We start from the raw sequence: 72,089 nt of genomic DNA on the forward strand, positions 1-72,089 counted from the left end.
CTACCTGCCCCTGTGGAGTGAGTGGGGATGTGGGGGCTGTCCCAGGGCCTGCCTAGCCAACTTACCATGGTCCCTGGGCACCTGTCTCTGATCTGAGGCTGGGCAGTGCACAGCCTCCTAGTATAGTGCATGTTATCTCAGAAGTGTTGCAAACTCTCTTAAACTGACTACTTTCCACTTTATTACCTTGTATGGTGGTGGAGATGCACAGTGGGCCTGGAGTCTGGGGCTGGCTAGCAAGGTGGCCTATAGAAGAGGGTGTAGAAGCAGGTAATCCACCAGTGCCTCTTGCACATGGTGCTCTGGCCCCCACTGCCAGGTGTGTAGCTAGCCTGGGGTCTCAGTGGGGGCAGCCAGTCACTGTTGTTTCCTGCCTCACAGAAGAGCTCCTGCAGGCCTTGCAGATGCTATGCAGCACAAAGTCTGTGACAGTGACTGAGGGGATGTTGGCCTCTGTGACCTTAAGATGCTGCACCAGCATGGGTCTGACACAAGCACTTGTTGAAATATACTGGGTGGGGGTCCAGCTGGCCAGTGTAGGGCTGCATGAGCTGGGGAGGAGTGGGTAGGCAGGGTCTGAAATGAGGAGCAGGACTATCACTTCAGTCAGTTGGAGGTCTGGCATCCCTAGTGCAATGCACCTGCTCTCCACCAGGGCTGGCAGTGTGGAGTTGTGGAAGATGCGGGCATTGTGGGTGCTGTCGTCCCAGCCAGAGCTGAAGGCACCCCAGTGGTTGAGGACAGCCTGAAGCAAGATGGAATAAAAGCCCCACCGGCTGTAGTACAGGTGGTTGCCGCAGGGTGAGCTGCTGACAGGAATGTGAGTCCCATCCAGGGCCCTGATGCGCTGGGGGAAGCCCAGGGTGCAGAACATAAATTCATAGATGTAGGGTCGGAAGGGACCTAAGTAGCTCTTCAAGTCCGACCCCCTGCCCTGGGCAGGAGAGAATACTGGGCTTATATGACCCCAGCTAGGTAATTATCAAGCCTCCTCTTAAAGACCTCCAAGGTAGGAGCCAGCACCACTTCCCTTGGAAGTTGGTTCCAGATCCTAGCCGCCCTGACTGTGAAGTAGTGCCCTCTAATATCCAGCCTGAACTGACTCTCAATCAACTTGTGGCCGTTATTCCTTGTTACTCTGGGAGGTGCTTGGGGGAATAGGGTCTCTCTCAGTCCCCACTGGTGTGTTTATAGATGGCTACCAGGTCCCCTCTCAGCCTTCTCTTGTGAAGGCTGAACAGGTTCAAGTCCTGTAGCTTCTCTTCATAGGGTCTGCTCTGCTGTCCCTGGATCATGCAAGTGGCCCTCCTCTGGACACTCTCAATGCTATCCACATCCCTCTGAAGTGCGGTGCCCAGAACTAGATGCATACTCCAACTGTGGCCTGACCAGTGTCACAGAGGGGGGAGGATCGCCTCCTTGGACCTGCTCATGATGCATCTGTGGATGCATGACAAGGTGCGGTTAGCCTTACTGATCGTGTCCTCACATTAGCAGCCCATGTTCATTTTGGAATTGATAATGACTCCAAGATCTCTTTCTGCCACTGTGCTTTTGAGAAGGGAGTTCCCCAGCCTATAGGTATGCTGCTGGTTGATACTGCCCAAGTGCAGTACCCTGCATTTTTCAGTATTGAATCCCATCCTATTCTCATTTGTCCACCCCTGTAACCTGTCCAGGTCCAGCTATATCCTATCCCTCCCTCCTAGCGTGCCCACCTCATCCCAGATCTTGGTGTCACCAGCAAATTTGAACAGGGTGCTTTTCACTCCCTCGTCCAAGTCGCTAATAAAGAAATTGAACAGTGCGGGCCTGAAGACCGAGCCCTGGGGGACTCCACTGCCCACGTCCCTTCCAGGTCGAATATGACCCATCCACCATCACTCTCTGGGTGCGGCGCCTCAGCCAATTTGTGACCCATCTGACTGTGTAGGCACCAATGTCACAGTTGCCTGGCTTTCTAATGAGAATGGGGTGGGAGACCGTCAAAGGCCTTCCTGAGGTCCAGAAAGACTACATCCACCGCAACACCTGTGTCCAAAGATTTTGTGACCTGATCATAGAAGGCAATCAGGTTGGTCTGACAGGACCTGCCCCTAATGAATCCTTGCTGGTTGCCCTTGAGCATCATCCCCACTGCTGGTCCTTCACAGATGTGCTCCTGGATAATCTTCTCAAAGAGCTTCCCCAGGATTGAAGTAAGACTAACTGGCCTATAGTTGCCTGGGTCCTCCCTCCTCCCTTTTTTGAAAATGGGGACCACATTGGCCTTCTTCCAGTCGTCTGGTACCTGGCCACCATGAGTGCTCATAAAGCCGTGCCAGGGGCCCCTCGATAACCCTTGCCAATTCCCTCAGTACCCTGGGGTGGAGAGCATCTGGACCTGCTGATCTGAACATGTCCAGCCCATCCAGAAGTTCCCTAACTTGGTCCTCCCTGACCCTAGGCCTGGTGGAGTCTCTCCTGAGCCCCTCCTCAATCTCGGTGGGGGAGTCCACCACCACCTCCAGGGGATCATGGACCTAGAGCATGGTGTGCCTCAGTACATCCTGGAGGGTGCCATAGACCTCCAGGATGGCCTCCCTGGTGGTCATCTTATCTATGCTGAAGACGTGGTCTACATAGTACAGGCTGGCAGGCCCACAGGTAGTGGGGCTGGAGCCCCAGGAGCTCATGGATGGCACTGGTGGTGGTATCCATATGCAGCACATCATCAGCATCCCTATCAGGGTCTGGCTGATGGGCCAGGGGCTGGTTAGCATCAGTTCAGGTGCAGGCAGCCTCAGATGCAGTGCTGAGCCTGTCCATGCAGCCATATGGCATGGGGGGACAGACAGGACCAAGACTGACTGGGGGCCAGACGGCAGTAGCTGGAGTGGCACAATGCGGCAAGCAGGGTGGCAAGCATGAGCAGGGGCATGGATCATCACTGCCAGGGGGGGTGCAGCAGTCATCACATAGTGGGTGTTCCATGTGATCCTGTACGGGTAATCAAGGAACAGCTCCCTACTTAATATAAACAGTGTCTTTATTATAGCAGTTTCTTACAGAGGTGTTACAGGTCCTACTGTTCTCCCCCAGCTTCTCTAACTCTCTTCCTCTTCCTGTCTTTCTGCTCTGCCAGCACTCTGCAGCTGCTTCCAGTTATGTTTCAGTTGCTGTCCACTATCTGTGACAACTTCATAGGATCTATCTCCCACTGTACCCTCAATGGTGGCCTTTTGCCATTCTTTCACATGTGGAATTACTGGTTGTACCCAGACCTTTTCCTCTCTGCACAGTGGTTTCAGGTCTCTCGCTCCTTTGTTATACTGTTGATACTTGCTGAGACTGTTGCTTTTTTAGCTGCTTCCATATCCTGTGCCCCCTTCCCCCTTGGGGGTGTAGCAAACAGTCTCCCATGGGGAGTAATGTCTTAGTTCTCTGGCCCATTAATCTGTGGGCTGGGCTACTGTCCATTCCTTGGGAGGGTGTGTTGTGATGGTCCAATAGAGTCAGGTAGGGATTCCCTGAAGTCTTATTTGCCTTCAACAGGAGTCTCTTGGCTGTCTTTACTGCTGATTCAGCCTGCCCATTGCTTTGTGGGTACCCAGGGGATGATGTCTTGTGCTGGGATTCTCATCTAGTGCAGAACTGTTTGAATTCTCTTGACGTGTATTGTGGGCCATTGTCTGAGAACAGTGTGTCAGGTATTCCATGCCACACAAAATGAGCCTTCAGCTTTCTGATCACCATTCTTGCCTGAGTGTCTTCGAGGTAATCCACCTCCCAAGAATTGGAATAGTAATCTACAGTGACCACATAGTTTCTGTCATTGACACTGAACAAGTCAGTCCCTACCTTGTCTCAAGGCCAAGAGGGGATGTCATGAGGGTTCAATGTCTCTTTTTGCTGTTTGTCATGATATTCCTTGCACACCTCACATTTCTCCATGTATGTTCTCAAGTGGGCATTCATGCCTGGCCAGTAGATTCGCTCTCATGCTCTCCTCAGGCATGACTCTATTCCCATGTGTGAAGCATGAAGTCGGTTCATGATGTCTCGCCACAGAGCTACTGGGATCACCACCCAGTCTCCCTTGAACAGAATTCCATCCTGTGTACATAGTTCATCCCTCCACTGGTTGTATGCAGCAACTTCTGGTAGTATTTGTGCCTTGTGCTGTGGCCAACCCTCTAGGATGGTTCGTTTAACTGCTTGTAGCATACCATCCTGTTCTATACACTGTTGTATTGCTTTGAGACTGCTTTTGGAGATGGGTAAATCCTGTACCATATTAATGGACTCTATCTCCTGTTCTACAGATCCATCTGTGCTGCACTCTGGAAGGCATGTTCTACTTAGTGTATCTGCCACTTGCAGGGACTTCCCTGGGTAGTACTTTATATTCACATCATAGGCCTGGAGTCTCAGCAGCACACATTGAAGTCTCTTAGGAGCACTCAGCAAGGGTTTTTTCATTATGATCTCTAATGGTCTGTGATCTGATTACACATCTACTCTCTGTCTAAAGGTGAACTGATGGAACCGTTCCAGTCCAAACAATACCGCTAATAACTCCTTTTCTATCTGTGCATATCTCCTTTTGGCTTCAGTCATTGCTCTACTAGCAAAAGCTATAGTTTGCTGATTCTGCATCAGTACTGCTCCCAGACCTCCTTCTGATGCATCATACTGTAGTACCAGTTGCTCAGCTGTGTTGTAGTACGTCAGTGTTGGGGCCTCACTGATGAGTTTAATTCTTTTGAATGCCTCCTCTTGGGTCTGTGCCCATTTCCAGGCTGCATCATTGTGTGTTAACAACCTGAGTGGCTCACAAGCGTTAGACAAGTGTGCACAAAATTTGGACAGTTAACCATTCCAATAAGGTGCTGGACTCCTTTGACATCCTATGGCCTGGGCATCTGCATCATGGCTCTCACCTCCTCTGGGTCTCACCACCTCCAGCAGATGTCCAATGTAGGGTACTTCTGTTCTTCTCAGCTGTATTTTGTTGACATTCAGTTTAATGTTCCTTTCCTGGCATCTGTTAAGGAGTTGTTGCAGTTTGGCATCCTAGTCATGGATCACCTCTTCCTTATTATCCCTTCCTCCTATGATAAGAATATCATCAGCCACAACCGTGATACCCGGAAGACCTTCCAGCTCCTGGTTCAGGTTCCGCTGGAAAACTCCTGAAGCTGGATTGATCCTCACGGACATCCTTAACCAGTAATACCTGCCAAACGGCATGCTAAAGGTTGTCAGGTGGCTGGAAGATTCGTCTAGCTCCACATGCCAAAATCCATTCTTGACATTGCAAACTGTGAACACTTTTGCCCTAGACAGGTCAGGTAGTACATCCTCAATCATTGGCAGGGCATAGTGGCTTCTTTTGAATGTCCTGGTAAGTGGTTTTGAATTAATGCAAATTCTCAGTTTGCCTGACGGCTTCCTTACTACTACTAGGCTGCTGATCCAGGTCAGTGCTTTTTTCAACTGGTGTGATAATGCCTTTTTTTCTGCAGGTTTGTCAATTCTTTTTTCAGTGGCTCCAGCAGGGCTAGCAGAACTCTGCATTTTGGTAGTCATACTGATTGCACCTGGGGATCTATTTCTAACTTCAGTTTGCCTTCAAAGAGTCCAGTGCTGTGGAATATGTCTCCATATCTTAACAGAATGTTAGGTAGCGAACCTAATGACCGCTCATGCTCTTCTGTGACCTGGAGGATGTTGTGGTATTGCCCTGTAATTAAATCTATGACCTGTGCTGCCCAGCTGTGGATGGGTGTCCACCCTATAAAGTGGGGTCAATCACTATAAATTCCAGGCAGTACTGTTTCTTGTTGCATGGATTTATTATAGTCAGCTGGAATCCCAGTGGCCTCACAGTTATTTTGTTATACATTAACAGCACTTGGTGACATTTTCCATTCTGATGCTGCTACTCAACAGATTCACAGGAAGGACATTGCAAGTGGCTCCACAATCCACATGGAATCTTATAGGTCTTTGCTCTAGCATCATTGTTGCAAATATGACTGAGTTGTTGCCTGCTTTTTTATGTAATGTGTGTATCCTGTGAGCCTGTGAATCTGTCAAATTTACACTGAAAGCTTCCTCCTCGTCTGTAGTCTCCTGATCCTGCATGGACTGTTTTTTTTTCCTATTTGGGTGGCTATGACACTGACCCCTGAAGTTATTTTTTTTCCACATTTTTGCCCTCTTTTCCATAGGTTGGGCATTTGTCCTTCCACCTTTCATGCAGGTTCCCAGAGTATACACACTGAATGATATTGTCAGCATTTGCAGTTGGCCTGTCAGGTTCCTGGTTTCCAGAGACATGAATCTGCTCTGTACATGTGGCTGTTGATATCATTTTGATCCTTTTGTTTAGACAATTCTGCTGCCCTTGCAATTTGGTGACATTTTTCCAGGATTAGATCTACCTCTCTTAGTAGTCTCTCCCTCAGGGCACAGTCCGGTGTACCACACACACAATCCTATCCCTGATTATGGAGTCTTTTGTGTCTCCAAAGTTTCATGAGGATGCCAAAGTTTTCAGTGCTGTGATATAGGCCTCTATTCCTTCCTCTTAGTTTTGGGTGAAAAAAAATGATCTTTCTCTACAGTCTCATTTCTCCTGGGCTTACAGTATGCATCAAACGCTTCTATTAACTGTTTTAGTGTGTCAGGGCTCCCTAGTATCAGTGTTACTCTTACTTCACAGCCTTTTCCCCCACTAGATAGTAATACTGCTTTACCTTCATTTTATCTTCTTTATCAGCCATGGCTAACTCTGTATACAAATGGAAGTCTTGCTTCCATTGTTTCCATGTCTGTGCCAGGCTCTTTGTGTTGAAATCCAGCTGTGCTGGGGGCTTCAGTCCCTCCATGCTTCTTGCAATCTGTTTGAATCACTGCTGGGGCCCAGGTCCCTCTCTTCTCTTGGGCTTCCTCACAGACTTTCTGCAGCCACCATGTTTCATGTGACCCTGTATGGGTCATCAAGGAGCAGCTCCCTACTTAATATAAACAGTGTCTTTATTATAGCAGTTTCTTACAGAGCTGTTACAGGGCCTGCTGTTCTCCCCCAGCTTCTCTAACTCTCTTTCCTCTTCCTGTCTCCTCCCTTTCACTTCCTGTTCCTCCTTCAGACTCCTCCTTTCTGCTGCTCCTGGTTTTGCCTCTGAGATCCATACATGTTGCTACAGCGGGCACAGGCACTGGCAACGGAGTCACAGAGAGCTGTGCCAGCACACTGCAGACTGCTCCAGGCCAGAAATGCAGTGGCTATGGAGGCTTTCTTTTAAAAAATGCCCCTGGCCCCCAGGCAGCTGTGACCGGAGCCTCCAGCTCCCCTGGCTGCTGCAGGGGGGGAAGAGCAGGGGCGGATGAGGCCTGGAGCAGGCAAAGGAGCAAATCTGCTCCCAAATGGCTGCATATGTAGATGCCTGTCCAGGGCTGGTTTACTGTTCAGTAAACACATATAGCATTAATTGCACATGTAAATGCACTCACTGACACTCGGGTGTCTTTTCACTTGTCTTGCAGACATCAGAGGTGTTTTTGACAGAAATGATCCATCATTTATACTTGAATCTTTTGATATTGTTCTCTCTTGGTACAACTCCAGATCATTTATTTATTCATTCATTTTTGTGTGAATTGAGTCCTGGTAAATGGTACTATGTTGATAACTAGAGACTGAAGGTGTACTGAGCAGGTACAGAATGACAGTGCTTGGCTTCTCCAAATAATCTTGTCAATATGCCCCATGTCTGACTGAGAGTTCATCTGTAAGGACAAGTAAATATTTTAATGACAAGTTTCTATGCCCAGTCACTTGTTGGCTTCTCTTTCCAAGACCACTTAAAAGAATTTGCTAATCAATGCTTGGTTTTAGGATTGGTTTGGCTAGAATTAACTTATTCTTGATGATCTGTTTGCCTGCTAAGAGCCTTGTCCCAACTTCCCACTGCTATGCTAATGTGTTTAGAACTTAATTCTTTAAGCAATGCCATTAATGTTGACTTTAGAGGGTAGCAAAATTCCTCCAGAGAGGAAGACTTTCCAAAATGAAAAGCAATAGTTGCAAATAGACAGGCAAGGTTGTTTGGGTAAATGTGATATCTTTTATTAGACCAACTAAATAGTTGGAAATTGTTTTAATAAAAGATATCACATTTACCCAAGAACCTTGTATGCCTCTGTCTTTAGACCAACGTGGCTGCAGCGAATACCCCCAATAGCTAAAAATATTCACCTATGTTCTTTCTAGAATTAGGCACAAGCCAAAGCCATCACTTAATACTTTAGGAAATCCAGGTCCTAACTTTGTATCTGACTCTTGCAATAGGTGCTAGAGGCAGTGAATACTAATTTATGTCATGTAACAAGAGTAATTAAAGTACAGTCACTTTACAATATGCTTGAGTGACTTGGCCTGATTACATTTCATTTCTAAGATGCCAAATTAACTCCTCACAAGCTAAATGACTCAAAACTTTGGGATAATTCAGATGTAGATGGAAATTTTAGCATTGTTTGTTTCCTTTCCATGTTATTATACTCAGCGACACACAACATGATTAAATCTATATTTGATCAAATTCGTCCTTTGCTGTGGTTTTAAACACTCATGGATCTATTATTCCCCCAAATGTTTGATTTAACAGCAAATAAAAAAATAATTGGTGAGCAAAATCTGTTTTCCCTCAGGTTGGAAAACAGAACATTTTTGTAGCCTTGACAATAGCTGTAGTGAATGAATAGTTAAAATAAGAAAAAAATCAAATTTAAACAAGGTGAAAAAAGGAAACTTTTTTTGAATGCAGAATTGGCCTAGAAATCACTGTCCTGTACAATTATTTCAAGTAACAGCATAGATTTCCATAACCAGAATTTACTAAGGAAATCAAGCTTATCTTTGTTTCTCAGTGTATCAGCATCATCAGTGTTAACAAAAGGCTTCCAAAATGTCCCTTAATCAATTTTAATGTGATTGCTATAGGTCTCCTCTCCTAGCAACTGGAAAGAGAAACAGATTTTGAAAAATTAGAAAGATGACTGGCTTGACAACCAAAAACATCAGCAGAGGAACCCACATGGAGGGTTAACTAATTATTTTGGTTCATTTTAAAATCAACTGGGTTTCAGAAACAAAACAAATTCTGCCATTGTTTTGGTATTTTAAGCAAAGATGTAATAATTTTGTTGAATTCTATTTTGGGTTGACCTCAAACCATTTTTTTTTCAGTTCAAGCACCAAACTGAAAATTCAATTAATTGCGTAGTTTTAATTAGGATTGCAAGATCCAGCTTTTAAAAGAGAAGTTTGGACTATTTTCACAGCTCGGTGTTCTCATTTTTGTTGTCAGTTGCTTGCAGGCATCTGTGTGACCCTTTCTGCTGCAGTTAGTTATACAAGCTTCAATGAACCTTTTTCAGTTATTAGTGATACACAGTATCCAAGCTCTCTTTCCTGGGGCCACATTTTTAAACAGAGAGGGGGGTGAAGTAGCTCTCATGCGATTCTTAGATATAAAGGAATAATTTTGTATTCACAATTATCTAGTTAGAGTGTATACATCGTTGCTCTGTTGTACAATTACCTACCAGGGTGTGCATATTCGGGAGGACAATTTTGTCTCTGATGTCTAAATAACTTACTACTTAAACTTCTGAACTAATCTGGCTCACCACTGGATTGACAAGATGTTGCTTTAATGTTTTATCAATTGTATTGTCTTATTCCAGGCACTTGGACAATTTGGTGGTAATAAGTGTCCATAGTCAATCTTTTCTACATAACTGAGACTTTAAGAAGTTCCATGCATTTAGGCCCCATTATTTCATGCTACTTCTTTTCACTGGCTATATCTCCATTCTTTGAAACAATATACCCTTTGGTCCTGGAAGTGCTGTGTTCCTGAACCTCTGAAAAAGAAAACTGCACCTTCCTTCCCTAGATTCTTTTAAAGTTTACTTTTATTTTTTTCTCCAAATGGTGTTAGCACTGTTCAGAATATAGCTGAGGTGTTTTAACCAGGAATATTACAGAACACAAGCTATGGGATCTACAATGGCAAGAGAAGTTCTTTATTTCAGGACACAGTGCATCCTTTTTATATGCAGCCTCCTTTCTTAAAAACGTTTTGCTTAAATAATTTAGAACTGGTAACAGAAAAGTGCCTGAGTAAAAACACGAAGCATCAGAAAAGCACTTCAAGGGGTTCTCGCTTTGATAGTTATGTGACATCTTGTCTTAGTTCATCCCACATGGAAATGTTTGATATTACTGACATGTAAATAAAATTTATTGTTGATGTTACTGTTTTAGCACTGCCTTAATAGGAGGTTGAATAATCAGCAGTGCCCCCCTATCCACTCCCTCCCCTCCCACCCCCTGAACAAGCTCTTTGTAATGACATGTGCTCTTGTCTTGTACCTCTTGTATTATGTTTCCTATTAGAGTGAGATGTAAGCTTTGAAAGTGGGTTAGGAATAACAAGAGCTATATAGCAATATTATACCAGGTCCCTTGCCATAAACTATTATCTAACGCTTCTCTTTGGTATTAGCAACCTTAAAAAAAAAAAAAAAATCTAACAATATTAATAAAAGGATTTCAATGTAATGACTTGCTACTGCATACAAAAATATAAACAGAATTTTGTCTTTCAATTTTAATGGGGCACATCTGATTTTAGGTACAATAAACAATTCTTTACAGGTTTTTAGGACTTTATTACTCACTCTGCTTGTGCTTTGAGAAATTACTTATCCACATGTTTAAAAAAAAAAAAAATGATCAAAATTGTACCTTTCCCTTTTACAAAGTACTTGGCTCCTTCCTTTTATATCCCTAGCTGTCACAGATGTTAAAATACTGATTTCTATGTGGCCTGCCATGCATTACTTCACATTAGGTGGTCACAATGCAAGACAGGCTTGATTTCTTTATATATTGAATGGACAAGAAACAGCACATCAGAAGATACCATTCTGTGATTACAACTTAAATGGGAGAAAAAAATTGGCACAGTGCTTTTTCTACCATACTAAAGAGATACCATTTTTTCTGTAATACGCACTTTTGAATTATTACTTACTTATTAACTGGGGCAAAGAATTGAACAAACAAGAAATCAAGTTACATAACAACATGAAAACTGCCATTTACTGGGCCTGATCATCAAGGATCCTAGTTTTCTTTGATAAAAACAAAACAAAACAAAACAACACAACATTCTCTGATACCCCCCCCCCCACAAATCCATGATTAAAATGAGACTCCCCTCCACAGCCTCCCCAGCCCTGCCACTCACTCCCCACCGCTACAGCCCCCAGGAGTTGCTTATGCCCCTCACTCTTCCCCACAACCCTCCCCCCCCAGCCCTGCTGGTGCCCCTCACCCACAGCTCCTTCTCCCCCAGCCCTGCTGGAGGGGACCCCCAGCTGCCAGGGCTACAGGGCCAGGGACGCAGTAGGCAGCGGCTGCTGCAGCAGAGTTGAGCCCAGCTCCCCCAGTCTGCTGCCTGCCTGCTGTGGGCTCAGGCTGGGGGAGCTGACTTCACTGCCACTGTGCACACTCCTGGGGAGGCAGGGGAGGAGATGGGGCAGGCTACCCACTGCAGGCTTGGGCTTCCACCCTGCTGCCCTCCCCCAGAGCCTCTGCAGGCCAGCGGGTGCAACTTGGCACTGCAGAGTGGAGTGGGGCTATAAAGTGAAGCTGCTTGCTGCTGTGAGCTCGACGCTGTCCTGGCAATGCATCTCCTGTGTGTGCAGCACCAGTGGGGATGGTAGGACAGAGTTGCACACAGGGCATGTGTTGCCAGGCCAGCACAGATCTTACAGAGGCAATCAGCTTTCCTGCGTGGCTCCACTTTGCCTTGCAGCACTGGGTCGCACATGCTGGGCTGTGGAGGCCCCAGGTAAGAGCAGCAGAGTGGGAGCCTGAGCCTGCAGTGGGCAGCCCACCCTGCGCCTGCCCCTGCCCACAGATCTGGGGGGCATGGATCCCCCCTGCTCCCCAGGAGTGCATGCAGTGGCAGGGAGCCAGCCCTACCCCAACCCCCACTCTCCCCATGAGCCTCCTGGGGCTCTTCCCGCTCCCTGGAATGCATGGCCCCAAGCCCTGTGCACTCCCCAGCTGGGCAGCATTCCCAGCCCTGCCCTGCCCATCTCCCTCCTTCCCTCCCTCTTGGGGCCTCAATTCCCCTCCCCTCCCTGCCACTTACCTGTGGAAGCTGCTCTCCTGGAAGCCATGTGCATTAGGACTGTGCAAAACAGCACCATTCTGTCTTGACATGTTGATGGGACAGTGTTTCATTTCAAGTTTCATTACATTTCAAAACCACTGTTCCGTTTCATTTAATTGAAACTGTTTTGCTGTTCTGACCTTTTGCCCGTAGTTTAATAGGGAAGCATTAAACTGCCTATGACTTTTGTCATTTCTTGCCTGATTTGGATGAAACTTGCAGGGATGGTAGCCCCTTCTGAGGCCAAGAAGCCTGCCAAAGTTCAAGGAGATAGGTGTAGGGGTTTCTGGGAAACTGCACCTCAAGCTGCTGACAAGCAAAAAACTCGTGACATGGGTGACACTGTGTGTGTGTTAAGGCACAGTGGGGTGAAAACTGCAGGCACTCTGGTCCAAGATTTGGGAAGCCCAAGTTCAAATATCTGCACTGCCTGATTCAGAGCAAAAGGATCCCAAATACCTCTAACTCAGGGTACACATGTTCCATAACACCTGAGGGAGAAGTGGTCTTAATTTTGTGGTTTACACTAAGTGCCTAAAGTTAAGTTGGGAGGGAATAAGATAGATGTCCCAGTGCCTTTACCAGCCTAGGAGCTGCCCAGCTCCAGGCCCTACATGGCATGTCTCAGGGGCATGTGTGGGGCTGAATCTGGGCTTGGATGCCCACAATGCCCTGCCCGCAGCAGCATGCAGTGGATCTGGAGGCTGGCTGGGCAGGGAAGAGGGTGGTCCCAGCTTACTGGTGTCACTGGTGTCTTGGATGTTACCCCTATCCTATTCTGCCCCAGGCTTTCTTCTCCTCTCCCTGCCCTGCTGACAGCAAGCCCAGGACCAGAGCCAGAACAGATTTGGGGGGGCACATAGCAGGGGCTTCCCCCTCCTCAACTTGCCACTGTGACAGCTGTAGATAGGAGGCAGGGCTTTGTGGGAGCCTAGGAGCAATCGAGCACTAGCCATGGCTAGCCTCAGATGAAAAACCAAGCACCTGGACCTCACTTCCTATAGCCCAGGCTAGTGCACATACGCACACCAGCTTTAGACTCATAAATAGATATTTTGATACAGTTCTATTTTCACCAAATTGTTTTCTTACCATGAAACAAGTCTTGCCCTCTGGTTAGCTGTAAAGAGTAATTTCACTGAAGTCTATACAACTATTAATGGTGAGGTACTTTCTAAAGTACCTTGCAGAATTGGACTAAACTAGGATAACATGTGAGGGAAACAATAATAAAGGTGTAATTGTACAAAAAGGGTGCAGAAACCTGATTCTAATAGTACTTCAAGGCAGCGGGTAACACAAGGGCACATTCCATTCTGAGGATGGTGTCCAGGAACATGCCAGGGAGGAAATGTGCCTCAGGTGGATCCGTTTACTGCTGATTCACTCATCCTTGCATTGCCACATTAATTCTGATTGGTACATTGAGGGTACATAGAGCCAAGTCACCACTCCTTTTCTGCTTACATGTTCTAGGAAAGAAGTGGGTGAACAACATTCATTCAGCATTGCATGACCAGATCAAGAGTAATTACTCTTTTTTATGCCTCTATGCAGAGTCAAAAAACACCAATCATTTTCTTTCACGACTTCTCAGCTATATAGTCCTTACCTCCTTTGTACTTGCCTCCATTATAAGCAACACCCCAGATATGTTAAGTAATACACATTTTCTCTTTTAAAATGCTGGGAAAATAGACAGGACAAAATGGATGGTTCCATGGAAGAAATCAGTGAAAGCTTCAACCTATGAGAGCCCTTGGGAGCAGGAGGGATAGCTGCCTGAGAATCAACTATCATGATAGCATTGCAGAAGGTAACCTATATGGAGCTTGACTTTGCAGGCCTACAACCTTGGACCAATTGGGTATTTTGTGGGTTCAGGAGCATCTCATTGTTTTTCTCCCTCCTTTTCACAGGGCAGGGAATTACCCTAATTATATAGGAAGTTACTTTAGCTGAAGACTGTGACTTACTGCTCACCAACAGTGAAGAATTGGTAGGGGATATAAAAGTGGATGGCAGCAGTGACCATGAGATGATTGAGTTCAGGATCCTGAAAAAAGGAAGAAAGGAGAGCAGCAAAGTATGAAACTTGGACTTCAGAAAAACAGACTTTGACTCCCTCAGGGATGGGCAGGATCCCCAGGAAGGCCAGTCTGAGGGGGAAATGAGTCCAGGAGAGCTGGCTGTATTTTAAAGAAACCTTATTGAGGGTGCAGGGACAAACCATTCCAATGTGCAGGAAGAATAGCAAATGTAGTAAGTGACCAGCTTGGCTTAGCAGAAAATTATTTGGTGAACTTAAACTTACAAGAAGTAGAAGCTTACAAGAAGTGGAAGCTTGGACAAAACTTGGGAGGAGCATAAGAATATTGCTTGGGCATGCAGGGATGAAGTCAGGAAGTCTAAAGTGCAATTGGCGTTGCAGCTAGCAAGTAATGTGAAGGATAGAAAGAAGGGTGTCTACAAGTATGTTAGCAACAAGAGGAAGGTCAGGGAAAGTATGGGTTCCTTACTGAATGGGGGAGGCGACCTAGTGACAAATGAAGAGGAAAAGGCTGAAGTACTCAATGCCATTTTTACTTCAGTCTTCACAGGTAAGGTCAGGCAGACTACTGTACCAGACAGCACAGTTTGGAGAGGTGAGCAGCCCTCAGTAGTGAAAGAAAAGGTTAGGGACTATTTAGAAAAGCTGGCCATGTACAGGTCCATGGGGCTGGATGCAATGCATTTGAGGGTGCTGAGGGAGTTGGCTGTTGTGATTGCAGAGCCACTGGCCATTATCTTTGAAAACTCATGGTGATTGGGGGAGGACCCTGATGATTGGAAAAGGGCAAATATAGTGAGCATCTTTAAAGAAAGGGAAAAAGGAGAATCCAGAGAAATATAGACCAGTCAGTCTCACCTCAGTCTCTGGAAAAATCATGGAGCAGGTCCTCAAAGAATTCATTGCTAAGCACTTGGAAGAGAAGAAGGTGATTAGGAACAGTCAGCATGGACTCACCAAGGGCAAGTCATGCCTGACTAACCTGATTTCTTTCTATGATGAGATAAGTGGCTCTGTGGATGCAGAGAAAGCAGTGGATGTAATATACCTTGACTTTACCAAGGCTTTTGATACCATCTTCCACAGCATTTTTGCAAGCAAGCTGAGGAAGTATGGGTTGGATGACTGGATTGTAAGGTGGATTGATAGGGACCCTGCGTGTGGGTACCAGACAGTTCGGCTTAGGAAATAAAAGCAGGGATCCCAGGCACAGTGCAGTTTCTACCTGGTTTGAAGCAAGACAGAAGATCATACCTCCCAAAATGTACTTTGTCTTGCCATTATTCTTCTTACTATCAAAAGGTGTGGCAGGAGAGTACAGAAGAGATCCAGACAGAGCAGGACTGGCCGTAAGTTTTGAAAGGTTGCTGGGAATTTCTACACCCCTCCCTCCACCACACACGCACATTGTAGAAAGAATGTGGACAAGTTGGAGAGCCCAGTGGAGGACAACAAAAGTGGTTTGAGGGCTGAGGCACATGACTTATGAGAAAAGGCTGAGGGGACTGGGTTTATTTAGTCTGCAGAAGAGAAGACTGAGGGGGATTTGATAGCAGCTTTTAACTACCTGAAAGGGGGCTCTCAAGAGGATGGAGCTAGACTGTTCTTAGATGACAGAACAAGGAGGAATGGTGTCAAGTTGCAGCAAAGGAGGTTTAAGTTGGATATTAGGAAAAAATTTCTCACTAGGAGGGTGATGAGGCACTGGAACAAGTTACCTAGAGAGGTGGTGGAATCTCCATCCTTCTAGGTTTTTAAGGCCCAGTTTGACAAAGCCCTCGCTGAATGGTTCTGCTTTGAGCAGGGAGTTGGACTAGATGACCTCCTGAGTTCCCTTCCAACCCTTATTTTCTATGATTCTAAGGCTAAAGCAACTCTTTAATGCAGTTATCCATGGACCCCTGAGCATCCACAGCCTACGTCTAAGGGATCCACAAAAGATTACTATGTTCAATCAAAAGTATGTGAATACCCACATTCAAAGGGGTCTTCACCTCCATTCCAATTGTTTTAGGTCCACAAATGAAAAGAGTTTGAAAACCACTGCTTTAGTGCATACCTGGAGATGACCAACATAGCTCCCCATAGCTATTCTACTTCTAAAAGCTTGTATGGCTACTGCTTAAGGAAGTCTTTATCCTTCTTACCTCACAAAACTTTTCTGCTCTTTAGAGCCCCTTGATAGCATTCCATGAGCTTCTGTTATACAGTTAATGGCAAAGGCCACTGATTACTAGATTAATAATCTTGCATAACTTTTATCCCTTCAGAATCCTAAAGTGTCTTAAATTATGAACAAGAATCAATTCCTCCATCTCCAAAATACAAGTCTCTTGGAAATAGAACATTCCAGACATTATTAAAACAACATTACACGGTAGTTCAGGACAGAAAGTAAAGTTATATCATAACTGACCATACTATGAGAAGTCACTGTGCATCATGTACTACTTTTGTCCCCTCGATGTTGGGGCATAACATACATGTATTTGGACACAAGCACTTTCAGTGCTCCAGACTCTAGGCTTTTATGGCATTGGAGGGTTGCCATGAACAGACAGCCTGATGAAAAACATAAGGAGGTTTTATTAGGATATGACAAGTAAATGGTGCAGTTAATATAGGCATAATGCTTTATGGCAGGGGTCGGCAACCCCTGGCATGTGTGCCAGAGCATGGCACATGAAGCCATTTTGCTTGGCATGCCACAGCCAGATCAGGCTCTGGGCAGGCTCCTGCCTCCTTCCCCAGAGCCTGGGCTGCTCACAGCCTGCAATTTGCAACCCAGGCTCTGGGCAGGGCCCTGCCACCCGCCACAGGGAGCAGACCCGACTCCATGGTGGGTGGAAAGGTCCTGCCCAGAGCACAGGCTGCTCACAGCAGGCAGACAAGGTTACAGGCAGCTGCACCAAGGTCTGGAGCCCTGACCCAGCTCATTGCTGGGGCAGCTGCATGCACACCTCAGGGAGCACGGTGGGGAAGGAGCAGGGGCTGTGCTGCTGCAACAAAGATCAGGTCCCTTGAGGCTCCTCTGCCATCTGTCTTTGGCATGCCAACGTTTTTCATGTTGAGGTTATGGGGTTTTTTGGCACTCAGCCCAAAAACATTCTTGATCCCTGCTCTATGACATAATCTACATAGAGTTATACTAGAACAATATCTGTACCAGTTAGGGAGTCTGCTCTTTTTGTTTTGTTTTGTTTTAGCAAAAACATGTATACTGGTCCAATATTTAGTGTGTATACAATTGTGCTAATTAAAGGTTCTTTGCATTAATATAGTTTATCCTCTTCATGGACAGGAATAGCTATAGTGATATCATATAAGTGAGTTGGACTATAATTGTATAGTTAAAGTATAACACATGACTGGAGAAATAAATGTGTGGATGAGCAGGTTAGGTAGCTTAGAGACCAAAGGAGTTCATCCACTGATTCCTTCAGCAAAGACAACTGATGATCAAAGGAGCTGGACAGGACTGCATTTGGGAAGGAAAAAGAACTGACTACTTCACAGAGAGGAGACTGTCTATTGGCCATGAAGGCAACAGACAGTGCTCCATCCTGAGTTTCAGTCCCCAATCTATTGAGGTCAAGAACTTTCATGCCATCCTGGAATGAAAAGAAGAGCAGTAGATCCTCATGGTGTGGGAAGAAGAGATGTGAATCTCCCAGCTTTAGGATATACTGCCACTGCTGCCAAACTCTGTTCTGTGCTGGTGGGGACAAAAACATCCATTTACTGACCCGACACCTCAGGTGTGAGATACCTGCATAGAACCTCAACTGGGACATTACAGATAGGCTGCTCACACTTACCATCTGACCATTACCCTATGCTATTCATCCATATTAACATGAATGCCCTAATATGACCCCAAGTACATCAGAAACAAGGCTTTGGGAGTGAAAGAGAAGGCACCAAGGGCACATTCTTATCAGTCCTTTTGGTTGAAAAGACAAAGACCAAAAAAGGATAGATGAACACTTGGAGGTAAATGTACAGCTGCACAGATGGTGTCAACAGGAGGGCTTGGATGGAGTTACAGATACTCTGGAGAGTAGGTTTAAGGTCCTGAATGACTTGAAGACTGGAGAAATGGTCCTCAATCAATCAGATGAAATTCAACAAGGATGAGTGCAAAGTCCTTCACTTGGGACAGAAAATTGCATGTACAAATAGAGACTGGGGAACGAGTGGCTAGGCTGCAATACTGCTGAGAAAGACTTGGGAGTTACAGTAGACCGTAAGATGAATATAAACCAATGCTGTACTCTTGTTGCAACAAAAGCCAACAGCATCCTGGATTGTATTAACAGGAGTGTCATTTGCAAATCAGGTGAAATGACTCTTCTGTTTCATTCAGCACTGGTAAAGCCTCACCTGGAGTACTGTGTCCAGTTTGGGCCCCACACTTCAAGGATATGGACAGGTTAGAAATAGTCCATCACAGAGCAACAAAAATTATTAGGGGCCAGGAAAGCAAGGCATAAAGAGAAAAAAGCTGAAAGGCTGGTTTGATAAGAGTCTTTAATTACCTGAAAGACAATTCTGAAGGGGATGGAGATGGGCTTTTCCCTGAGCAATGGACTCAAACTGCTGCAGTGAAAGTTTAGACTCAAGATTAGGAGGAACTTGCTGACTATGAGAGTGCTCAGGCATTGGTACAGGCTACCTGAAGAAGTTGTGGATTCTCCATCCTGGGAAACTTTCAAAAGCTGGTTAGACAGACACTTGGCTGGAATGGTCTTGTGAGGGATAATCCTGCGTTGAGCTGGGGGATAGACTAGATGACCTTGTGAGATCCCTTCCAGCCCTACTTTCCTATGATCTTATAAGAGGGGAGAGGCAAACCTGTTAAAGTCTGCATGAGGATACAAGGGGAAATGAATAAGGTATACATCATAGTAGAGGTCCACAATAGGCCCCCTCAAATTTGGAGGTAAAAGAAGAAAAAAAAAAAAAGGCCGAGGAAACTTTTCTAAATAATGAACAGAAGTATACAATGGACAAGACCATATGTTAATGAGGGACACAAACTATCCAAATATTAGTTGGAGAAACGAAAGGTCTAATGAGTTTCTGGAATATGTTGGGGACACATTTGTGCAGTACTGTAAATGCGGGGAGGGGAAGGAGGGGAACAAGTCCCAGGTGCTGACTTAGAAGGCATCAGAATGGTGTCTCTCCAAGGAGCTTTTGCCATAACAGGAACAACCCCACATTGCCCAGCTACAGTAGCTGGGCAGACACAGTGGCATAGGTTGTTGGGAGGTGGAGGAATGAATGGACTGACACCCCGCTTTGGAAGTCTTTGCTATGGTGGGTACATCCCTAAGCCCAACAATGTATTGGGAGAGGGCCTAGCAAATGGGGCACTAGGGTAGGTCCCTGGGGATCTTACGCTGCAGAAAAGTTGTGAACCTGTCCGTGAGCTGCAGCAACTTAAGCCCACATTGTTATAGCAGCAGCTGCGGTAGTAGCATCTGCCACCTGAGTCTAAAGATTCAGAGCAGGTAAGATGCTACTCTCTATCCTCCTTCACTCCAGTTTTCAGCCACATTTTCTCCTACACACACCCTGGGTGCTGAAGGAGCTTTTTATGCTTCCAAGTTTTTGTTTCAGAAGTGGAGAAAGCTAGTTTAAAATCACTAGACCAGACCCAGAGGGCACCACTTTAATTTTAAAATGTGCGCATCTGTGCGCACATTTAAATTTTTGGGATTAATTTTAGTCCCGAATCAGTCCACACACAGCCTTAATGTGTTGATTCATGCCTATTCCCGCTTACTCCACAGTAAATTTAAGCCAGTGTAAATGCATGTGTACACAGAGCTCTGTGATGCTTATCTGCAAACCTCCATTGTTATGCATGGTCAACACAGTGGGAACTTATTGGGTGCCTATACACATGCTTACAGATGGGGGCGGGGTGAATGTTTTAACTAGGGTTATCATATGCATATGTCTGGGTTTTACTGGACATTTCCTCTTTTTGTGTCCTCCCATCTCAGTCCAGGCAGTTTTTTAAAATATCAGCAAATGTCTGGGATTTTGCTCTGCTCAGAATTAAAGTTTTTCCTGGCATTTTGCAGCTTGCCCTGTCAAGGAATTGCTTGGGGCTGAGGGGAGCAGGGGAAGGGTTATTAGAGGTAGGGGGCATCACATGTATCTGTGTGCACATGCACATGGCTGGTATGCAGCCATGCAGGGTGGTAGGACCAACCCCAGGAGCTGAATGCAGGTTGGGGGGGGTAGGGGTTGGAGCGCTAGGGCTTGGAGACTGGCTGGCAGCACCAGGGTCAGTGCCTGTACTCACAGGGGCAGGGCAGTTGGGAGACACTGCAGGGCTGGAGGAGTAAGGGGCTCTTGGTTAAGAATGAAGGGCACCAGGAGGGCTGGAGGGACAGTGGCTTGGGAGTGAGGGGCACCAGTGGGGGAGTGCAGGGCACAGGCAGTGCCAGGGGGCTGTGGGCCAGGAGTAAGGGGCATCAGCAGGGACAGGAGGGCTGCAGGTTGGGAATGAGGGGCACCCGCATGGTCTGCGGGGTAGGGCATGGGCATATCACTGCCCCCCAACAGGTGTCCTCTTTTTTGAAAGCAGAAATATGGTAACACTAATTTTAATTAGAACAGTTCCCGGAAAGTGGCTGTAATTAAAAAGCCACAGTGTCATGTGTCTTAAGCCCCCCACACATTTAAAAGTGCCCACAGGATGCTTTAACTAAAGCTCGTTCAACAAGCTTTAGTTAAAGAGCTCCAGTGGCCATTTTTAAACCCACAGGGGCTTAGACACTTGACACTGCAGTGATGCTAGAGTATTCCAGTTAAAACACAGAGCAGTCTCGATTAATCATGTCTAATTAGAACACATTGGAGAATGTGCATAGGCACCCTCTGTCCTTGTTAAAACTGTGCTAACATGTTTTAACTGCATTTTAACTGTTTGAATATAAACAGCCCATGTGAGTTGGGTTTTGTGTGCGCTGTCTTTCCCTTCTGAAATTATAATGTCCATAAGGATACTGATGCTATAAGAGAAAACTGGGTAAAAGTCATGGAAAAGTCAGCTCTTACCACAGCTTGTGGGGTGGTATAAAGAGAAGGGACTCTCAGCACCGGACTGGTAAAGGAGTCTTGGAGAAGCTTCCTTTAGGGACTACCCCCCAGGATGGCATGTAGTTTGCCATCAAGCCTCATATAGAAAAGTGTTTGTGATATATAAATAGGGCCCTGAGAAAAAGTGATTTCATGGACTGCACAGATACTGTGAAATTAGTCCTGTACCCCTGGACGAGCCGCCTGGGCTTCAGCCATCCCATGACCTGCCCCAGGGCCCCATTCACCCCATTCTGTGCCCCTGCCCCACTCCCTCCTTCACTGTGGGGGCCTTGATCTGCCCCCCCCACCCTTTACCCCTTCACAGACTCACTTGCTATGCTGGACAGTGTTCCACAGCTGCCAGGCTGCAATCCTGGCTGCATGCAGGCTGTGGCTGCATGTCTGAGTCTGTGCGTGCCCCTCACCCATGCCTGCTGAAGCCACCCAGAGTTTGCACTTGGGTTGCCCTGTGGCCATCTGCACTGCCACCACTGCCCCACGTTTGTGGTGGCTAAGCCTCATTAGTCCCAGCTTTCTGCCACCTATGGCTTAGCCCCCCCAAATTTTTTGCGGTGGCCGGCAACAGCAACAGCATCACAGTACCACCATCCTACAGTGCCTGGCGGACCTTGGCATGCTCCTCTGTCACTGCTTACAGCCATAGCTATGTGCACTGGCTTTGCAACAGCCCCACAGGAGGGAGGGGCAGGGGTCAGATGGGGCTCAGCCCCCAAATAATATTTTCCCCCACCACTTATGGTGTCTGCTGCACACAGAATATTCATGGATCTACCAGGACCCATTTGCCAAGATTAATGGTAGTTCTGTGAATATTCCATGAAAAATGATACTTTCCCCATGCAAGTGCTGCAAATTTTCTACAAGAAATCTGTGATTTTCTCAGGGCCCTATATCTAACTCTCTGTAATAGGGTCAGGTTGAGGCCTGTTACCCAGGTATTTCTTAAAGAACTGAAGTATCTGGAGTACACAGAGTGGGTCAGGTTGAAACCTATATCAACTAGATGCTGGAAGACTGAAATCCTTGGGTTTGCTCAAGGTCTAAAAAATTCAGAGTGCATCAGCACCTGGCAGTAGACCGCTACCCAGCAGTGGCAGTATGCAGCAGCAGAGGACCAGGGGCAGTGAAGCACAACAAAAGCAGTGGAGCAGTTCCTCTGAAAGGTGGTAAGGAGCAACAACAGAAGCAGTGGTGCAGTATCCCTCCCCTTCCCCCAACGACGGTCAGGCAAAGGAAAAGCTTAAACTAGCAGCTACACTGGCTACCAGCTTCATTCTCTGTACAACTAAGAACTATGAACTCACTGACTCTGATAAATTGTTAATAGTTGGCTGAGGTGGGCTGTTGACTATTATGGACTTTTCAAGATTGTTTGTCCCATTTACCTTCCCCTTCAGTAAACCTGTTAGTTTTATATTGCTTGTGAGTGGTGAAGCATGTTCACACTGGAAATCCTAATCAGTCTGGGGTTTTTTCCAAGTTTCTGGGTGGAAATCTAAGCCAAGGGAGAAAATTTGTGTAAAACCCTTAAAATTGAACTTAGCCCTCTTTACTGTCTGGCAGAAAGGTTACAAAGCCTTCTTTCATTTTGCCTGTTACATATGGAAACTCCCGGTTTCTCATTCTTTCCACTCCTTCAGGCAACTCCTCAAAGAATATTTGTGGGGGTTTTTTAATTGCCTCCTATATCTACTCACAATCATGCCCAGATGCTCTGCGTGTCTGAACCACTTTGTTTGTGTCTGAACTGATCCTTGAACCTGGAATCATGTTTCTGTAAGTCTGCACAGTGCCGAGGGCACTCAAGACAGTTGAATAAAAGTTGTTTCTTATATGTAATTCAAGCAGAAAGGGGAGGAATCCAAAGGTCTGCTTTTGAGCATCTGAGAATCTGAATATCTACAGAACTGTTCTTTTATGGTTACCTTATTCTGAGCAACCCAAATGTTTTGGTGTTAAAAAAATAGATGCGATATAAAATCCTTCTAAGGGCATGAACTGAGTTCTAATCCCATAGCTGGGCATTCATTCCTTTTGCCTGAGAAGAGTCATCTAAATGCTCTGTTCTGGGTCAAAATTTAGATAATATTGACTTCCCGTGATTTAGACTGCAATTTTCGAACATGAATGATGACTGAATTTGTCTGGGTTGGATGCCAACATGCATCTACTTTAAAGAAGTCAATGTTCAGAAAAGGCTGAGCCCCAGCTTTCTGGTATTATTTTGCAACATCTCAAGTTGAAGAACCCAAAGCAGTCGGTTATATTTGAAAATCTGGGTTCATATACCTGCTACCTCATTTATGTTATATAAAACAGCTATGCTATAACATTATACAAGTAAAAGCACAGTGAAAAAATAGAATATACAGAGAAAAAATAAATGACATAAGATTGTATTAATACATAGTTTTAATGCTGTTCTAGAAGCAAACACCATGGCATGTTCCCATGTAAAAAAAGATTGGTCTTCAGGCTAAAGCACAGGACCCAGAGTCAGGAGATCTGTTTTATTCTCATCTTTGCCTCAGCTTTCCCGCCACCTTTTGCAAATTAGCCTTATGCCAGAATTTTCAAGTTTGTGTTATAGTAACACATCAAAGTGGAAATGTTTTGTTTTTAACCTCTGAACTTTAGTTTCCTTATCTGTAAAAGAAAGATCTTCCATACAGGATATGTTTTAACACATCAATTGTAGTACATTAGTCATTGTATAGTACTTGAAGATCTTTGCATAGAAGGAACTATATCAGTACAAATTATTCAGACCACAATACTCTTGCACATTTTCCTTTGTGGGGTATTTTTTCCTCAAACATTCTGAATGCAGTAGGCTTGATTTTAATCTCCCACTTCTCTAAATCAGGAGTTATTCCCTTGAAATCATTTGCATGAGACTAATTTAAATGAGATCAGAATCTAGTATGTAGTAGTACAAGAGAAGATTATCTAATTCAGAGAGCATGAAGAAATAGCAACAGATAGAATAAGCATTTATAAGCCAGCAGCCAGTATTGAAAAGCTTTGAAAATTAATTGGGGAAAAAAAAAAGTAGATGGGTTAATGCAATCCCAGAGTTGCTGTAACCTACTTTCTGTAGCATACGTGTATATCTCTGAGTGTTATAATCCTCCTTTCACCAGCTAAGAAAAGGAAAAACTAAACGAATCTACAAAATCACAAGAGATTTAACCTATTTGAAAGCTACAAAGACTTTCCAAAAGAAAAAGTTTCCAACAAGTGACATCTCCTGTTCTCCCCTACTTGTGAAAATAATAAAAATGCATTGCGGACAGGGAGAATACAGTGTGTTTTCCAATTTAAACTGATAACATTTTCTAGTTTCTCTAGCATGTTTATGCTTTTCCCCTTTTATCTCATCATAATTAAAAGTCAGATTAGTCAGGACAGAAAAAAAATGAGTCCCAGCTCTGATACTTACTGCCTCTGTGGGTTTTATCCAAGTCACACAGGCCAGAATTTCTTATGTAAGCGCCTAAAATTGGTCTCAGGAGGCCAGATCCTCAGATGGTTCAAAACAACCAAAAAAAACCCAACCAAACAAAAAATCAGCATAGGTCCATTGACTTAGCAGAAGTACACATTGCAGCTGGGAATGTGGCCTTGAGAATCTAGTTGTAATAGGCCCAGAAGATGAGAACAGAACACAACAGTTCTAAGTCTGATACAGACTCCCTTCTTTGCTTTAGACAAGTCACTTAGGACTCAGTGGGTGCATCTACACATGCCATTAATTTGAAGCAATAAACTCTGGTGTGGGCACACCATTTGCATGTGTCCCCAGGACTACAGCATGTTGAGCAGGGTTGGAGCACCCCTGGCTGGCAGGTGGCCCCATAGGTCAGCCTTCCAGCCCAGGCCTGCTCCTGCCTGGCTCAACATGCTGTGAAGGGGCCGGCTGGGGCATAAGGGTGCCTAAGTGCAGGACTAACTGGCAGGCCAGCTGGATCAGTGTCTACAAATGCATTGCTGTGCACTAAAAAACCCTGCAGCAAGGAGTTTATCGTGTTTCCTGCGTAGTAGTTTATTGTGTTTCCATGAGTCCCCCGAAGCCCCGAGGCCACCGCAGGAACTGGTGAGTCCCAGGGTTTCTCATGTTTTTTTCTCAAAAGGGCCAGAGCTGGGGTGGGCGGTACAGCCATGGCAGGGCTGGGAGAGTAAGGGGGAGGCAGCGGGGGGGGGGGGGGGGGCTCATGGCAGAGCCCCCCCATGCAGCGTCGGGCAGTAGGGATTGTCCCCCCACCCAGCAGCACCTGGTGAGTAGGACTTTTTTTAAAAACATCGGAAGCTGGGATGGGCAGAGCAGCCATGGGGAGGTTTGGGGAAGCGGGCAGGGGATGGGGCCTGGCAGGGGTTCCCCACATGGTACCCTGCCCTCTCCTGCAGCCCCACCCTTCCCCTACTTACCAGCTCTGAGTCCGACTGCAGCTCCCTGAATCATCAAAACTCTCTGAATCTTTTCCAAAGATTCAGAGAGCTTTGAATGGATTCGGACCTTTTTATTGGTCCCCTGATTCAATTCGGATTTGGAGATATGGCCATTGAATTGGGCCAGATCTCCTCCAAATCGAATCCCCACACAAAGCTTCTCACAGTCCTACTGGGCAGCAGGAAATAGCCTAGCAACCTTTATGGCTTCAGGCAGAGGGGCAGAGTGGGGTACTAGTCCTTACGCCTGGTGGAGGAAATGCCACCAAAATGCGGATGCCACGGCAGGGTGGACTCGGTTCTTCAGTCTTGGTTGGCAACCAGTCTATGAACGGAGGCCTGAAAGGCGGACAAATTGAAGATCTTCTTAATACCGGCTGCTCCTGGAGCCAAGATGGCTCCAAATGTACTGGCTTCTGCCTTTACTTAGAGATCATCCACCTTGGCCAAGATGGGGACATTGATATATGGGCAACTCGAGTGTCTCCATATCAACTGCCCAAGCCATTGCAGCCAAAACGGAATGGAGAAGACACTCCATCTTTGCTACTTGCACTGGCATGGAGTAGGGTGCCATGGATCACCTTCAATTGTGTTCCACTGGCCAGCTACTACCTGCCTTAAGACCTCAGCCAGTAAAGGGCTGACACACCATGGTCTGCCTGCCTCATTTGGTGCATGGGGCTAGACCAAAAGACAAAAAAAAAAGATGGCAAATCAAGTACCAGGCAACAAGAAAAGAACCTTAAAACCTTCCAGCTGGGAAACTGGAATGTCAGGACTGTGCGTCTCAGCATGAATGACAATTTACAGATGATGGATAATGTCCAGAAGACTGCACTGATTGATTGAGAGCTGCAAAAACTTAACATCAACGTTACAGCCTTGCAGGAGACAGGATTGGCCAACTCAGGCTCCACTTGTGAAGCCAACTACACTTTTTTGGGGGAAGGGAGACATGCAGAAGATACTCACCTACATGGGGTTGGATTCACAGTTTGCAACAGGTTGGTCAAAACCATTGAGACCCCCATTGGAACATCAGATTACATCATCTCATTCCAACTACAGTCATATGGTTTTGTTAACATCACTAGTGCCTATGCACCAACTTTACAGGCAATTTCAAATGGTAAAGATAACTTCTATGATGCCCTGCATCAAGTCATTGAGCAACAAATGAGAGACTGCTCCTCCTAGGGAACTTTAATGCTCAAGTAGGTACAGATCACAACTCTTGGCCAACCTGCCTGGGACATCATGGCACTGGGAAAAATGAATGAAAATGGCCAGCGTCTTCTCAAACTCTGCACCTTAAACCACCCGTGTATCAAAAAGTATGGAGACACCCACCATCTGGCCACTGGCATCAATTAGACCTCATGATCACCAGTAGGAATGTACTGCACACTTGCACTTATCACAGTGCAGATTGTGACACAGACCATGCCCGTATTGTCAGCAAAGCAAAAGTGATATCAAAGAAGCTGCACAGAGCCAAGCACAAGAATTAACATACACAGCACAAAAGGCCTAAGGAAGTGCCTTGACTTTCAAATGACTTTTGAGCTAGCTATGTCTATGAAAGCAACAACTGCAAATGCTGAAGGAACTTGGACTAGGCTAAAAACCGTCATCCAGGAAACAGCCACAGAAGTATTTGGTAAAAATAAATTGTCAAATTAAGACTGGTTTGAGGCACACTCGGAAGAGATGCTACTACTTGTTGAAGCCAAGAACATAGCCTACTTGAAATACAACCAGAATCCAACAGAAGGCTCCCAGGCTAAGCTGAAGTATACCAAGACAATGGTACAGATGTTGCGCAAACCAGCACTGGACTGACCTATGTCAAGAGATAGTTTGCTTCAGACATGGGAAACCTCCAAGTTGTGTATGATGGCATGAAGCCAGCCCTTGGCTCAGCTGTAACTAAAATCACCTCCTTAAGTATTGAAATGGCAAAGTAAAAATCATTGATAAGAACAAACAGATGTTGTGCTGGGTTGAACATTACTTAGAGCTTACTCCCATGAAACAGACATTACAGAAGAGGCACTGTAACAACTTCCAACTCTAGGTGCACTGGCACAGCTAGACACAGAACCTACAGCTGAAGAACTTAGCAAGGTCATAGACTCTCCAGCAAGTGGAAAATTACCAGGGGAGGATGGCATCCCAGCTGAGGTTCTCAAGGGCAGGAAGACTAGCCTGTTACCACATCTTCATCAACTCCTAGTGTGCTGCTGGAAAGAAGGTAGGTAGGTACCCCAGGAGATGCATGATGATAGCATCATCACCATCTACAAGAACAAGGGAGAAAGGGTGATGGCAACAACTATAGGGCCATCTCTCTCCTCAGCATCACAGGCAAGGCTTTTGCCAGAGTCATCTTGAAATGCTTGCAACCACTTGCTGATCATGCTTACCCAGAATCATAGTGTAGATTCATAGCAGGGAGATTAATAGTGGATCACAGAATCATAGAATAGAAGGACCGTAAGGGACCTGTAAGATCGAGTCTGGTCCCCTGCCACAAACATAATATTCTCTTTACGCCAACTGCAAGAAAAAATGCAGAGAACAAAATAAGCCACTGTATACAGCATTTCTCAACCTGACAAAAGCCTTTGACACTGCCAGCAGAGCAGGTTTGTTCAAGGTCCTGGTAAAGATTGGATGCCCCCCAACATTACTTAGTATAGATATGCTCCTTCCATGAAAACATGCAGGCCACAGTTCAGTTTGCTGGATCAACTTCTGACAGGTTTGAGATGATGAGTGGAATGAAGCAGGGTTGTGTTTTGGCACCCAAACTCTTTGGGACCTTTTCTGTGCTGCTGCACTATGCTTTTGATGGCTTGGAGAAAGGCATATACCTCCACACAAGATCAGATGACAAACTTTGCAATCTATCACGTCTAAAGGCCAAGACAAAAGTGAGGCATGTACTTATTAGGGAGCTCCTTTTTGCTGACAATGCTGAACTCACTACTCATGAAGAAAATCCACTACAAATACTCATGAATCGCCTCTCCCATGCTTTCAGGATGACATCAGCATCAAGAAGACTGTGCTTCTAGAACAGGGGGCTCACCAGTCACCATCTTTCAGTCTTGACAACACACCTCTTGAGGCAGTGAACAAATGATCAACAACCTATCACTGGATGAAAATCTAAACATGCAAATTGGAAAGGTAGCTATGCCTTTCAGTAAGGTCTCCAAATGAGCCTGGAACAATACAAAACTCACAATCAAAACTAAGCGGCTTGTGTACAAGGCCTGTGTCCTCAGTGTCCTTATGTATAGTAGTGAGACATGGTCAATATGTGCATATTAAGAAAAGAAGCTGAGCAGCTTCCACCTATGCTGTTTATGGCACATCCTTGACATCATATGGCAAGACAGAATCACCAACACCAAGGTCATTGCCAAAGCCAACCATCAAAACAGCAATGCCTACTTTGGCTTGGCCATTTCTGCAGGATGGAAGATGGGTGTATCCCAAAGTCCATCCTGGATACATATATATATGCTCCTGACTGCACATTTGGTACTGCACAGTCACTTAGTACTTACTTTAGCTTTGCTTAGCAAGTATCAAATGACTGCAGGACACACCGGTATGTGTATGTTCAGTATGTGCCAGTACTGCGCAGTCCCTATGGTGCATGGTTATTTTTAGACATTATGTTGCCATAGCAATGAGCTACAGTGCCATAGTGTTTTGCATAGACATATCCCCTATTTGGCCAAATTGCTGGTGGGGAGAGAAGAGTAGGGTGTTCAAAACTGCACTTCAAAGGATGTTTGCAAGCAGGATAGGATGGCTTTTGGAATTGACCCAAACCTTTGAGAGGCCTTAACAGGAGACAGGACAAAGTAGCACTCCCTTCTCAATCATGGAGTCCAACATCACAACAAGAAATGGTCATTCAAATTACAAGAGAAACGTTACTGAAGTAAACAGCCTGCCAGTATAGTAGCCCCCAATGTCATGTACAGCAGTGACCATCATGGCAGGACCTGCAAATCTAACATCAGTCTCTATAGCCACATTAGAAAATGCATCATCAGTCAGCAGAACAGCTCCAATATCCACCATCACTCACTGATGAATGCATGCCATAAATAAATCTTTGTAAGTGACAGCATGACACTGAAACAGCCCAGCCTATGAGGACCAGACAATTTCCTCTTCTAAAACAAAAAAAAGTTGCTTGGGAAGATTTAGAGTGATGTCTTGGAGTGCCTGAGAGGCACAAATATATGAGACATATACATTAGAAAAAAATATTATAAAACTTTATTATCCTTTTCAAAATAAGCATTAATTTACTTAGAGTAATTCTTATAATAATGCAATAAATTACAAAGCAATTTAATACAACTTTGACATTTCTGAATAGTCTAACACTTAAGTGGGGGAAGAAAAAAAAAATCAGTGAATGTTCATAATTTGGTCATTCAAATTTACTAAAAACTTACCCTTTATTCTTAATATATAATCTTAAATAAGTTTGTAAATCCTCCTTTTTAAATTTGTAATGAATATCTTGCAAAAAGCTGAGTAACTAATTCCCTGTTAATAATCAAAGTATAATTTAGCCTTATTTCTAGACAAATTGCCTGGAAGCTGTTTTCTTGATTTTGTCAAATAAAAAAAATATATATATATAATTCAACATTAGTCACCAAACTTCTTATGAATAGTTCTTTATCCATATGCTATTAAAGTTTATTATGGCCAGGTTACTGAAAATCAGAACAGTATGGATGGTTTTGGTATAACACATCAATCATGTGATTCTGTTTACATTCTTGGGCTAGGTAAACTTAATTTGGAATCAGTGGGTGCATCCACACATGACCATATGGCACTGTTGTTACTGTGCGTTAATTTAGTACTTCCTTTTGGTTATTTCTGGCTGCTATGTCACCATAGCAATGTGCTATACTGAGGGAGTGCCTTGCTATGGCGACATAGTAGCGGTGTCATGGTTTTTGCCAATGGATGCTACAATGCCATAGCACATCACTATAGCACCATAGCTTCTTGTGTAGATGCAACTAGTTTTCCTTACAAGTATAACATTTGTTTTGATTTATTGCCTATTGTGTACTGAAAAGTTGCTGGTTGAAATTGATGCTAGAATAGTTATAGGATATAAATATAATAGCAATCAGATAAAGCAAATTCCATTCAGTTATTTTTAAATGACTGTTTGGCAAAACATTTTAAAGACATTCATCTAGATCTAAGATTCAGCTTCCTCCAGTGCCCATGGAAGTCAGTGGAATCTTTCCATTAAGTTTGCTGAACTTTATATCTCTTATTTTGAGTTGTGGTATTAGCTGATGATTTCCTGGTGTCTGTACATTGGGAAGTGTTAAAATGAACAGAGTTGTAAATCATGTTTGTATACAAGAAATTGAACAGAGATATGATAAGTAAGTTTGAGAACAGATATCTTTTAGACATCTAAAAACAGAGATATGCAAAAAAAATACAACACTGTTGTATTCTAGATCTAAACCTTCTCTCTTATAGCCAGGCATCCTTTCATCATAATGAACAGCTCTGCTTATTTGGAGGAAAGACGTTACACTTTACTGTTCAACTTAAAGATAATTGCCAGTTTGTATAAAGTGATAAGTGATGAGGTCCTTCACAACAGAAAGCTTGAACTCCCTTCATTTTTATATGGACCTGGGCTTCTATTCCTAACCAGCTTTCAAGTGGGTATAATGATATAAAAGACTAAGGTGCCTGTAACATCATGAAAAGAATTTTAATAACCCTCATTAGAACATTTTTCTTTTTTTTTTTAGGATTAGAAGCCAGAAATACGCAATAAATATACTTTCTGTTTTTCAGATGACCACCCTCATTATTTTTATCATTGTGCTTTGTGGTACATAAAAATAAGTATAAGTATTTATTTATTTATTTTTTTTTTACAGAGAAAAATCAGCATCCACAATGAAGCCAGAGTCTGCACTGGCTTCCATAGCTTTCTGGGCACTATTCAAGGTGCTGGTTTTGACCCATAAAGCCCTAAATGGACTGGCTGTACATACATAAGAAACCTCCTCCCTTATGTTCCATTGTGATCCCCAAGATCAGCCGATACCAACCTCCTGCATCTGTGCGCCAGATTCGTGGGAGATCATTCTTAGTAGTTATTCCTCAGCCTTAGAACTCCTTCTCCCTCGAGGCTTGTCAGAGTCCAAGCCTGGACATCTTCAGGAAATGTTGTAAGACCTATTTAATTTTACAGGCTTTTAGCAGACAGGGTTATGCCCCAAATGATACTGAAAGCTTAGTTTGGGGAGCTGCTTTATTTACTTATTATTTTATTTTAATATTTTATCTGTTTTTTAATGATGTATCATCTTGTTTTTATTGTAAACTACCCTGGGCCTTTTTGGAGAGGGCAGCACAGAAATCAAATAAAATGAATAAATAACCACCACCTCAGGCAGAAGGAACTTGTAATACATCTTAGATTACAAGGATTGTCAGTAACAAATAACAGAGGCAAAGGGAGATAAGGTTATAGTTCTGAAGTCATGTGGTTACTTTGTGTGTCCATGACAAGTTGATGGTATTTAACTTGGATAATTCAAAATGGATAAAAATGCATTCCCCCGCTTCAGAAAACAGGACCATCAAGGATTAGCTATAAAGGCCAGATCACATTCTACTAATTAGTGGTATTTACACATCGAAATACAATCCAATACAAATCTGCCTGAGTCCTTGAAATACTACAAATGCAAAAGGCACATAGGTAACTCCACCCCCTTGCCACTTTTTGTGCTTTCTGTTCACCTGTTTCTACTTGCCTTTCTAGGACTTCTGCCAAGGAAACAAGCTACGCCAAAGAAATTCACTCCTGCACACCCCAACCCAAGAACTGGGCAGCTATCAGCAATCCCTTGCATGCACTATATATAATATGCACCTATGAAAAAGGAACTACTAAACTCTCAGCTAGATTCAATGCTTTTCTCTTGAAGTCCGTATCTTAAGGGGCAGACAGAAGTGAGTATATTCACCCAATCTGGCCCCTGAAAGTGCTCTATGGTCATGATGAAACACAAGTACATGGCTGCAGAGCACTTTAAAAGGGCTTGATCCTGCAATAGTATGAACCCTCGTTGCATAAGCGTTCAGCTGAATATACTCCAAAGCAAAGCACCTTCAGTAACTTGTGTCTGTGTGCACCGAGAGCAGCTCAGCCCTGCTCCCAGTGCTGTCTTGAGAATGGGAGTGGGGGGAAAAGGAGCAGAGGAAATTTGGTCTGGGGTTTTTTGAGCTGGCACTGGAGGGTAAAGTGGGTGGATTGGAGCTCCCCTGATGTGGGGGGGGCTCCAGCCCACTCACTCTACCCTCCAGCGCCAGCTGAGCAATCCCTAGAATGAGCTCCCTCCACTACCTTTCCCCATCCCTCCTGCCTTCTGAAAACAGTGCTGGAGCTGGGAGGGGCTTTGCTAGGGAGAGTGGCTGCAGGCTCAAAGCCACCCTAAATAGCAGCTCAATTCTGTAACCCCCTGGGACCCAATAGCAAATGGCTGTTGGGTCCTGGGGATCATTGTAATTTGTTGTACTTCTTGCAAAGCTCCATGAGTTACAATGGGGAGCTGCTCTTCTGTCTGTGAATTAATGAACAAATTGACCCCAAAAATCCACTCTGATAAGTACAAAAGGATCAAAATGTATCCTCCGTTTTCCTTACTAACGTCTGTGTCTACAGAAGTAAAGATTTTGTTTTCCCATGTATGTGGGCATGAACATGGTTTATGGCCTTTGCTAGAACAATCTTACTGGGGATGTATTTTGTTGGATCAAAGAGACAGTATGAAAGTTTGTTAAAAAGCATACAGTGGTGGCCCCTTATAATGGGGTTTTTATTATTGTGCAAGATAACATTTTATTCTAAAAATGTGATCACATGCAACACTCCTTTTTTCTCCAGTAAACGGAACAGTTACCAACAACAATTGATGACACAAGAGAACTCATGATAAATGAGTAATTACTGCTTGCATTTCTAGTTCTAGAAACACCCCATTTAATTAGATTAGCATCCTTCATATACTGTTGTCTGCACTCTGTGTACTTACTTAGTCATTTAAACTAAGTGTTATGGGAGTTTACAGATGTGTTATGGGAATTTACAGATGTAATCACATAATGTAATTATTAGTCTGTGTGTGATGGTTTGAGGAATCTCTCTAAACACAACTTATCAAGTCTTTTGACACTAGGATTTTCTAGGCTTGTGCAAGTCTGCAAGTTCAGTTTTGATTGTGTGGCTGATTCCCTTCTCTTTTGTCTCTTTACTTCCCTGTTGGACTGAAATTCCAAGACATGAGCTGCTAATGAAGAGTCAATAGGCTCAGTGGCTCCCATTCTTATGGAAGCTCCTTGGGATGTCGGAGGTCTTATTTTCTTCAATTTTTCTGCAGGTGGCCAGGGTATAGAAGCAGTTGTATTTTCCCAGCATTAGACCACACAAACTACATGTTGGTGTGGCTTTTTATAAACATTAAGACTGAGAAACTGTGTGGAGGGGAAGTGTTCATACAGACACAGGAGAAAAAGAATAGACTTTCACAGGCAAGTCCTATTTTAGCAGAAGTGCTATGATTCAGAGGACAGGCCACCTTCAGAAAAGGGAACTCTAAACTACCTCAAAATGGTGGAGAGATTGGAAATAAAATGCAGGCATGTTGGCCCTTGTGTATAGATCTGTACTATTTCTTGTGATAGACAAAATCAGAGTAGTTATGTATAAGAATCCTTATAAAGCCTGTATGCTGCTTGCTTTCAACTGTCACATCCCTATGAAGAATAAGCTTGAAACCCAAACTGCCAAAACATCTGGAAATACTTAATCCATTGAGGAGACCAAGGGAAAGTCCTGCTCTTGGGGATCTATTTCATCATGTCTGTGAAGGGTAACAGACAAAACCATATCTTGGAAGCATTCCAGAGGTCAAGGTAGAGAGAGAGTCCTGCAGCTTACCCACATTAAGGAAACCGATCTAGCATAATGGGACTCGAGCAAAGCAGCTTGGGGATTGCCAACCCAAAGGCTGTGGCACTATGTAGCACAGGGGCGGGCAAAATATGGCCCACGTGACGGATCCGGCCTCCGAGGCCATTCTATCCAGCCTGCGGGAACCAAAGATGACAGGAGTCAGGGGTCGTAGGATCTAAGGGAAGCCCTGACAGGCTCCTGCAATGGCAGGGCCCACCCAGCCCCACCCCGACCCCCGCTTCTGACCTGGGATCATGGGACTGTTCATGGCTGTGCCAGCACGGGAAATTCAGGTAAGAAGGGGATGGGGAGAGGCAGGGGAGGACTGCGGGGATCACCCCAGTCCTTGGGGATGAGCCAGCTCCTGAGCCCCACAGTCCAGCCATGCAGCTGAGAGCCTCTGGGTGAGAAAGCAGCGGCAGGCACAGAGGGGAGTAGAAGTGAGTGGGAGCATGGGGCCTGTGCTGGGGTCCCAAGGCTAACACCAGTGGGGCCCAGAGTGGTGTGGTAGGAGCGCACGGCACAGGCTGGCAGAGGTCTGTGCAGCCAGGTTGGGCTACACCAGCAGGGAGAGTGAGGAGCTGACCTGGCTCCATAGAGCCCCTGCTGGCTGGGACCCCACGCTCTTGCCACCCTGCTCTGGGCTCTGTCAGCACTGGCCCTGGGATGCTGGCACAGGCCCCACGATCCTGCCCAGCTGCTGCTGGCTCTTGCATGCCCATTCACTCCCAGTGCCCCCACACCAGCACCATGGTACAGGCAGGTAGCAACGTGCAGCCCCGACCCCACACCCACTTACAGGGAATGAGCTGGTGCTCAGTACAGGGGGAAAGTGGCCTCCCCCTACCCCATGACTGGCACTTCCTGCTGCAGCTGCTCGCAGCCTGCTTGGGGCTGTCCTGCCTCTCCGCTGCATACCTCCACCCCATGGGGCAGTGGTGGCAATGGAGAGCAGGCACAGGTAGCCGCACGCAGGCTATGAGTGGCTCCGGCACGGGGCGCCAGCCATAGGGAAGGGGAGTGGCTACTTTCCCCCCATGCTGAGCACCAGCTTGTTCCCCAGAAGCTGCTGCTCGGAACGGAGGAAAGTGGCCCCCCCACTTGCTGCCGCTGGGCAGCGTTTGCTGTGGCCACCTGCCCAGAGCCTGCACCGTGCTAGGCTGTGGTCCAGCTGCTTCACTACCACCTCTGCGCTACCCAGTGCAGCAGCAGTGGAGCAGCCACTGGGCTGCACAGAAGTGGCGGTGAAACAGCCACACCACAGCCTAGTGTAGCGCAGGCTCTGGGAGGGCGGCCGCAGTAAACACTGCCTGGTGGCGGTGAGCAGGAAGGGGCGCTTTCCTCTGCACTGAGCAGGAGCTTCTGCCAAGCTGCTGCTGCTGCGCTTCAGCCGTGGTGGGCGAGCCTAGAGCTGGCTCAGGGCCCAGGCTAGCAGCGATGGCAGAGAACAAGCTGGTGTTCAGCACACGGGTAAAGCAGCCACTCCCCTTTCCTGTGGCTGGTGCCCTGTGCTGCAGCCACTCGGAGCCTGTGCAAGGCTTCCCATGCCTGCTCTCCATTGCCACAACTGCTCCATGAGGTGGCGATGATGCAGCGGAGAGGCAAGACAGCCCTGCAAGGGCTGCAAGGGCAACATGGGGCACCAGCCACAGCAGGGAGGGGGAGCCACTGTTCCCCCACGCTGAGCACTAGCTCATTCCCCGCAGGCAAGTGCAAAGTCAGGGCTGCGTGCTGCTCCCTGCCTGTACCATGGCACTGGGGTGGGGTACTGGGAGTGAATGGGCATGTGGGAGCCAGCAGCAGCTGGGTGGGAGCATGGGGCCCGTGCCCGTGTCCCTGGGCCAGCACCAGTGAGGCCCAAAGCAGGGCAGCAGGAGCACAGGGTCCTGGCCAGCAGGGGCTCTATGGAGCTGGGCCAGCTCCCCCCTCTCCCTGATGGTGCATCCCAGCCCGGCTCAATAGACCCCTGCCAGCCCATGCCCTGCGCTCCTACCGCTCTGCTCTGGGCCCCACCGGTGTTGGTCCTGGGACATTGATGCAGGCCCCATGCTCCTGCTCACTTCCACTCCCCCCCCCCCCCCGCCACTTTCCCCACTTTTCTGCCCGGCCACTCTGCACTACATGGCTACCATACCCACCCACAAACCCCCATATGCAATCACTTCTGCATATACACCACAAACGCACACAAATCAGGACAAAAAAATATTTTTTAATTAAATTAAAATATATTATTATAGGTGTTTGATTTTTAGTATGCAATTTGGTTTTTTTACCCCCTAAGATGGCAAACGCTTCCCCAAAGGAGTACTTCCAGGGGCAAGGGGAGGGACTTCCAGTGGCAAAGGTCAGAGGTTAGGGATAGAACTTCTGGTCCCAAGATGGCGACCAGGGGATGGGGCACCTGTCAAGGGGTGGGGCTATCCATGCACCCTCGGCAGCTTGCCAAAACTCAGTAAGCGGCCCTCCACCCAAAATAATTGTCCACCCTTGACAAAGCCAGTACAGAGCATTTGCTACTTTTCTAGAAAACAGGAGTTATATAGCAACCAAATACAAGTAGATGAAAAATCTGTCTTTAGGAGATAAAAATACAAAATAGGCTGGTCCCATGGGATTCCACCCCTCTCTAAACCTACTGTAAATTATGCCACTGAAATACTTCACTATCTTGTCAGAGAAATAGGATTTAAATGTAGATATAGAGTCAAAACATGATAGCAACAAAAAATGACTGAACACATTGCTAACTATTATGTGACAAATGAACACATTTGAGGTCTGAGCACAGATTTTGCGCCGTGCCAAAAGAAGATCTGCATAAAGATATAATCTGGTACTACAGTTGTTGTTTTTTTTAATTCTGCAACGTATAAAAAAAAAGTATCAGCCTCTGAGAGCGATAGGATTTGTCCTCACATAAGAATACTAGTCCATGAATAAAGGTTCTTCTTCATCTGTACCCTGGAGAACTTCAGACTTGCTTAATATTCATTGTGCCTAATCATAAGAGGACAGCCTATTTATAGTTTCACTGCACTAAAATATGTTGCTGGATGTTATTCTAGAAAGTCAATGGAGAAGGGGATGCAAGTTCTATCACAAGTGCCCTTAGGAGAGCTCAACTTTTATATTAGACAAAAACATGGAAACTTACAGTCCAAAAAAATACTTTTGAAAGTTATAAGTAAAGAGAGCTACAATAGAAACCATTCTGGAACTTTAACCGTAACCGAAGTCATAACGATACTTTTAAAGAGTGTTTTATAGACTGAATATTTTTAGTGTAAAGTTCATCTCTCCTGTTGCTGATCTTTTTCTATCATTAACAGTGTTGTTTTATTTAAGCCTTATTAAATTTGACTATGCTATTCAGTATGAAGTTACAACATCTACTTAGTTGTGCTGTTGCATATAAGAATGGACACTTAATAATGGAAGCCACTGGATCATAATAGGAGCTTAGCTGTAACTTGAAACCATCTGCATTATCTTATGTATCACCTGGACAATCTAAATGTCACTGCTAGAACAAATTTACTGTGATAACTAGGTAAGATTCTTGCCACTGCAATGCTACATAGTGCTCTCAGTGACTAGAAAAAATGTCCCCTGTTGTGTTCATTGTATGTAAAGGGCTGTATTGTGTTTTAGTTTTGGTGCTGCCAGCAAAATAAAAGCACCCTTAAAACATGGGTTAAGGGTGACTGATTATATAAAAAGAATGGGCCCACCAAATGTAACATGAATATTATTGGAACATAATGCCCCTGCCTACTGTGGTTTACAAATGAGGAGATCATTTGTAAACCAGACCGAAAGAAAACCTGAAGAGAAAAAGCAGAAGGCCAGCGATTCATTCACATAATAGCTAAATTAAACCAACTACATTAAACATCTTTCTCTCATGAATATTCCCGTGTCTGTACAGTACAGAACTCCCATCTGTTTTTTATATTAAAGTTATATTAAAAAAATTAAAAGGGGACAATTGGGCAAAAAAACAAAGATAAAAATCTGTTCATTTTATTTAACAGACGTTGTCTATGCCTCTATCAGCTGTAAGTACGCTCCATCAGCTTGGGCAAGATGCTGTACCAGATTATTTTGCACTGGTGCAATTCTGAAAAGTCTCATCCCCAATGCCTTATAGAATGGAGTAAATAGCTACATATAGATTCAATTCCTGGCTGGTGTCCAAGGCAAGGTGTGCAAGGAAAGCAATCTTCCCCCCTGAGGGATGGGCATGGTTTTATGACATTCTCACTTGCAGTTCACTGGTTTTGATGACAGCATGCCAACAGCAAATCACTACTATAGCAGCTGTTCCAGGGTCTAAGTGAAATAAACGGAAGACTTCAATGGATTGAGTGAAATGCAAGCCTCACTCCAAGCTCCTATAACATAACCATGCGCATAAAACTGTACCTTCATCTCTCTCGCACATACAGGAATGCCAACTGAGAGACTAGGTTGGGATCAACCCAAAAACGTGGTATTACAGGGGATATTAAACCTCTAGGGGAGAGAAAAGGAAGAATAGTTGAGTGGTTAGGATGCTAGCTTCAGGCTGAAAAACTCCATGTTCAGTTTCTCTGTAAGATTTTAAACAGGGCAGTGTATGCCGCAGTTCATAAAACATACTAATGCGTCACAGAAAAATTGGGAGGGTAAATACTAGATTCCAGGCTATTTGAGTACTAAGCTACGGGCACTTTACAAGTCTTTCCACAGAAGGCAACTTAATGGGCTGCTGTTGACTGTCTCTATCCCATTTATTTGCATGTCCCCCATAATTATGCTATCCAAGTATCTCATGACTCAAAAATATTAATTCATTTATCAGTTACCCCCATTTTATAGATGGGTAACTAAGGCACAGAGAAATTAAGTTGCACATGCTTTCCTTGGTTAATTGACAGCTCAGTATTTGGCTATCCTATCTACTTTGATCCATGCTATTAGCCAAAATGTAAGGCACTTTGAGCCATTTCCACGAAGAGAAAAAATTCATAATGGAGCCAAATATCTTTAGTGCAGTCCTCCATTCACAAAGAATATACAATGTCCTGTTCCACTGAGTTCACAAAGAAATAAGCTTAAGTTCCAAGCCTTTTTCAGCTAGTTCTCAGCCTAAAAGCACGCTCTCTAGGTTAAATATGTCTGGCTTTCTGGCACCCACACAGCCCTGTGCTAAAAAGAAAAAAAAAAAAAAAATAGCTAGCTAAGCTACATAGTTCAAATTACTACAGAAGCCTCATGCTTGCTTTTATTTTGGGCAGGAACTTCTACTTGTTTTTGTGGTGGAGTCACTATCATTTCATAAAGGAATCCAATTGTTTTTTGTAGCTATTTTAAACTGAAGATTACATCCATCAACCTCAATTATGTTTTGCTCACATACAACTGTAATCACATCAAGAGAGTAGAACCCATAGGATGTGTCCAGACAGTGTGCACATGCAGTTTGTGGTGCCTCAAACCAGTTTGCTGTAAAAGAATCTGCAGGAAAAAAATAAAAAGTGGCACAGAACACGTGGAGCGTGTCCCTGAGAAACTGGAGTCTGGGTCCTCCAGGGAGACACTCCGGTTGCCAGCCAGAGTGTCTCCTCTCCTCCAGGTCTGCCCTGGCTCGTCCAGTATACCGGGAGTTGGGAGAAACGGGCAGCCTACCCAAAGCAGGGCATTTTGCTCTGCACTGCAGTACACATGCAAGGGTGTGCATAGCAGCAAAAAGTAGCAGCACAAAATTGTGCTGCTAATTTTTGTGCTACTGCAAGTGCACGCCCCTGCATGTGGGGACACACCTAGAGAGAAAAAAAATACACATGCAGTCATATGGCACTTAGTTCAAAGCCACTTTATTTAGGGTCCCATACAAAAGATAACTATAAATTCTGGAGGCGAGTAAAGCATACTGTACAGTTGCTCATGTTAAAATTAAAAAAATGCCGTTCTGCAGCTGATGTGCACATTATCAGAAATGAGTGTACAAAAGAATTGCTTACTTATGTGATGCACAGACACGGGCAATTTGGGGATTAGTGTATGCTTTGCCTACAGATTTGGCCTACAACTATCCTTGTATCTCGCTGGTCATATAGTTCTAACAATACAAGCCTCTATGGATAGTTTTTAAATCTGCAAAATACCCTTACATTCATGAAAAATGATATATAAATCAACCAAAATAGCTATGAATCCTCTTAGAAATGTACTAATATACAGTCACTCCAAATAAGCAGATTTATGTCCTGTATAATTTTTTTCAGATATTTGCTTGCATTGATATTTCATTTTACTTTTTGATATATTATGTATTTTATATTCCAATATTCAGAGTAGACGTTTTTGATATTTTAATTAATTTTTAAATGCAACACAAAAATCAGAAACACACATACATATCAATTACACAAAACAGTGAGAATGATGTACATCTGTCACAAACAATAAGCAATAAAAAGGAAAAGAAAAAAGGAAGGGAAGATTCAAAGAAGAAAAAAAGGAGTGTATAAGGAGTAATAATTTAGCTACCAAAATATTCTAAGAACTCTTTCCAAATTGCTCCAAACTTTCCAAAGCAGCTTTACACCTGCTAAACATGATTCTATAGATGCCAACTGTGCCATCTCATCATACCAGATTTCAACCTCTGGAGATATCTTACCTTTTCTAATTCAGTAATATAATCCTGCATATCGCTGATAAGACCTGCGGTAAGAGTGCATCCTGGGAAAGATTCCATTTAAATTCATTAGGTATTACAACAGGGCCCTGCCCTGTTACTAAGGGTTCGGGGGAGTCTGAACAGCCCCATGCTCTAGAAGCACCTCCGCACACCCACCCACCCCAGACTTGGGAGAACTCACCAGAGGCTGGGGAACCAGGTCTTGGGAAGTAGAGAGTCCCTCAACAAGGGAGCTAACACAAGTGTGAAGAGTGAGAGAAGGTTAGCCATGTGAGCCCAGAGTGGGAAAGATAAAAGACACCGAAAGCAGCCTCAAGGGTCTGCACCTGGCCAGGGAGCAGGCTGCCTGGAGCTACCAGAGGTTAAGCTACCACCTGTTTGGGGCAGGGAAGCTCCAGAGCCAGCTAGGCTGAGCAGCAACTGGTCTCAGCTGGGGAGGGGCCAGCAGCAACAGGGGAGCTAGAGAGTAGTTCCCCCACCCCAACCCTGCCTGGTCACAGGGAAGGGGAACCCCCACTGCCACTGTCCCCAACCCAGCTGAACCTAGCCCCCATGCAGTGGGGAGGAACAGCTCTGGTGCTTCCCAGCTCCTGAGACTGCAGGGAAATGCAGGCAGGGAGGAGGAGGATCGAGCTCAGAGGGGGCATGCTTTTGAGTAGGAAGGGGATGGGAGAGAGGATGTTCACCTGTTCTAGGGACTTTAAAAAGTTTTTGGAGGCTCCTGTGGTGCAGTCTACTCCAAAAGGGGGGTGTAGCCATGCCACTGTACCCGCCCTGGATCTACCCCCGGCCAAAAGTATCAGTGCTGTGTTGAAAACCATATTAACTTGAGTTATCAATTCTTTTTGGAAAGAAATAATACTAGGGCCTGATCAAAACATGTGACTAAGTGTTGCCTGCAATGTGTTTCATCTCCAATATGTATCTAATGACAATGTATTTATTTCTTTTTTTTTAATTTAGAAGGAGCCCAGTGAAGATGAAAAATGATTTTTGCTGCATAAGATGCAGTCTATGATCAATTGATCTTTAATATTAAGTCCATCTTACCACAGTATCTGAGAATCTCACAATCTATAATGTATTTACCCTGTGAATTGGGGAAGTGCCATTGTCAGTCCATTTTAAAGAAACGGAAATGCAGGGTATTATAGGACTAAATCCACAGATAAGGACTTAGGGCTGTGGATTCCAGAAAGTGGGAAGGAGCCTAAACTGGGCATTTAGGCTCTCTGTACTCCTACATGGGGAGATTTATATACTTAAAATGGGATCCACAGTAGCCAGCATGCTGAGTGAAAGACAGCCTATGCTACCTGAAAGGAAACACTGTGGAGAGGGCTCCAATGAATATTTAAATGTATCGTATCATATTGGGTATTAGCTAGATCAGCGATTGAAACGCAGGCCTCCTTTCTTCCAGGTAAGTACCTTAACCAATAAGCTGTAGGATTGCACTTGCTCTGTTTATTAATTCCATGTTAAATGAAACAGGTCTAAGGGGAAAGACTTGAGAGGAACCCATGCCTGGATACCTGATAACCTCTTGGTTACAGAATCCATCTGGGACATACAGATCCAACTCCTTCCACTGATCTCCTACTTCTGGTGTGGGTGCTGTAATTATCAAACAACTAGATAAAAGGAGGAAAGGAAGAACGAATGGCATAACCTCATCCTGCAATGTGGAATCTGACCAAAAAGTTTTGCTCTAAACGTACCTACTAGATGGTGCCTGAAAGTGAGATGGGAGGAATGTCTAGTCTATGGATACTGGAGGGATAGCTAGCTGATCAGTAATAAAGACTTGGTGTTTTAGCAGATCTTTAGGTAACTAGGGAATTTAGTGGCAGAAAGTTAGCCAAGTCTAAGGTTAGCTAGGATTGCGAGGACCTAAATTTTGGATATAGGTGACTACGGGGGAATTCAATACGACTTCACTTTGGCAGATCCAGCCCTTAGATGACTTACCCAAAATCACATGTAAGATACCTGTGGCAAAGATACTGCTCAGCTCCTGGTTGAGTCCCCTAAGCCATAGACTATTTTTTCTTCTGACTGGTATTCATTTCAGGATTTTATTAATACCTTAGGGGTCCATTGTTTTGTGTGCTGCTTTCATAATCTTAGTGTAATTTCTGGGATATTGTAGGATGTTATACAAGAACCTAATATAGAGTCATCACACTACAGGGTATCATATCTCTGTTTCTTTAATATTTTCATATTTATAGGTGCAGTCATGTGAAAAATAAACAAGGTGAGTTACAATACAAGTTCTACTGCTTAGTTATTTGAAACATGCTTTCCTTCTAGAGCATGATTATATTTTTTCTGCCCTTACTTGTTCAGTATTGCCCTTATATTCTCAAAGTGTTGAAAAGGGGGTTGCTCTGGCAGGCTGCTGTTTGGAAAAAATTAGGTTACCTCAGGGGAACAAAAAGGTTGAGGAAGAAAAACACAAGTGTGTGTATACATGCATGTGTGTGTTGTGGGTAGTATCAGAACATAACAACAACTAAAGTCTTGTCTACACATGAAAACGTATTCCAGAATAAGGTAGGAAGTGAATTTAAAGCAAAATAGTTTTTCCAAGAAAACTGCATGTGTTGGGCACTCCTAGCCAAGAAGAAGAATGTATTTTACTGTTTTCACTTAACCTACTTCCAAAGTAGATTAACCTCATTTGGAAAAGATAATTTGGAAAATTCTGAAGTATAAGATACATACATTGATTATGTCTAAAGAATGTATGTGTACACAAATCCTTTGTGAAAACAAGCTTATGGAAGTCTTCCATTTGAGATGAGTCAAACTTAAAATTATGTATGTGGTAAAAGGACATACAGGAAGGACAAAAGGAAACTACAGGAAGATATTAGTGCTCCCTAAAATCATAGAATCCTAAAAAAAAATGGAGATGAAAGGGACCTGAGGTCAACTAGGCCAACCTCCTGCTCAAAGCAGGACCATCCCCAATTAGATCATCCCAGGCAAGGCTTTGTCTACCCAGGTCTTAAAAACCTCCAAGGATGGAGATTCCACCACCTCTCAGGGTAGCTTGTTGCAGTGCTTTACTACACTCCTAGTGACTGGCATTGTACTTCCAGGGAATCCATATTTAAGATTAAACTTAAAAGAAATTTAAGTGTGTTAAGGCAGGGGGATCAAACTCATCTGGCCCCACAGGCCAGATGAGGAACACAGGGCAAGTCTGCAGGCCAGATCAGGCCCACAGACCAGCCCCATGTAGGTGCTGCATGCAGCGTGAGTCCCAGACCAGCCCCATGAGCAGCTTGGCCAGTCCAGGGTGTGTGCTGCATGTAGTCCCCATGCTGGACCAGCCTGTGCACTGGGGTTGGTCTGTGGGGCCAATCTGGACCAGCTCTAGATCCAGCATGTAGAACTGGTGGGGTGCAGTCACCACATGTTGCACACCTGGACAGCCCCACACACTGTATGCAGTGTATCCCAAACTGCCCCCAGGTGCCAGGTCCAGCACCACCTGTTAAGTGTAGCACATGCTGGACTGGCTCTGAGTGCCATGTGCCTGCGTGAGGCCAGGGTCAGTGGTTGCTGTATGTGGTGTGCAGGGCTGCTCCAAGGACCACAGGAAGCTGGGTGAACTTGCTTTGCTGTAGGGCTATATCGTTGACATCCCCATGTTAAGGTATAGAACTCCACAGTTCAGGCATCCCAACAACCTTAACTCTACTTGTAATGATGCTATGCAATACTCAAGTGATGAGGATTAAAGCATTTATGGTTCATGATCCCAGATAAATCCAATGAATCTTTAAAAATCAATTTAATGTTAATTTCTTTTATCTTGTCACCATGATGAAAACCTAAGGCCAGCCCTCAATACATTTACTTTCTTCTCTTGCTAAATATTTACTTTCTTCCTATGCAAACCTGCTGAGGTATGTGAAGGTTGTTTAAATAAATCAGTGCAACAGAAGGAAACCTCATTTCTGAAGGATTTTAAAAAATAAGAGTTTAATTCTCCAATCACTAATGATTTTGAGGATGGAACTGAGTGCACACTTAGCAAATTTGCAGATGTCACCAAACTGGATGGAGTTGCAGACACCCTTGAAGACAAGGTTAAGATTTAAACTAACTTTGGTAAAATAGAGAAATGGTTCCAAATTAATCAAATGAAATGAAATAAGCACTAGTGCACAGTTCTGCACTTAGGATGGAACAATTATATATACAATATAGATGAGGAAATGACTGGTTAGGCTGCAGTACTGCAGAAAAGGACTTTGGCATTACTGTAGATCCTAAGTTGAAAATAATCCAAGCAGTATGCTTTTGTTGCAAAAAAAAAAAATGAAGCCAATAGCATGCTGAGCAGTAGAGGTGCTGAGTACATGGGGGCCCGAGGGCCCTGGCTCCCTTAGGAAGAGGGCTGTCACCTGAAATGCATAAAAGTTTCCACATGTCCATCATCTTACCCCCCCCCGCCCCCCTCCCTCCCCCCAGTGAAAATAAAAGCTGGTGCCTATGCTGGGCTACATTAATAGAAGCATCATTTGCAAATCAAGGGAATAGATTATTTCACTATATTCAGCAATCACCTGGAGTACTGAAGCCTCACCTGGATGACATTTGTCCACATTTGTTCACTTTTGCTTCAAGAAAGATATAGACTAGTTGGAGACTCCAGGAAATAATTTAAAAAAATAGTCCTATGAAACATGATGTACAAGGAAATAATGAAGAAAGTGGAATTATTTAGTTGGGGGAAGAGAAGCCTGAGTGGAGTGGGGGGTCATTATTCATAGCAGCTGTCAAATACCTTAAGGTTGGTTATAATGAGAATGGTGATCGGAGCCTATGAAAGAAATTTTGGGCCCAGTACATCCTGGAATGGGGCACCTTGAACTCCCATTTGGAAACAGGAACTAGAGAATGATCTAATTTTGGGGGCCAACTATATCTATATTCCTCCTTTCTCATAGGACCTAATGATGCTAGATTACTTATGTAGCCACAAGAGATAAGGTAAAGACTAAGAGTTTTAAATTGCATGAAGAAAAATTTAGCTTGTATATTAGGAAGAACTTTCTCATTATGAGGGCAGTGAAGCAGTAGAACAGGCTGCTAAGAGAGGTTGTAGAATTTCTGTCCTTGGAAGCTTTTAAGCAGGTCAGATGAGTCTGCCTCAAGCAGGCCGTTGGATTAGATGGCCTCCCAAGGCCCCATACAGCCCTACTTTTCAATGATTCTGATTCAGAATGAAGTAAAATCCTTCAAAACATTTTGGTCAATCCATACCGATTTTTTGGGAGGTGTGTGTGTGTGTGGGGGGGGGGGGGGAATGGAACATGTCTCAATGTACATGTTCTTATTTAGTAATATACAAAAAAAATGGAAAGTTGTTATAAAAAAATGAACAGTATATTTTGTCCCCCAAAATGCCAAAATAGGATGTTTTGAAAACCATATTTTGGTTATTTCCCCAAATTGATTTTTCACTGGAATTTTGACTCATTTTGTGAAGTGTTAAGACTCAATGGAATGGCATAATCCATAGGAATATGGCTGCACTGACGTTTCTTTTATCAGTTTTGTTGTTTAATTCAGAGCTATCTAGTGGCTCTTTTCACAATTGTTCTCTCATTTGCATTAGAGTAATTTTAGATATAAACCCAGTGAAAGCAGCATTTGGCCCTGAATATTTATATTGCCTCCATTTATATTCCTTTAGGCTTTCATTCCGTTCATCCTCTGCCTGGATTTAAAATAGCTAAACTGGTTTAAATTCATACAGTTAGTCGGCTCTGTGTTCAGATGCTTACTTTGTCATTAGCAGCGCCCTTACGTTAATTTTAAAAGTCAATTAAAAAAAAAGTTAAATAGGTGTAATGAGGCTTAACTAATCACGATATGCTTAGAGACCCTCATATAAAGGGTGATGTCAGCGTAAGGTAGCATGATGTATTGTATAATGAGCTGTTAAGGGGGCAGGTGGCAGGGAGGGAATGTACTAGCCAGCATTTGGCCAATTCCAGAGGCTTCCAGAGTTTAAAGCACTAGCCTCTGATATACAGATTGTAACTGATTTACACAAGAGGTGCTCAACCCCTAGCCTGCAGGCCAGATACAGCCCCTAATGCTGGGTCATCCAGCTCATGGGGTTCCCTGTGGACTATGGCCCTATGCATTAGATTGGGTATGCAGGGCAACATGGGGCATGATACCAACTCATGGGATCAGGTGAGGTAGCACACGCCCAAATCCCAGCACACTGGGCAGCACAGTGTCCAAACCTGGCACATGGGGTTCAATCCAGGCTGTGGGCCAGTCTTGTGCCATTCATCTGGCTTATGGGGCCAAAATATTGAGTTCCACTGATTTTACACTCTGTAGGCTGAGCACAATTGGTAGGGATGCTTCATACACTCTGAGCAGAGGGTTCAAAGGCTGTGGGCTTCTGCAATAGCAACAGTAATTTTTTGAATGAATGCAGTTAATTCTGTGGAATAAAACTGATGGAAGCAAGATCAGATTCAGGCCCAAACTATAAGAAAAATAAATGGATGAAGATAGAATAGAATGAACACAAGCAGTAGCAAGGTCCTACCCAGCTTCTCACAAACAGGGAGCACTGGACATATTTAATCATTCTACAAAATACAGCATTGCAAAAAAGAGAGAAAAGGATACAATTGGTGAATCTTAATGTAACCATGACGGTCAGCTGTTTACTCAACTGCTGCACAAAAAACATTAGTATCATCTGACTGCCTCTGTAGGGTGCTGTGAAGAACCCCACATAATTGCGCTGAATTGCTAGAGATGAAAGATATACTTTCCTGAATAGCCAGTGATCTAATTAGGGAATTTCTGGTTCTATATCTTTTAGCATTTCTCTGCTGATTTAGATAGCATGTTATGTGGTATCCAAAGGCAACAACACTGAAATCTTTCGATGCTTAGCATATTGGACCAGCCTTAATAAGGTTTTTTTTCAAAGCTGAAATGCCCTGGGAAATTTTAATGAATCAGGGCACAGATTTCATATTCTGCCTCATCACTGAAGTCATCCAAACACTGTAGATGAAGTAAATTAATTACATAACATCTCACAGAAAGCATCTGGGCTGGCAGAACATTGTAAGAGAATTGTACAAAGAATGTGAAGGAAATGCATAGCTGAGGTGCCATGTTGAATAATGGATTCCTAGTGTACTGGTCTGCTAAATGGTATGTTTTTGGATTATGTTTTATTATTTAAGCATCTCGGTAGAGATGGTGCTCTTGGGCCACTTGAATATTACACAGGGCATTAAGGATGTATACATCACACACAGCAGATTAGAATTGACAGAAATGGGAGATGACTGGAGTAACTAATTGACCATACACAAAATGCACTTGGGGAAAGCACAAGGGGCAAGATTCAAATAAGAGTCTTAGGAAGCACCAAAAATTAGGCAGGACAATGCCTAACTTTTAAGGCCCTTCCATTGAAAGGAGATTCAAAGTCACCCAACTAGGCATCTAGTATTTCCACTGACAAGTCTATGGAGAAATCTCAGAGACCCCCAAATCCAGCTATGGTTTACATACCTACATCTTCTTTCTTCCAAGGAGATGATTTAGGCATGCCCTAGGTGCATCTGGGCTTTATGTACTGCTTCTACAGTGTTACTAAGACCACTGCCAAGAAGCATGAGTCATCTACCTGCTCCCTCTCCACATGCACCAAACCTAGAAATGAAGCACTGGAGCAATCTGGAGGGCATCTCCTGCCACCACTCTCAAGGTCTGTCTCTATTGCACTTGAAGGTAGTAGCAAGGGGCACACGCAGGGCAGTTTCACAGTCTTGTTTCCTGATTTGGTGTTTACAGCCCAGGATTGAGTAGGCAGGGAATGCTTCTCTGTCTTTGTAACTGTGCCCATTTATGACAAATAGGCTTGTGTTTACTGCATTTGTCCATGGTATGGGATACTTGTGTTCCAGGATCTCCCTTGACCCGGGGATTTAAACTCAGGTCTCCCATCCCCTGGTAGAATATCCTAGGCACCAGGCTATGGAATAGATTAAGTTAGGGCACATGGCACTCTGCCCCTCCTAGTAAAGTCTGGCTAGTGTCCCAGGATGAATGCAAGTCATGGGGCCAGAAGCAAAGCAAGGAAGGAATCTGCTTCTGTAGCCTAGTGATTAAGGCCTTACCCAGGGTCAGGGAGGAAGTTGTACATTCTGATAGCTATTGCCAGGTTTATGTTTTTTAAAACCCAATGCCTATCAAATTTAAAATTAATTAACAGGGCTGGGAGGCAGGGAAGCCTAAATCCCAGTACAGCACCCACTGAGACCATTTCAAACTGGCCCAAGATGGGCAATAATAAGGCCAGGGAAGTAGTAAGAATACTCTTGGGGCTGTAAACCATCAGAGCATGTAGCAGGAGATCTGGGTTCTGCTCTTGGCTCTTCCACCAACTGCCTCCATTACTATCAACATACACATATACACCCCCCACCCCCCATGATGGCAAATTCCCAGACTGATTGGCAAGTCACTTCATTATTCTGTGCTTTTGTTTCTTCAACTGTACAGAGGAACAATAATATTTCTGTACAAAGGGACAATAATATTTTCATAGCTTGTCAGTGTGCTTTGAGCATGGGGCGCATCTGAACTCCTGCCTCCATCTAGTGCATAGACAACAGCTTCATATTGCATGTTAGGAGGCTCCATTTACTGGCAATCTGCAAAAGCTAGTTTCATTTCTGAGCATAGTCACCTGACTGGTGATGGTCACTTTTTGAGTGGTAAACTAATATTTAGAACACCTAAGAAGTGGGAGACAAGGGTTGTATTGTCTCCTGAGCCTGAGGAGATTCAAATGGACCAGCTAGTTTGGGTCAGTCTCCTCATATGAAAGCTGGGGAACTAGGAAGCTAAGCATACAAGAGCTACTGGGCAAGAAGGAAACAAACCAGATGGAGCTTGTCACTGTAGCCTTGTAACTGCAACATTCCCGTGGAAGGGAGGGACCCAGAACACTTCTGGAAAGGTGGAGGTGTGAGTTCAAATTCCTTTGGGCTGAGGAAGATATGTAACCAAGGTCTTCCACTTTGAGTGAGTGCTTTAACCACTAAACTATTGAGTAAAAACTAGACATCACCAGCATCACTTCTGCCCTGAACTCAGTCCAGTTAACGGGAGATTGGCATGTTCTCAACAGTCCTAGTTGGTCAGATCTTTTCAGGGACTTGAGTGTCTCTAACCCCGTTCCCCACTTTGGAAAGATGGAGGATCAGCACTTGGGGTGATCAAATTGGCTCACTTCTTATTGTGCTTGAAGCTCAGTTGTCATCTAGGGAACCCTGAAGTCTACGGTGGATACTCAATTCAATCAGTGTATCTAGCAAGTTTAGTGGCTTGTGGAACCATGCCAACCTGAATCAGTCTTTGGAACTAGGGTACCTAAATTCTACCCAAGTTGTATTTAGGTAGCTCTAGAACCAAAGTGGATTTGGTCTCATAAAGAACAGATGGTTGTGTGTATATTTTGTCACTTGAGTTTGCAATTCATGAGGGATATTTAGGTCCCTAGCTTCCACAAGAGAAGCAAGTATCAAACATGTCTGTGTTCCCATTTATGTCTGGCTAGAATTTGCAAGTTCCTGATGTTGACCTGGCTACCATAATTTTTTGCCTGTTTCATTTCAAGATTAATCTACATTAATTACAAGATTACAAAATTAATTTACAGAGATTATGATTTAATTTCAGAGAGAAGCAGAGATGGTAAAGAGATCTATCTTACTACCAACAAGTCACACCAGTGCACCACAACCTGTTCTGACTACATTCTGCTTTCTAGGTAGAGTTTTTGAGACACCATTCTTTCCCCATATTGCCAGAAATGTTATCAGTATATTCCAGTGCTTCTCAACCTTTTTAGACTCAAGGCACCCTTTGATGGACTCAAGTCACCGCTCAGTAGACTCATGGCACTCTTTAGAAAATTGTTAGCCTGTAGTTTTCACTTTATTTTTGACTACAGAAAAATGATAGAGCAATTCGTCTGCTGCAGAAACTCAGAGGCTAATTACAGGTATTGAAGAAGCCAGTGGCGGAAGGATTCTAACTTTCAAGCTTTATGTGTGTGTATTTTGTTGTATTTCCACCCATCCACTGATATTGGTGGCCCTGACCCTGGCCTTGCAATGCGGCAGGCTGTCCAGATCTGTGAAGCCCTGGCTGAGTAGCTCCTCACCGTCGTGGACTGGGAGCCCTCCCCAGATAAGTAGGGCAGGAGGGCTTTGAGTGCCCACAGCCTAGCACTGGGCCATGGGTCTCCAGCTCCAGGCTCCTTTGGCCCTGAATCCCAGGCACTGCTGCTCACAACCCAGGCTGCCTGGGCATCATCCCCCTTCCCTTCTCCCTCCCCAGGGGCGCACACCAGGATGCAGGGAAATGCAGAGCAAGAAAGAGATGTGTCTCATTTTAATCAAATGTTGAAGCTGCCAAACCTTTAGTGTTTTTATTGAACAAAAACTGGGGAATGTTGTCCACTCCAGAACTTGGAACCTTCTTCTCAGTTAACATTGAGAGAGTGGGGAAAGATTTTGGCTGTACCAGGTGGTTATGATGTAGGTGAAGGGAGTGGGCAGCCACAGGGGGCTCAACAAGTATGAAACCTTGGGGGAATGCCTTGTGTGAAACTGCTGCCCCCCCCCAGGTTTAATTAAATACTGCAGCTGCCAAACTTTGTGTGTGCATAATAAAGAAAAACGGTGGAATGTTGCCCACTCCAGAACTTGGATGGAATTACCTATCTTCACAGAGGCTGTGCTACTGCCCCACAGTGGGACCTGAGCCTGCAGCAGCCTGGCCTGCTAGGCTGCTCCTCCCCATTCTCTTTGTGGTCCTGTGACTACACTGGCGACTGCCAGCAGCCGAGGGTAGTGACTTGGCCCTGGAAGGCAGGCTGATTTAATGCCAGGCCTGGCATCACACCTTGGGCACCCCGATTGCCCTCCCTCCCCCAGTGCTACGCCTCAGAGCAGGCCCTGCTGGATACCTTCCTGGCTCTTTGAAGCAGAGGTCAGCAGCTTCCATGTATTATATCTCCTGTTCCAGGTCCCCCCCCACCCAGCATCTCTCAACAAATGCATGATATGGAGTGTTCCCCCATGGCTGCCATCTGGGCCCCCTGCCATGGGACTCTCAGGCATGCTGGCCCAGGGGGTAGTTCCTGGAGCAGGGCTCTCCATGCCAGGGGAGGTGCGGGGGGTGCAACCTGCCCCACCACTCCTGCCTGGGAGGGCAATGGTCTCCCCACAGGAGGTGGTGGTGATGCCACTCAGGGGTGTCATAGCTGGATCCCAAGTGATTGTTGACCCTGTGCATAAATTCCATATTTTGCCTCTGACTCTCTCAGTCCCATAGTGGCACATGCAGCCTCCCTCAGACAGCGGTCTTGTTCTTGGACATTTGCAGTACATTCTTGGGCCTGTGCAGCTCATTTGAGTGCGACAGCACAGCGGGGTTGAGCAGTCAACAACCTGTCCATTCCAACAGCCCACAACAGGGGTCCACTTTGGTCCTCATGCCACTGGTACCTTCTATGCACATGTCTCTGGTGCTCTGCAGGTGTCCAGGTAACCATCCTGGATCCAGCATCTCGGGTTGCGTGCACAAATGCAGAGCCTGCAGACAAGAGAGGCATCAAGGGACCTCTGGTGAGTCCCCTGTCTGGACCCCTTCCCCCACCCAGGACCAGAAGCTGCACAGCTCTGCCTTACTTGCAGTGGTGCTCATTTGTAGCTGCTCTGCCAAATGGTGCCTGGAAGATCACTAGCAAAAAGGCACAGTTTTGCCTGTTGCTTACACTTTGGTTGTGGGTTTGAAACAGACAGAGGTGAGGTGGGGCCAGCTGTACTGTGCTACGAAAATCTCCCCCTCCTTTCTTCCCCTATGCTCCAGAATGCCAGGGCTTCCAACCCTTTTCTGTTTTTGCAGCTTGCCTCACTATGCTTGCTGCTGATTTCACACCTTTTCACAGTCCCCATGCTTTTTTTTTTGTGGGGACTGGCCTTTTTCTCAGAGACTGACTGAATTCATGGTTTCCACAAAAATCATAAAATCGTGAATTTCTGTACACCCTTAGTGATAAGCTCTGGCCTAAGCTAGACCTTCACCTCTCAAGGGGCCAGGGTGGGGGGGGGAGGACAGGAGTAGGGTGCTGCAATGCTCCATGGGATACCAGCAGAATCAGACCTACTGTGAGTTGGGATGTGATGTAGTACAGCTGTTCATTCTGATGCACTAACCTACAGTGCTGAAGTCTGATATCACACCCATCCAGTAAAGTGGGATCTGCCATTTTTACAATGGCCTATGTGCCCTGACTGTCTGATTACAGGTGTAGAGCACTTTCTGCATGCTTAATGTGCAATAAGTCTAACTTCTGTACCTGGCCAGAAAGACCGAAACAACTCAGAATGCTTTTAAGACTATGGATTTCTATTTGAAGTCTCTGGGCTTATCTTGCACACCCAACAGGGTGAACATTACATAACAGCCTGCAGCACCTTTAAAAGGATCTCAAATTACTCCGGGGCATCCTGGTTGAGAATCACATGTATAGTCACCCAAACCGGAGATCACTTTGTTTAAAAATGTACAGATATTGGGCTGATTATTCAATTGGAATAGATCAAACCTGTTAGATCTCAGGGCAGACCGTAAGGTGCATTTCTTTTATTGGCTTTAGGAAGCGTGATGTAAACTGTTGTTTCAGTGTTGCTATTTTCCATCTGTGTGGATAAAGCTAGGCTGTTGGGTTAGATATATGAACAATACAATCCATACAAGATGTACTACTTAGCTAGTGTTCCAGGCACTTTTAGCGCTGTATAAATGGAAATGAATAAATCTTTCTTTAATGAGATGAACAGAAGCCTAATGGAGAAGTGAGGAAAATGAAGCAATCCTATAAATGGGAGCTAGCATCATGTTGTTTCACTAGACCATGAGTTTAATAGAATATATTAATAGTACATCCTTAGGGCTGACTTATCTTTACTCTTGAAGTATGTATTCCAAGTCCTGGTGATACATCTTTATAAAAAAAAGCTAGCAGCAGTTGAATTGGTATTCCAGTATTTAAGAGGATCAAGTTAACCTCATCTCAATCTAAATTGGTGCACCTATACAGATGAACTAACTGAGACTGGTGCACCATTTTTGGAGCAATTTAAGTTCTCTGTGGGCTGGGGCATTTAGATCTACTTAACTGAGATCAGGTCTATTTAAAAGTAACACCTGAACATACCCATTAATATTTTTGAGGAAAACTGGAATAAAATAACAAAAAAAGATTGCAAAAACCAATCACATTTTGCCCATATGGGGAAAAATACTTTTTTGTTTAACAAGTAAAAGTTAGTTAAAAAAATTTAGAGAAAGCATGGAATGGAAAAAAAAAACCCCACTTTTTGAATTATTCTTCAGTCTTTCACCTTTCCTCCACTGTTGGGGGGACAGGGGGATAGGGGAGCGACAGGTTGTAATGGGAGAGAGGAGTGAAACGATGGAATAGGATTTTTTTTTTAAATTTCCTGGAAGTTGGGAATAAGAATGGGAAAGGAGGAGTTAAAGATCAAGGATGCTTGTACATGTGATGAAAATTGCACTTTTGTGTGGCTTAATGGTGTCACACTGCATGAATGTGAGTTTTTGGCAATTTAAACGAGCTTGTGTTGTCATAAACTAATCTCCATCCCAATGTAGTTTAGTTTGCAACACCGCAACTTGGAATGGTTCAGTCATTAATGTCACATGTACATGGTAATTCATTGGATGATGTGTGGCGAGTCTTGTCACAACCCAATTATAGCAGTGCCCGTGCCACAAGCAAGAGATACCAGTTAAAGCATTTTATTTTGCACTAGGTTAACTAAGGGTTAACAAAATGATAGTAACAGCCTTCTCCGCTGTGCATGCCAACAAGAGATTTATAACTGCGCCACTAACAGAAATGAAACTTTAACCTTCTGTGCTTTACATAAATCATTATAATTGGTCAGAGTAATACAGGGAGTAGCCCTAAAATAACACCCTAGCGAAAACCGCTATATAATTGGCGATTCTAATTAAATTTATGATGTGGCGAAAACCAATTGGCTATTACACAAATAAAACCCGTTTTTTACTTCTGCAAAGTCGGAGACCTCCGTACACACCTTGGAGACCTCTGAACATACGTGTCAGAGTAATTAGACAATTTGATCACTTGTCTAAGTTCCCCGTCTCGACCCAATCTCAGACGTAAATCAACGACTGCCGGCCCAACTATTTCTGCCCGAACGCTTATGCAGACCGACCTAATGAACCCTAAGCTGTAACTAACCAAGTATCTGACCTTTGTCATTCACCACCTTGATGGCGTAAGTAAACAATCTTGCTTTGCAACCGATAAGCGTCCGCCTAATTAATTTCACTCCAAGCGTCACAAGTACCCACCTGACGGCCTTCTAAGGCTCCGGACCCCTCGCTGCAGTGCATGGCAGCGACAAGTCTCTTTATCCATTGGGTGTCGCTACAGTTTTTGTGTAGTGAGCCAAATGTCACTACAATTTGCAGGTATTTGGATGTAATGAATGTTTTAGGACACCAAGGAGGGGACCTGCTGACTGGCTTCAAAACTTGCAACAGTTGCAAAGCATAACTCTTGCATGCCCAGCAAAACTCCCCAGACTGCCCAGAAACAAACAGCTATGAAGATCCCCTGCTCCCCTCCACCCAGCACTAGGGCTGTGCGAGTCTTTGGATCCCACTTTGATCCGGTGCCGTTTCAGATGCTTTCAGCATCTGAGGCGGCATGCCTGAATCGAAGCGCAGGCTCAGTAAAGTTATCTGAAGCAGGTTGAAGCGTCTGAAGCACTTCGGATCTGCTTCAGATGCCTTGATTGACAATTGGCAGGGGGGGAGCGGTGGGGGAGGGAGACTGACATCTGTAGGTAGCCAGTGAGAAGGATTTCTCACTGGCTACCTTTCTAATGGCAGTGTCTGTGGAGTAGGAGTAGAAACAGCATAAAAGCCTCTGTTTTGAGGTGTTCTGTACCTTTTCGCAGCTTGTTGCCTGTCAGGAACTTTGTGAGGGACGAACACTCAGACTGAGACATTGCAGCTTGCTCTGGCTCATAGGTGTGACAGGAGTTTTGCTTTCAAGAATTTGGGGTGAAGTTCCCCCCAAGCCCCTACACTGATCTTCTTGAAACTTGGCAGGCTTCATGCTTCCAGCAGAGGCTACCACCCCTGCAAGTTGCACTGAAATTGGAGCTAAAATAACAGTTATAGATATTTAATTCATCCCCCATTATAACCTATAGCCAGATCTCCGAAGCGGCTCCAAAGCTTCAGAGCAACTTCAGCCGGACTGAAGTGACAAACCAATCTGGAGCTCTGGATCAGATCGCAGCCATCCGAAGCGGCTGGATCCGAAGCTAGATCGGATTGCTGCCGACTCGCACAGGCCTACCAGGCACCTCTAAAAAATCCCTTTTCAGCTAGCTATGGCGTAACTGTCCCCCAATGCCGTTAATTCATTTGCTGGTTTTACGTAAACCTGACAAGTGGAGTTCTGTGAGCCTGCATGAGTGGTAAGTATACCCATTTTATGAATAGCGGGTGCGTTCTGTCAGCATTCATTCCCTACCTGGCTATGTCTGAACTGCTCGCCAGTTCTGATCATGTCCCACTGGGAGTGATGTCTTGACACATGGGTCACTGGGTGGCCTGCTGTGGTGCCATGCCCTGACTGCCATGGCACACTAGCTGGCTGTGCTTACACAGGGCTAAAAGATATCCAGAACAAGTATGCCCATAAGATACAAAGTTGCCATGGGTGCGAAGCCCCGCTCCATGCCTTGACCCTGCCTGGCACTAGCATGTCTGATGTCCAAACTTTGCTCAGCAACAGCAGGGTGGGAAGGAGGTGAACTTCCTTTGCCTCTGTCACCTCAAGACTTATAAATTGAGGACATAGCTCCCCAGGATACCCATTATTGATCTGAGATGTCTGACATTTGGGGGAGAATGGAGTGGACCAGGGTGCATATGTCTAGGTTCAATTGGATCTTCACTGAAACAAAGAGCCTCGTGCAGGTGCTGGGGACCCTGAGGTCAGGTGGCAGTTTGTCTGTAGCCCACAGGCCAAGTGGCACATCTACCTTGATGTTGCCAGGAGAATGGGAGAGTGGGGGCACAACAGGATATTAGTTCAGTGCCATATCAAAGCAAAGATGCTACAGGCTGCTTTCTGCAGGGATGTCACCAGAGCACAGTGGTGGGGCACCCCACTGCATGACATGGCTCATTACAGATATATCTACCCTCTAATAGAGATACTGGATTGGTATACAGGGACAGAGGCCTCTGGGGGGTCCGCACCTGCTGAGACACTGCTGTAACTCAGCACTGACACAAACACTGCTGTAACTCGAGGGGGTTCTAGTGGAGAAGATAGCGGCAGGGTCCTGGTCAAGTCACCTGCTGCTGCCTCTGAGGAGGCTTGACCGCAGAGCTCGACCTCCACACTTAGTGTGTGAAGTGTTGGGGCCCTGTAAATCACCTGTCACCTGATCTGACAGCTGAGATTATAGATTCATAGAAGTTAGGGTTTGGAAGGGACCTCACGAGGTCATCAGGTCCAGCCCCCCTGCACTTGGGCAGGAAAGACTGCTGGGGTCAGATGACCCCACCAAGGTGTGCACCAAGATGTTTTTAAAGATCTACAGGGTAGGCGACTATACCACCTCTGGGGGAACTCTGTTCCAGACCCTAGGCACTCAAATTGTAAACAAGTTTTTCCTTATGTCCAATCTGAAGCAATCTTCAATCAGTTTGTGTCCATTGTTTCCTGTCTTCCCCTGGGTTCCTTGGTGAACAGGTGGCCCCCCAGGCCCTGATGCATGCCCCTAGGTCTACCACCAAGTCCCCTCTAAGTCTTCTTTTCTCCAGGCAAACAGTCCCACATCTTTCAGCCTCTTCTAGCATGACCTACTCTCCAGACCTCTAATCATGCATATGGCCCTCCTTGGGACTCTTTCAAGCTTCTCCACATCCTTCCTGAAGTGTGGGGCTCAGAACTGGATGCAGTACTCTAGCTGTGGCCTCACCAAGGCTGAGTAGAGTGGGAGGATGACATCCTTGGTTTTGTTTGACATGCATTGGTAGGTCCATGCCAGTGTATGATTCGCTTTGCCAGCTACAGCATCACTTTGGTGGCTCATGTTCATTCTGTGATCTATCATGACCCCCCCGGTCTCTTTCAGTTGTGGTGCTGGCAAGCGTAGCACCACCAAGCCTGTAAGTGCATTGCAGATTATTTCTCCCTAGATAGAGCACTTTACATTTCTCCATGTTAAATGGTTATGATACACCTACCTCACAAGCCTGTTCAAGTTGACCTGTATCCCCAGCCTGTCCTCAAGTATGAGTACACTCCTCCATAATTTGGTGTCATTCATGAACTTTGCCAGTACGATTAGGCTGGGCTATAAGATGAAGGAGGGGAGGGGGATGGTGTAGGACAGTGCAGGGAAGTACAAGGCAATGCACAGCAGGGAGGCATTTCAGTGGCCAAAGCAAGCAGGTACTTGTTTGCAGCCACTCAGGACCTGCTACCACCCATGGTCAGGCACCTCTTCTTGGTTATTTTGGGCCAACTGCTTCTTATCCACTTGCAAGATTCATTACATGCATGTTTTTAAATCACTCCGTTTCCTGCATTTCTTGATTTTCAGCTCTGCTTGCAATGTTACCACCAAGGACACATAAGCTGCCAGGGCAGGTTGCCAGCAATGCATGCATGGATAGAATCATGAATGCCCTCAGGGACTGTAAGCATTGGCTGCACGAGAGTGAGACAGAGCCATCTGGCTATGGGCAGATTCATGGCCATCCAGCTTGACAGGAATCATTCCGAGTCCAGGGTGCATTCCCAGACCTAGGAGGACTGGCAAATAATGGCTGGGCTCCTTGAAATGATTGTATACCTGCTGGTTGTCGGCCCCAGGCCTGCCCAGGAGTAGGAGAAACCAGTATGAATCTGTGCTCTGCCATTTGCCAGTTCAGACAAGCTTGGAAAGTCCCTTAGAGCCAAGTTCTAATTAAAAGTTATTATTGCTTAGATTGATTTTTTTTTCCCCATGAATCATGCATTGTGATGGTAGTAAAAAAACAAAACAAGACAACAATCCTCTGTTGTAGTAAGTATGCATTGTTTTCTTACAAAAGCTGTTCTGTGTTTTGTTTAATTATGGTTAATAGTTGGTTTGTAAATAAAGGTTTAAATGTGCTTTGTTTGATTCTTCACTTCATGTTCCCTGTGTTTAAGATGGAAAGTGTAGAAGGGTTGGGGGAGGAGGGTTGCTGGCTTGTAGGGTGAGGAGCATGTATGAGCTGCTGATGGGCATGCCTGTCTTTCAATAGTGGCCATTAGCAGCTAGTCAAGCCTGCCTGCTTGGTTTTGAGTTTGCTTTGTTCTTCTCCACTGCCAATCGCCAGCTGAACTCTTGATGCCCGAGAAGTTGCATGCACTCAGAGGAACTATTGTATGTGTTGTGCAGCACCCACCCAATTACTGCTACCCACATTAACAAAATTCTGGATTAGCCCACCACCAGCCTGCTTTGGTTTGGCGACTGTGTCTTTCTCTGGTCACAGTAATAAAAGCCTGGGCCTTGAAAGCTCCTGACCCTGCCACAGGCTCCCCCTTGGGTGGGGTGGCTGAGGAATCACTGAGAAGATGTATGCTTTCAGAGTAAGTATTAGGGCACTGTGCAGCACCCCCAATTACTGCTTATCACTGTATCCTGCAGTAGTCACATTCTAAGCAAACATCTCTCCCTCTTCAGCCCAGAGGTGGGTGTGTCCTCTTTCATTAGTGCAATGCATCTGAAACAAGCCTGGTTTTCTTTGTTTTGGTTTACCTCACCCTCACAACCCATGCCTCTACGCCCCTTCCCATTACAGCAGACAGACATGGATGAAAATACATATTAATTTCACCAAAGCATTTATTTTATTGTCAGTAACTGAAGCAGAATGAAAATACAGGAATAATGACCACTCCCTAATTTCCTATAAAAACAACAGCACTAACAACTAAAAACACACATATCACTCACCATAGGTTCTTCTTCCCCCCCCCGCCCCGTCCAGTGCTCCCCTGTCTCACCCTCCCCTTCATCACTAAAGCATAGTGGTGCTCTCCCTGGAGGCCCCTCTCCACAGCTGGAAGTGTCCCTGCTGGTCCACAGTGCTTCAATCTGGAGGGTGGTCCTGCTCCAGAAATGATGTGCTGGAGCTGGTTTGCTGCCTATGTTCCCTGCCTTTGCTACGGTAAGTAATGTAGCAGAAAGCCCCCTTTTCCTCTTGCCTGCATTTGCTCTCCCCTCTTTGGATACATTTCTCTTTTATTACCTTTTCTTCCTTCCTCTCTCTTTCACTTTAAGATAAGGAATTGTGTTTTAAAATTTGTGTGTGCACATTTTGTATCTCCCCTTGTAGTTTGGTATTTTTATCTATTTGGTGTGCCATGGCATTTGTAGCTTATATTTTATACTCCCCACCTTTCAACTAAATGTGTTTTAGTAAGTTATACATTGTAACAATGTTAACAAGGGCAGGAATCAAACTGTTCTTCTCTGCATCAGGTTGGCCCCTGAAAGAGCGAGTGAATCAGTGATTGAATGTGTAACAAGGTAGCACACAGCAATTAACACCTGGAAGCTGCAGATCAGCCAACGGGAAGAACTCAATAGAAGACAATGTAACAACCAGGAAATCTCTAAACATCACTGATCAAGGGCAAGAAGCCCTGGCCTGAGTTAATCAACGCCAGAGACCAACTTTTGGGCTGAATATCTCCAGATCGACCACTCCCAGAGCCCTATTCTAAATTCATCAACGGACTCCCAAACCTGCACGTACATGCGGATGACCCCTGGGGCTGACAGATGCCGTCCAGTAGCCACCAATGCGGGGGAAGTCCCACGAGGGTCAATGACCCCTGGATTGGGCAAACCTGAAAAACTGGGGAGAGTCACCAAAGTCTGCCAGAGACAGATAAAAGGCAGTGAAAAGTGACCCTCAGTGGCACTCTCTTGATCTCCAACTCGACCAGACCTGTCCAGCCAGAAGGACCAGCCAGCAACCCCCTTCTGGAAGATAACACCACGTTGAAAGAAGCCTCAACGACAGACTCCAGCGCTTGTAGGATAGGTATACCTGACTTTGTAGCCTGCTACTGTGCGTGTGTGGGGGGGGGGGGACCAGCCCCAAGGTTTATGATTACAGTGTTTCAATCTGCCTAATAAACTAGAATTTTAAGGATCCCGAGTTGGACATTGTAGCCAACAGTAACAGGGAGGGGTTAGCTCCTGGGCTCTCTCTTCCCCCTTCACAGTGACATTCAAATAGGAAAAAAAAAGAATAAAGATAAAGACAGGAATGAAAAGAAGAATAAAATAAGAATAAAAAAAAAGTTTAAAAATATTTGTATAAAAATTCAAAACGGTTTTTCAAAAGTGTGTAAACACATACAAATAAATAAATAAATAAAAATGAAATGCCACTTAATTTAATTAATGAAATTGCATCGGTTTCAGTCACCTGTACATATCTGCTAGTGGTGAGCTATACACCGCTAATCGCTGCTACAGACCAATGATGTGTACGGCACCCCCTGCTGTAACTTAATACAAAGAGATCAGCAGGGTGGATTGTTATGCAGCACCGCCTGCAGAAATTTACTGTGAATAGCACACTGAGCATTTCGTGAGATTTAAGACCGATGACGTGTAAACAGTGATGGAAAATAAAGCCTACCATTTCAATTTAGGCAGCATAGAATGCAACCCTACAGAACTACCCTCCCCCCCACCGTCACATGTACAAGGGCCCCAAGAGGAAAAGAATGGAACCCAAAATTGGGTGGAAGATATGTAGGAGAAAAACAAACAACTGTGTACCACAATAAACACATGCCTAAAATCTATCAAAGACAAAAACAATTACCTGTACAGGGGTGTAGGTTGCAGCCATGTTGGAATATCCAATTACCTATGGGGGCACATTTCTCACAAGAAAACTACTCTGTCTCCAATCTCTCCGTCCTCATCCTCAAAGGATACAAAACACTTCTCAGAGATGAGCCTATGAACTCCACTTCATCAACCTCCTGGATACTAAAAATCATGGACTAAATATAGACATTGGATTTATGACACGTTATAACCTGTTCGACATCTGACTCCCCAGGTACTTCTCCACTATTCATCCCCCTTCTCTCCACCACCACCCAGCTTGTCTCTCACCCATTGACTCCTCAATCTACATCTTCACTGACTGCCAGTCTTGTATGCATACCAGTCTTACTTTTCATTCCATCCAGAAAGAGCACACACCAACTGCTGAAACTTCCTCAGCCTGACGAAGGGTTTTTGAACCCGAAAGCTTGCTTAAAAATTGTTTTCCAACTATTTAAGTTGGTCTAATAAAAGATATCAGGTTCACCCGAAGAACCTTGTCTGCCAATTACCTGTAGGTCTACACTTCTCACAAGATAGCCACCGTCTCTCCAGTCTCTCAGTTCTAAACCTCAAAGTGAATTTACAAAACATCTTTTGTAAATGAGCTTATGAACTTCACTCCATAAATCTACTGGATACAGAAAATCATGGACTAAATATAGATATTGGATGTATGGCACATTATAGGTTACCATATGGCAGGCAGGCTATCTGCATTTTATCAGCTATATTTTATCACCTTCCACCCTCCCCCTCACCCCCCCCCCCCCCAACTACCATTTCACACCTATTGGTCTCCCATTTCCTTTGAATCTCACTAACAAGTATTTGCATTTTCAGACCTCCATTTTGCATTTTGGCTTCTTTTCTACTGAGGAAAGCACACCAACACCAACAGGGTTTTCCTATTCCTGAAGAAGGGCGTTTGTGCCCAAAAGCTTGCACAGAACAATTTTTCCAACTATTCATTTGATCTAATAAAAAATATCACATGTACCCAAAGAGCACTGTCTGCCAAACAACATGCAAGGCATTTGCTGACATATTTGGAAAAGGGAAAGAGAGCAATTTGACCAGATTTAAGCTATTGAAGATGCCATTACTGAGGGTGTTTTGTTTTCCCTTAAAAGCTCACATAAGTGTGCAAGCTAAAGCCCACTTAACCTTTCATAAATATTACATCCAAGACCCCAAAGAGGCCATTATTGCAGTCTTATCTGATCTACTTTCAAATTCAGGGCATAATGTTCTGCCCAAGCAATACCTGCATCAAACCCATACCCTCTGGGTGTGCTAGAGTGGTAATTCCAATGTTGATTTAAAGATTTTAAGTCATAGCCTTATGCAAGTTGCTTCAATATTTAATTACTTTGACTGTTAAAAAGGTACTCTTTGTTTGCAGTCTGCTAGATTGGAGCCCTCCATCATCAGGAACCTTTTCACCCTACAAGCTCTGTCCAAGTGGGAACTTGTAGACTGTTATCAAGTCAATGCTAGACCTTCACTTGAATAAACTGAATGGGTAAGTAAAGAATGAGCTTCTACAGTACTTTTTCTGAATTCTTTCAAGCACTCTTGTTGCCATGTGTTGACACTAAATCTGGACACAGCGTTTCTGTATTGGGCTTTCTAATACCATTTTAAAAGATAATGTCATTGCCTTAGTTTCTACTTAATATTTGTCTGTTTATAAAGTCAGAGATCACACTACGGAGCCTAAAGAATCTTTGCAAGGAGGAGATCAGAGAGGACTATGTTTGTATGTGTAAAGCATGACATTTAAAATAGTTTGGTTAACTTTGCATTTATATTTAAATAAATAACAGCAATAAAGAAGAAGTCTTTAGGAAGAACACCAGTAGATTTACTATTTAGCAGGTTTTGTTTATAAGTTATTCATTGAACTCCAAATATTATTTATTATGTTTTTGATACTGTTTACAATGTATCCTAGATGTGTTTTATTAATGGCATGTTTACAGACAAAAATTATTCTAGAATAAAGTAGACTATGAATTTAAATCAGAATAGCTATTGCAGAATAATCCTGTGTGTAGATAAGGCCTGACAGAACACCATACCATTTCTTCCTGCTTTCTCTTCGGAAGTTGATGGGGGACTACTAGAATTACTTATCAGGGTTTTACATGCAATAGCCCTGAGGTTTAACTCTGCATGATATGTTGTGAAGATTCCCAAAAAGACAGAATTCAGAAAGCAGTTCACCTGAGGTGCAAGATGAAAGGGAGTATAATAGTCATTGTTTCAGTTTCCCTTCATCCTGCTAACACATACACCATTGCTTTCTTATGAACATGAAAAACGCATTGCCATAAAGCAATAAATCTTATAGCAGATGAGGAATGATATGCTGGCCAAGACACATGCAGCTAAGGAGAAGAGGATTTTAAAGAACCTACTAATTCCCAATTCTGTTCCTCTCTTCATAAATTGACTCTTTCCAGGTGGGAGAAAAGTCTGAATGACTGCTTCAAGCTGTTCTCATGATTACAGAAGTCATGTTTGTTTAACACTTGAACTAACATTTACTGAATAAAATGGAAACTCTCTTAATGACTTCAAAAGACTAGTTCTGGGCTTTACCAGGCCCCCAAACAATCAGAACCAAACAAGTTTGGCTTGAATACCAACTGTTGAATGCATGTGAAACTTTATCATGATCTATCTAGAGCAGGGCTGTCCAAAGTCTAAGTGACCAGAAGCTGCACACCCATGGGCAATGCCGGGGCAAGCCACAAGTACACCATGTGGCTGATACCACACGGTACGACACATGGATGCCCCTCCCCACCCTTCCCCTGCTCTACTGCACCATGCATCTACATAGGCACCCCTCTGAACTGCCTCCTTTCCCCCAGCTACTACACTGTGTGCCTGTGAGACCCCAGCTACACTCTCAGCTGCTCACACTATGCTGCGCTTTACCAGTGGTCAGGGCAAGAACAGGTAGCAAAAGCAGGAACTCAGAGACTGGCTTCTGTTCTAGCAAGAAGGATGGGGGAAAGTGGTTGCCAGGCAGGAGCATGGGGAGCCTTGCAGGCCACATGCAACCTACACAGCCCTAGTTGGATGGCCCTGACCTAGAGAATAAATATTAACAAAGATATATATATATATATTATATATATATATATATATATATATATATATATATATATATATATATAAAAAAGCTTTGATTTAAAATTAAATTGTGATCAGCTCACAAACATTCTGCAATTTTCAAAAGAAACTAAAAATGACCAGAGGTTAGCAATGCCTTAGTTTTAGCTGCTTACTTTTCAGGGAGGACTTTCAGAAAGAGCCGAGTACCAGTGCTCTAAAGAAGTCCTCTCAGGAGACTCAGATTGGATATCTACAATAGCTAGTCATAACTGAAAAACTTGGCCTCAAATCAAGTTGAATTTTACTGAAAGTTACTAGCTCACCTTTGCTTAGCACGAGCATGATCTTTGTAGACAAGGCATTGGCAACGTATGGTCCACGGGCCAGCTGTAACCTGAAAAGATGCTGCATTTGGTTTGCAGAGCTGGAGGGCTTTGACCATGCCTGTACCAGGGATGGGTGGTAAGGAGCTGCACTAGGTCCAGGCAGCTGCACCTGTGCCACTGCTGTTTCTCCCAGGTCCTTGCTCCTTGGCTGTGGTGCAGGTGTAGCTTCTAGCTAATGGGGAGCCATGTCAGAGCTCAGAAATGAAGGAGTGGGAGTGGGGAGAGAAGCAGTGGCAGTGAGGATGCAGCTTCCAGCTGCCTGGCCCCAGTGCAGCTTCTCACTGGCTGGAAGCTGTGCCTCGGCTGTAGCTGGAGAGCAGGGGGCTGGAAAAAAACAGCACTGGGCTGGCTTAGCTCCCAGCTGCAATGCCTTGAGATGTGACCGTTGTTTGCGTGGTGCTCTGGCCAGGTGCTAGAAGACTGAAAGGCGGCCAATGTGGTTCCCATTTTCAAAAAAAGGGAGGACCCAGGCAACAATAGGCCCATTAGCCTTACTTTCATCCTGGGGAAGCTCTTCAAGAAAATTATCCAGGAGCACATTTGTGAGGGACCAGCATGGGGGATGATGCTCAAGGACAACCAGCATGGGTTCATTAGGGGCAGGTCCTGTCAGACCAACCTGATTGCCTTCTATGATCAGGTCACAAAATCATTGGATACAGGTGTCACAGTGGATGTAGTCTTTCTGGACTTCAGGAAGGCCTTTGATGGTCTCCCACCCCATTCTCATTAAAAAGCTAGATGACTTGGCATTGATGCCTACACAGTCAGAGGGATCACAAATTGACTAGGGGGCCACACCCAGGGAGTGGCGATGGATGGGTCTTATTTGACCTGGAGGGATGTGGGCAGTGGAGTCCCCCAGGGCTCGGTCCTCAGGCCCATACTGTTCAATTTCTTTATTAGTGACTTGGGCAAGGGGGTGAAAAGCACCCTGTTCAAATTTGCTGATGACACCAAGATCTGGGGCGAGGTGGGCATGCTAGAAGGGAGGGACAGGATACAGCTGGATCTGGACAGGTTACAGGGGTGGGTGAATGTGAACAGGATGGGATTCAATACTGACAAGGGCAGGGTACTGCACTTGGGCAGAGAGAACCAGCAGCATACCTATAGGCTGGCAAACTCCCTTCTCAAAAGCACAGAGACAGAAAGAGATCTTGGAGTCATTGTCAATTCTAAAATGAACATGGGTCACCAATGTGAGGACGCGGTCAGTAAGGCTAACCACACCTTGTCATGTATCCACAGATGCATCATGAGCAGGTCCAAGGATGCGATTCTCTCCCTCTATGCGACATTGGTCAGGCCACAGGTGGAGTGCTGCATCCAGTTCTGGGTGCGGCACTTCAGGAGGGATGTGGACAGCATTGAGAGGTTCCAGAGGAGAGCCACTCGCATGATCAGGGGGCAGCAGGGCAGGCCCTACAAGGAGAGACTACAGGACCTGAACCTGTTCAGCCTTCACAAGAGAAGGCCGAGTGCGGGGATCTTGTGGCGGTATACAAATTCACCGGTGGTCGGGGTGCAGAAAGGAATAGGAGATGCTCCGTTTACCAGGAGACCCCTTGGAATAACCAGGAACAATGACCATAAGCTGATAGGGAGTAGATTTAGGTTGGACATCAGAAAGAACTTCTTCATGGTTAGGGTTGTCAGAATCTAGAATGGACTTCCAAGGGAGGTGGTGCTCTCCCCTACCTTGGGGGTCTTCAAAAAGAGACTGGACAAGCACCTGGCTGGAGTCAGATTACTCCAGTGCTTTTTCCTGCCACTGGCAGGGGGTCAGACTCGATGATCCATTGAGGTCCCTTCTGACCCTAGCATCTATGAATCTGCAAAAGTTCATACTACAGTCGCTCAGAAACAGGCTTTGGGCCATCTGTTTAGCAGCACTTCTGCAGCTTAGCTAGGCCTCTTGAAAATGGTCAAGGCTGACAGCAAGCCACTGTCTAACCTATTAGCAACCCTGACAGCCAGATGACCACCATTATTTGTTCCCCTCTCTTGAGCACACTTTTCTATGCCAACTACATTTAAACTGATTATATAAACAAGTATTTGTAAGACTGCTTTCAGTTAGAATAGTGACTTAGACCGCTTTGAGAAGTGATCATTGTTTGCATATGCAGCATATTCTATATCTGAACTGGTCTACTGAATTAGGGCCTGATTAGGATGGGTGCTTATAAAGACTGTGGGGACAGTCACCCTGTTCAAATATTCATTTCATTTACAATTCTTTGAGGCCATGTTTGTGCACATTGCCCAAATAAAACTGGCAGAGCTGGCCAAGCAGGTCCTTGTACATATGATTTTCTGTCTGAAGGAGTGTCACAGTTGGCATGCTCCCATAGCATGAAATGATGCAACTCTGCTCTTCTCCCAACCTAGACCTCTGCTTAAGTGGCACAAGGTCCTTAGGTTACAAACTCCACAGGGAAAGTGCTATGCTTATCTCTTATTGTGCAGTGCCAAGAACATCAAAGGGTCTCTGTAAATAAAAGTGATAAATAATCATCTGGAGTTTTCCTCTGACTGCAGCCATGCTCTGAATTGTTATGTGCCTTAATGCGATTTGACATGTTAATTAGCTGTGAGCAGTCTCATTTTCTTGCAGAGTAAAATACCAACCTTACAATAAATCAGAAGGTAACAGATGCCTAGCACTGCTTCTACCTTGCCTGAAAGAAGTAAATTATATTTAACATTAAAAAATAATTCTTCTTCAATGGAACCAGTTACAGACACAATACCTGAATAATCATGAGATTGTACGACCATATCCAGTGTGTTTCCTTTCCTCTTAGTGTTAATCCTACTTCTTCCTTCACCTCAAATTGAAGACCATAAATAGAGCTGTTCAGGAATTTTCCAGCTGACTACATTTCTGGTGGAAAATGCTCTTTCACAAAATGATTTTTTTTTCAGCACACTTTCACTTTTCTCTGGAGAAAACTAAGATAGCTATCAGTGCAGAAGGCAGTCAGGGAGCTGCAGCCAAACCTGTAGGTAGGCAAAGGGGCTAAGGACATATTTTGAGCAGGTTCCACCCACTTGCAAGTGTGAAATATAAGACTGGGCTTCTAGAGCAGAGGTATGCAGGCTTGGCCCTTTTCCAAGAGTGATGGGGCTGAATATACTTCTGAATCTCTGAAAAACTTGGGACCTGGATAGCCCATTCCTTCTTTGCATTTTTATACCACTTTTCTCCTCAAGGACCGCTCAGCACTAGAGATGGCTGACATTCAAAATTTCCATTTAGGGGGAAAATTGACAGATGAAATTTGATTTTGTTCCAAAGTATAAAAGCAGTTATTTTCAATAGTAGTAGATATTAAAAAAAAATAATTTTCAAAAAAATTAAGATGTGTCAAGATTTATGCTTTTCATGTTTCTATTTCATGGATAAAAGTGCATAATACAGCAGGTGATAAAAATGTCAAGTTATGGAAATACTCAATTTTTTTTAAGATGACAATAAAAGGTCAGCTGCTAAGAAAGTATCCTGTTTTCTCCAGCAGTGTACCCTATCTGTTCTAATGAAAGTCTTAAACTTTAGCTTATTTTTCCTTAAGCAAACTGTTTCATTAGAACATAAACGGAAGAGAAAAATCAGATGTTTCAATATATGTTAACTAGGAGTTGAGTTTAAATGTTTATGAAAATTTTCCAGTTAACTACCAAGAAATTCACAAAGCTCATTTTATATTCACAGCTCTCCTGGTAGACACCATTATCCTAATTTTACAGATAAAGCACAGACAGGTTAAGTGATTTAACCAAAGTCACAGAGCAAGTTGTTTTGCTGAGCCAAAGAATCTAGGAGTCTTTATAGTGCTATATAGAAATACCCAAGCTAACTCTGAGCAAATTACTTTGGTTACTGGAAGTAGCATAGATTCATTAGTGCAGTGCTCTGCTACAGTTAATTTATACATTGCTTCTCAGCAGCAGTAACTACCACAGCTACACTGCTCAGGTACCCAAGCTAACCTATTTTAGAGCAAACTCAGATATTTCTATACAATTCTATATTGTGCCATGTAGACATAACCCTAGGTACCACTGTTACTAAACAACAGCGAAAGTTGGCTACACTAACTGTAAAACAGTGCTGGTTTCCTGCCTACTTCATGGAAAGGTAAAGGTTAGATACTAGATGTATTAGGCATGGGTTCTGTCCCTGTAAAGTGTGGTCCCTGTGTGCACCTTTTCTTTGTTACTGCAAGATATCAGCCTATGTTACCAGATAATACCAGCCTCTATTACTTACAATGCAACTAGATGAGGGAGATAGAAAAGTTCTAACAAGTAGATTAGCAGTTAACAATGATTATGCATATCAAATGAAATAGAGAAATGTTCACAGTATGACTTTCTTCTTTTAAGAAGGAAAGAGACCCTTCAAATAATGAGGTATAACTTGGACAAGTCTAGATATCTAGAAAAAAAGAGCTCCAAGATGGGGCCAAGGTAGGAAAAGGCAGGTGTGGTTTTTAGAAAGGAATAGAAAGGAAGAATCAGTGCAGGCCTTGTCTTATAAGGGAGCTACAGAAGAAATGCTTAACTTTTCTTTTAAATCCAAACATTTACATCAAATATATATTTGTAAAAATCTTTGACAAAGAAAAAGCCTTGTCCTTTATACAAAGCAAGCATATTTCCCTGCATACATAGAGCAGTGACAGGTCCTTTCTCCCATCAGGATGGAGACAGAGGCAGTTTCCCAACTTGAGAATGAATATACTCCTCATAGTCATTAGGAATTCAGATGAACTTTCACTTTTGCTCTGGCTCCTGTTGGAACCACTGTTCTAAACTCCTGTACCTACCAAGATTTCAAAGTACTTACAGTTTCTGTCTGTTTCCAAATCCAGTGGATTCTGGGAAATTTCAAACTGTCTACTAATCCACTGCCTTATAGTATCAGGACTTACTGACATTTTCATCTACCTTGAGCCCACATTAGTACTAAAGTAGCTCTCAAAGAAGCTGTTCTTAGATTAACTGAAATCAACTCTAAATCAGAAGGTATGTGGAAATCCTGAGGAACTTTATCCCCAGCTGGTGCAAATTGGCATAGTCCTGCTGAAGTGGAAAGTGATAAGTAGATTTACACCAGCTGAAGTTCCTTGCAAGTATTTTCTGGGTGGCTTCCAAGCATTTAAAAACCATTCAAAGGTTTGAGAATGGTTTTCAGAACAGTGAACTGTTCTAGCATAGGAAATGTATGAAAACAAAACAGCTCAGTATCAGAATCAGGTCCCACTGGCGTATCCAGGCGGCTCCTGTTTCCCATCTAGTGGAAGAACTCTACTGACAGGGATTCTTTGTTGAAAACAGATAAAGTTAACTTTCTTAGCAACAATGCTATTAATTAAAGGATAGAAAAGCCCTTTTAAACTAGGAAATTCAATCTTACTTTCTCTTTTTTATCTTGGTTCTGCCAAAGATTTGGTGCAAGCTATTAAAAGGTGGGCAAACAAACTGGATTTACTACATAATTTTACACTGCCGTAAGTGTGGAGGCATATCAACATCATTGGGGAACGTATGCAGGTGGGATAACACTCAAAAATTAACTTCCTGACTGCTTATAATAGAACAAAGTGTTTCTTCCTTGTCTTGTGGGTGAGAGTGTGATCGTATTGCTGCTTTAAGGCAGGAACTGTAATTTGTTGGATTTTGGAAACAAACCAAAAACCCCCCACTTCTTGCACATTGGTCAGCAATTACTGCTCTTGACTCAATTACCCCAATATGGCATTATCACCACTTGCTGAACACCATCACTATGCTTGCACACTGCTTACCCAATGGAGACCCCACTGGGTGGAGGTCTTTATGGACTGCCACAACGGGAATATTAAACATGGATGAACTGATAATAGACC

General features: G+C 44.4%; 1 long non-coding RNA gene across 1 annotated transcript; it reads right to left on the reverse strand.

Annotated features, from left to right (window-relative positions):
- Positions 1–3,030: 3,030 nt before the first annotated feature.
- LOC132249991 (uncharacterized) lies at positions 3,031–41,920 on the reverse strand. Its single transcript, XR_009461561.1, has 3 exons — positions 41,788–41,920; positions 41,586–41,647; positions 3,031–7,776 (listed from the first exon to the last, which is right to left on the reverse strand). It is a non-coding gene; the product is annotated as an uncharacterized LOC132249991 (long non-coding RNA).
- Between the last annotated feature and the right edge of the window lie 30,169 nt (positions 41,921–72,089).

This window comes from Alligator mississippiensis, chromosome 4 (genome assembly GCF_030867095.1).
Source record: "Alligator mississippiensis isolate rAllMis1 chromosome 4, rAllMis1, whole genome shotgun sequence".
Taxonomy (NCBI): Eukaryota; Metazoa; Chordata; order Crocodylia; family Alligatoridae; genus Alligator; species Alligator mississippiensis.